The sequence below is a fragment of the Monodon monoceros genome, unplaced genomic scaffold (genome assembly GCF_005190385.1).
Source record: "Monodon monoceros isolate NGI ecotype Baffin Bay Population unplaced genomic scaffold, NGI_Narwhal_1 Super_Scaffold_18, whole genome shotgun sequence".
In the NCBI taxonomy this organism is placed as follows: Eukaryota; Metazoa; Chordata; class Mammalia; order Artiodactyla; family Monodontidae; genus Monodon; species Monodon monoceros.
This window is the reverse complement of record NW_021703774.1, coordinates 171,109,442-171,181,147: the sequence shown is the minus strand read 5'-3', so window position 1 is coordinate 171,181,147 and position 71,706 is coordinate 171,109,442. Positions and strand designations below refer to the sequence as shown.

Below are 71,706 nucleotides of genomic sequence, written 5' to 3'. Positions count from 1 at the left end.
TTTTTTCCCCCCATTACAGAGTCAAGAGATCCATGCTAGCAGGATACTAAGATACCTGATTGCAAAGTCTTTTGGTAATCTAGGTTCCAAGTGCATGAGTATATGTAAACAGGGATAGGCTTAGAAATCAATTAGTCACCATTGGTCAAATGGCATAAGAAACCACAAAAAGCATTCCAGGACAACTGAAATGTGTAAATTCCTTAGCCCAAGTAGTGTTAGATAATAGAATTGCCTTAGACTTTCTACTGGCCAAACCCAAACGCATTTGTGCTGTTGCTCACACTACTTGTTGCACCTTCATCAATACCTCTGAAGAAGTTGAGACATGCCTAGAAAGAAAATTTCCAAAAGGCAAAAAGGTTACAACATGTAAGAAAGCCTTGCCCTTTGGATGACCTGTTCAGATGGTTCCCCTCCGGTCCAGGCAACGTTATCTGCTCTGCTTTACAGACAGTAGTTATTTTCATGATATGTATTATTACTCATTTCCTAGCTATCAACGTACTCATGATATATACCACTGCTTGCTTTAAGGCTGCTGCCAAAAGCACACATACAATGATCGTACAGCAAACTGAGATGATTGAACTAGCGTATAACTATAAAACTTCTTTCCCTCTCTAATATACACACAGATATACACATATATACATATATATTTCTACGTTTGCTTACTGAATTTAGTTAATAGACTACTTCTAAAGTGCTGTGATGAGAAAAATAGTAATGCTTAAATGAATTGTAACTACTGATCACATCTATAGTTCTACATAAGGTATTGGACATACAAAAAGGACATAAAAGTTAACATTAAAATAAGGTCTATTGGATAGACCTTATTAGAATTGACTGTCAGTCCTTGACAAGTATCCTACTAACATAACCCCCTAAAAGGAAAGAAATAACTGGGCTATCAAGATCAAGCATTGAGAGACATAATGGATCCAGAGCAGGTATGCAACCACCTTGCCATTCTAAGGGTTGTCTTTTTGTTTTGTTTATGGTGTCCATTGCTGTGCAAAAGCTTTTACATTTAATTAGATCCCAATTTGTTTAGTTTGTTTTTATTTTCATTACTGTAGGAGGTGGATCAAAAAGACCTTGCTGCAATTTATGTCAAAGAGAGTTCTGCCTATGTTTTCTTCTAAGAGTTTATAGTGTCCAGCCTTGCATTTAGGTCTTTAATACATTTTGAGTTTATTTTTGTGTATGGTGTTAGGGAGTGTTCTAATTTCATTCATTTACATGTAGCTGTCCAGTTATCCCAGCACCACTTATTGAAGAGATTCTTTTCTTTACTGTATATTTTGGCCTCCTTTGTTATAGATTAGTTGACCATAGGTGTGTGGGTTTATCTCTGGGCTTTCTATTCTTTTCCATTCATCTGTTTTTCTGTTTTTGTGTCAGTACAATCCTGTTTGATTACTGAGGATTGGAGTATAGTCTGAAGTCAGGGAGCTTGATTCCTCCATCTCCATTTATCTTTCTCAAGATTGCTTTGGCTATTTGGGGTCTTTTGTGTTTCCATACAAATGGTGAAATTTTTGTTCTAATTCTGTGAAAAATGTCCTTGATAATTTGATAAGGATTGCAGTGAATGTGTAAATTGCTTTGGGTAGTATAGTCATTTTCACAATGTTGATTCTTCCAATCCAAGAACATGGTATATCTCTCCATCTGTTTGTGTTGTCTTTATAATTAATAATAATTATAATTATTATAATAAATTTTAAAATCTTATAATTTTCTCCACAAATGTCTTTTGTTTCTTTAGGTAGGTTTATTCCTAGGTTTTTTATTTTTTGATGCGATGGTAAATGAGATTGTTTCCTTAATCTCTTTTTCTCATCTTTCATTGTTAGTTTATAGGAATGCAAGAAATTTCTGTGTACTAATTTTGTATCCTTCAACATTACCAAATTCATTGCTGATCTCTAATAGTTTTCTGGTAGCGTCTTTAGGATTTTCTATGTATAGCATCATGTCATCTTCAAACAGTGACAGTTTTACTTCCTCTTTTCCAATCTGGATTCCATTTATTACCTTTTCTTCTCTAATTGCCATGGCTAGGACTTCCAAAACTATGTTGAATAATAGTGGTGAGAGTGGACATCCTTGTTTCATTCCTGATCCTAGAGAAAATGCTTTCAGCTCTTCACTGTTGAAAATGATGTTTGCTGTCATATATGGCCTTTATTAAGTTAAGGTAAGTACCCTCTATGCCCACTTTCTGGAGATATTTTTTTTTTATCATAAATGGGTGTTAAATTTTGTCAAGCTTTTTCTGCATCTATTGAGATGATCATATGGTTTTTATTTTCAATTTGTTAATATGGTGTATCACATTGATTGATTTGCATATATTGAAGAATCCTTGCATCCCTGGGATAAATCCCACTTGATCATGGTGTATGATCTTTTGAATGTGTTGTTAGATTCGGTTTGCTAGTATTTTGTTGAGGATTTTGTGTCTATGTTCATCAGTAATATTGGTCTGTAAATTTCTTTTTTTGTGATGTCTTTTTCTGGTTTTGGTATCAGGATAATTGTGGCCTTGTAGAATGATCTTGGGAGTGTTCCTTCTTCTGCAATTTTTTGGAAGAGTTTGAGAAGGGTGGGTGTTAGCTCTTCTCTAAATGTTTGATAGAATTCACCTGTGAAGCCATCTGGTCCTGGACTTTTGTTTGTTGGAAGATTTTTAACTGCAGGTTCAATTTCATTACTTGTGATCGGTCTGTTCATTTTTTCTATTTCTTCCTGGTTCAGTCTTGTGATGTTGTACCTATCTAGGAATTTGTCCATTTCTTCCAGGATGTCCATTTTATTGACATATAGTTGCTTGTAGTAGTCTCTTATGATCTTTTGTATTTCAGTGGTCAGTTGTAACTTCTCATTTTTCATTTCTAATTTTATTGATTTGAGTCCTCTCCCTTTTTTTCTTGATGAATCTGACTAAAGGTTTATCAATTTTGTTTATCTTCTCAAAGAACCAGCTTTTAGATTCTTTGATCTTTGCTATTGCTTTCTTCGTTTCTATTTCATTTATTTCTGCTCTGATCTTTATGATTTCTTTCTTTCTACTTTTTTGTTGTTGTTCTTCTTCTTTCTGTAGCTGCTTTAGGAGTAGGTTGTTTGAGATTTTTATTGTTTCTTGAGGTGGGATTGTATTGCTATAAACTTCCCTCTTAGAACTGCTTTTGCTGCATCCCATAGGTTGTGGGTCATCATGTTTTCATTGTCATTTGTTTTTAGGTATTTTTAATTTTCTCTTTGATTTCTTCAGTGATTTCTTGGATATTTAGTAGCACATTGTTTAGCCTCCATGTGTTTGTGGTTTTTTACAGTTTTTTTTTTGTAATTGATTTCTAATCTCATACCTTTGTGGTCAGAAAAGATGCTTGATATGATTTCAATTTCTGTAAATTTACTGAAGCTTGCTTTGTGGCCCAAGATGCGATCTATTCTGGGGAATGTTCCGTGTGCACTTGAGAAGAAAGTGTATTATTCTGTTTTCAGATGGAATGTCTTATAAATATCTATTAAGTCCATGTGGTCTAATGAGTCATTTAAAGCTTATATTTCCTTATTAATTTTCTGTCTGGATGATCTGTCCATTGGTGTAAGTGGGGTGTTAAAGTCCCCCACTATTATTGTGTTACTGTTGATTTCCCCTTTTGTGGCTGTTAGCATTTGCTTTATGTATTGTGGTGCTCCTTTATTGGGTGCAGCAATATTTACAATTGTTATATATTCTTCTTGGATTGATCCCTTGATCATTATGTAGTGTCCTTGTGTTTTGTAACAGTCTTTACTTTAAAGTCTATCTTTTTTTTGATATGAGTATTGCTACTCCAGTTTTTTGGTTTTTTTTTTTTATTTCCATTTGCATGGAATATTTATTTCTATCCCCTCACTTTCAGTTTGTATGTGTCCCTAGGTCTGAAGTGGGTATCTTATAGACAGCATATATACGGGTCTTGTTTTTGTATTCATTTAGTCAGTCTATGTCTTTTGGTTGGAACATTTAATCCATTTACATTTAAGGTAATTATTAATATGTATGTTCCTAAAGATATTTTCTTAATTGTTTTGAGCTTGTTCTTATAGGTCTTTTTTCTTCCCTTCCTCTTTTGTTCTATTCTCCTGTGTTTTTTAACTAGGGTACTTCCTTTAACATTTGTTGTAAAGCTGGTTTGGTGGTGCTGAATTCTCTTAGATTTTGCTTGTCTGTAAAGCTTTTGATTTCTTGATCGAATCTGAATGAGATCCTTGCTGGATAGAGTACTCTTGGTTGTTGGTTTTCCCCTTTCATCACTTTAAATATATCATGCCACTCCCTTGTGACCTGCAGAGTTTTTGCTGAAAAATCAGCTGATAACTTTATGGGGATTCTCTTGTATTTTAGTTATTGCTTTTCCCTTTTTGCTTTTAATATTTTTTCTTTGTATTTAATTTTTGTTAGTTTGATTTATATCTATCTCGGTGTGTTCCTCCTTGGGTTTATCCTGTATGGGACTCTCTGCACTTCCTGGACTTCCTTCCCCATGTTAGAGAAGTTTTCAAGTATAATCTCTTCAAATATTTTCTCAGACCCTTTCTCTTTCTCTTTCTCTTTTTCTTCTTCTTCTGGGGCCCCTATACTTTGACTGTTGCTGCATTTAATGTTGTCCCAGAGGTCTCTGAGACTGTCCTCATTCTTTTTTTTCATTCATTTTTCTTTATTCTGTTCTATGGCAGAGATTTCCACCATTCTGTCTTCCAGGTCACCTATCCCTTCTTCTGCCTCAGTTATTCTGATAGTGATTCCTTCTAGTGTATTTTTCATTTCAGTTATTGTCTTGTTCATCTCTGTTTGTTCCTTAGTTCTTCTAGGTCTTTGTTAAACTTTTCTTGCTTCTTCTTAATCCGTGCCTCCATTCTATTTCTGAGATCTTGGATCATTTTTACTATCATTACTCTGAATTATTTTTCAGATACATTGCTTATCTCCTCTTCATTTAGTTGTTCTTGTAGGTTTTTATCTTGCTCCTTCCTCTGCAATATATTTCTTTGTTGTCTCATTTTGTCCAGCTTACTGTGTTTGTGATCTCCTTTCCACCGACTGCAGCATCATATTTCTTCCTGCTTCTGGTGTCTGCCCCCTAGTGGGTGAGCTTGATCCAGAGGCTTGTACTGTTATCCCCTTGATAGGGAGTTTGATTTGTGTTGTGGTGATCAGAGTCTGCCCTAGATATTGAGCAGGGCCTCTCCTTTGCTCTGTGGTTGTCACCGCCCTGTCAGGGTCAGGGTCTGCTCCCTATTTATTGGGGTAGGGGCCCCCAGATCTGTTTCTTAGCTGTAATTCTGATCTGCGGTGTGAGGTAGGCAGGATTGGAGCACTCCCACTGGGAGAGAAGCCAATGAGTATTCCTCCTCTGGAGTTGTTCACCTGTGAATGTGCTCTATTGTGTCCCCTTTCACCCATTGTTCAGGCTCACAAAGTATTCTCTTATTGGCACTGCTCTCAGTCCCGCCTTAGCTGTGGGTATGCTGGCAATTGGCCCTGGTGAGCCTCAGGCATTGTTTTCTCTTTACCACCAGCACAGATTCACTGAAGTCAGTTCCCAGGACTGCAGTAGTCATGCACCTGGACCCACTGTGGGAGCTATGGAGGCAGCTTGGACGCTGGTGTGTCCCAACCCCCATGTATATGTGCACACAGAGCCCATAGCTGCTAAAGCCAGACCCGTCCCAGCTGCAAGAGCACTTGTTGTTCTTTCAGATGTTTTGCAGGTGCTAGATTTAGGAAGCCATCAGCAGAGGTGTAATTCTGCAATTTGTGCAGCCATGAGAAGAGATTTCAGCTCTTCTTCCTTAGTCACGCAGCCCCTGGGGCTCAGCTGCAGTTTTAGCCTCTCCTCTGGGCAGATTTCCTAGTGGGAGGAGCTATTTGCACCCTCCTGGACAGCAGGGCAGATCTTGGCACCCGCTTATGGATTTCTTACTAGGGAGTTATCCATGCCCTCCTGGGACTGCAGGGCAGGTCCCAGAATCCACTGGCAGATTTCTTAGTAGTGAGAGCTATCTGCATGCTCCCAGGACTGCAGGGTGGGTTCTGGCACCCATTGGCAGATTTCCTAATAGCAAGAGGATTCTGTGCCCTCCCAGGACAGCAGGGCAGGTCCCAGCACCCACTGGTGGATTTTCTAGTAGTGAAAATTTCCACATGCTCCCAGGACAGTGGGGCAGTTCACAGCACCCACTAGCAGATTTCCTAGTGGGGAGAGTTATCTGCACACTCCCGGGACAGCAGGGTGGGTTCTGGTACACACTGATGGGTTTCCTAGTTGCAGAAGCTCTCAGCCCCTTCCCAGGACAGCATAGGTGGATCCTGGGGCCCACTGGTGGAATTCCTAGTTGCTGCATCTGTCCACATCCTTCTGGGTCACCAGGGGCAGGTCCTGTGGTCTGCTGGCAGAATTCCTAGTGGGGAAAGTTGTCTGTGCCCTTCTGGGACAGCAGGGGCGGGGTCTGGTGTCTGCCCATGGGTCCAGAAGAGGATGCCAGTGCCACCTCTGGAGCCCAAGGTGGTGGCAGTGACTGGCGACTGCCCCTGGAGCTCCTGTAGGTGGTGTCCTGTTGCCTGGGAGTGCTCACAGGGAAAGAAGTTCTTATGGTGGTCCCACCTCTCTCTTCGTGCACCTCCCAATAATGGTGCCTTACCTCTCTGGTGGGCCCAGGTTTCTTCCTAGTACAACTTCAGTTGCCATAGCCCAACCTCTTCAGGTTGTTTCTACACCTAACCCTGGTCCTCTCCCTGGGATTGAGCTTCAGAGTCTAAGCTTTAGCACACCCCCGCCCCCCAGCTGACAGAAGAGTATCTCAGGTTGGGGAGCACAAGGTGGTGGGCCTGACCCTCTGTGCAGGTTACTCTCCATTTTGCTTGCCACAAACCGATTGATGCTCTCCCCTCTTAGGCTCCAAAACTACCCCTCCATCCAGTCTAATCTCTCCTCTAGTTAGGAGACTTCCCAAGTTGCAGGAAGCTTTCCTCCTTCAGAGCTCCCTCCCTTGGGCACAGGCCCCATCCTGTTTCCTTATTTTTCTTTTTCCTTTTATTCTACCTCGTTACATGGAGGTTTTCTTGTCTTTTTGGACATCTGAGATCTTGGCAGTCAGTAGCTGTTCTGTGTGAATCATTCCACTTGTAGATGCATTTTCAGTGTTTCTGTGGAGGGAGGTGAACTCTGCTTCCTACTCCTCCACCATCTTGATCCTGACCCTTCACCTCTGGATCTTCTTGAAGGTCTTCATTTTGTAGCAGTGTTGGAGTAAAACAATGATTATCTATAAACGACATAAGAATTCAAATGGCATGGTTAAAGATCTGATTACAACGCAATTGAGAAGAAATTTGTTTTTTTCTGTGACATACAAAATTTTGTATATAGATAAGGACTAGATTTATGACTGATAACATTGTACCAAGACATATCAGATTTTTAGGGATTCCATATAAATTTTGGCATATCTATATTAATGACATTTACCCACAAAATGTAACCTAAGAAGTTTTTATCACCAATTATTTGACAATGTTTCCATGTAATTTAACACACCAGATAAACTTAATTAGTTTAATAGCTCTCTGTGGGGTGCTTTGGGAGCCTTTGGAAGCAGCCCAAAGTTAGCTGGATGTCAAAAGAATTTTATTTAGAATTTGGCTTGGGGGAGTTTGTTAAAAGCACCAAAAGGTTTAAAACACATGGTCAAATAGAGTCATAGGTAAATGTGAGACAATATTTATTCATTCAACCAAAGTGACAATAGAAGATTTTAAAGGCAAAGACAGATCATTAGAAGGCAAAGAAAGTTACAATCTGTTATCAAAAGTAGTTCAACTTTCCAAGAAAACTTTGTTCTCTTACAGAGAGGGAAAAATAAAATACAGACCTGCAGCAGCCCACCCTCAATAACAAAGTTTATTTACCTAATTAAATTCAATCCAGTTACAGCCTGACTTTGTACAAAACTCTCTTCTCAGGGATCTCTTTTCACAAAATTTTCATAGCTTTCTGTATTTATATTAGTCTATCCCTTATTTTCTTTCCCATCCAGAAACAACCAGCTTTAGCACAAAATCACTTTCTTTTCCCGTAGCTAAATGCATTTCTATTCCCCATGCCTTATTTTTTTTCTGAAAACACACATCCTACTTTCTTTGCATACTGAAAATTTCTAGTAGCTTTAATTACATATTTCAACTGGAATTCTCAACACTTAAAAAACCTTAATCTCTAGCACAAACCAAGAAGCAAGCAATTGTGAACATACCCCCACTTCTGATTGGCAAATGTAGGTATCCATCCCATAACCTCTAGAACTCACAGTAGAACTTCTTTCCTCAATGTGTCTGTACGTATAGTAAGTGAATCAGGCTGGGGCATTAGTTGAAGGTCGGCTTTCTAAAACACTCCTTCTTTCTCTGTTTGGGAGACACTCTTTCCCATTTTATAGCTGACTTTGTCAGGGATAAAATTACTAATGATATTGTGTGATGGGCCAACGTGCTGCTTGCGAGCTCACGTATTCTAGGAGTCACTGACTGTAGAGTGGATTCAGGTCTCTAATGGGTCTCAGTTTCTCCCTCTGGCCATCTAAAACTGCTGTGGGTGCTCAAATCACTGAATGGTCAATTCTTATATATAATCCCTGGACAAGCAAGTCTTTTAATTAATGAGTGGTTTCCCCTATGGGACCACTGCATGATATGAGGACTCTGCCTCCACCACTCCATAAATTTCTCAGTTGCTTGGGGAAGCTGTAATGGAGGGGAGGAGTCTATTCCCTCTTCAGTGTAAAGCTCTCATGTAACATTTTTACTTTTATCCTGAAGAATTCTATTAAGGCAGCCGAACTGAGGAAAAATATCAGGTTAGCCTCCTACATAACTGCTCAGTCAAGATTGCTAAATGTCTTTCAACTGAGCAAATCTCAGTGTCTTTCAAACCACCTCCTTCAGTATCTTTTACTTGGGGCCACTCCGCAGTATCTTTCAACTGGGAGGCCAGATACCATTATATACCACCAACTAAAACTCAGGATCATCAACCAATAATCAGGAGATCCAAGAACCAGGAGAGACTAACCCAAAAGAGTTTGGACATGCCGAGGAGGGGGACAGGCACAAGTGGCCTCTGCTGGTACCAAGGATCTGTGTTTTTGCAGAGTTCAGGTGAAAGAATCAACTCTCCTTCCTTTCATGGTCACCAAAACTATTGCCTTAAAAAAGTGCAGGGCTTCCCTGTTGGCGCAGTGGTTGAGAGTCCGCCTGCTAATGCAGGGGACACGGGTTCGTGCCCCGGTCCGGGAGGATGCCACATGCTACGGAGCGGCTGGGCCCGTGAGCCATGGCCGCTGAGCCTGCGTGTCCAGAGCCTGTGCTCCGCAACGGGAGAGGCCACAACAGTGAGAGGCCCGTGCACCGCAAAAAAAAAAAAAAAAAGGGCAGAAACTAAAAGTTGAGAATTATGTTTTATTCAGTGCCCTTACTTATAGCCCAGGGAAACAACTTTTCAGATAGCTCTGAGGAACTGACCCAGAGGTAAGGAATGAACAAGGATATACAGGAGTTTTTGCTCAAAAAAAAAAAAAAAATGTAGTCAAATACCAAAAGTTTACTGCTAGTCAGAAAAACCAGACATCTCAAGTTAGTGATCCTACAGCTTTTCTATGTATGAGAAGATGTAGGAGTCTGGGCTTATTGAAGCCATTCCTTTGATATGCACCTTAACTATCTAGGACCAGTATCCTGTTTTCTCCATCCTGAATCCCCTAAGGGGCCCTGTCTGGGGCTGCTTCAGTGGCTGATGGCTTTTTGGCTGCAACAGCTTTTTCTGAAATGGCAGGTGACATTCTTTGTCCACAGACAAAAGCATAGAAGACCAAGGGTGTTACCCAGAGAGAAAATCTAGTTGAGTCCCCTCTGAGATACACCTGCTGGCTGGGTTATGGAAACGGAGCTGGAAATGAGAGCAGCTGCCTTCAGGCCTAAAAATCTACTGTAGGAATTCCCATCAGACTGTCATCCAGTATGTGCAACAGAGGATGCGGGGCTGTGTCTGGGTCAGTTCTCAATGACATCTTTGGTCCTGGACTCTGAGTCACCTCTTCCTGCAGGCTCATCTCTTCCATGGGCAGAGGTCAGGTATGAGGGGTTCCTGGAAAGAGAGGTGACATCAGAATAATACACAGGGTGTCAGTGACACTAACAGGAATGAGAGATGGGATTTGGAGGTCCCTCAGCTCTAAGGACCATGTTGCAGCATCTCAGCCCACCACACGTGTCCACTTTTCCTAGGCCTGAAGTACTATGTCCTGAAAACATGGGTGGAAAGAGATCTGAAGCGGCCTCTGTGACTGTACACAGTAAGAACCATGGGTGCTGGGGTGGAAATTCCAATCATAGAGATGAGGACTTGGGCTTCTACTCATAAGTTCAGGGAACCTCATTTCCTTTCCAAGACCCCTATCACTTTTGTTGACTTGGTTTTTTGGCGGTACTTCAAGAGGCACTGTGTGTTCCAAGGGTAAAGCACAGTGACGAAAGGGCAGCCCAGATGACCAATTCAGGCACCACTGGGCTGGTTGTTGGGCCTGGGTCAGAACTATGTGATGGAACTTATTCTATTGGGTCCCACAGATGAGAAGCTTCCTGGGGAAACCACTCCCCACCCCAGATCCCAGGTTTGACCTGACCTACAAAAAACACTTCAGGTTTACCTGCATCCCTAATTTCTCTATATTCTGCCTAACTGAAGGTAAGTGCATGTTTCTGACATCAGGATTCATACTAAATATTATCCTGGCAAAGAAGACATACAGATGGCCAACAGGTACATGAAAGGGAGCTCAACAGCACTAATCAGGGCAATGCAAACGTAAACCTCAGTGAGATATCACCTCACACCTTTCAGAATGGTTGTTATCAAAAAACAAAGCAAAACAAACAAACCCAAGAGATAACAAGTATTGGGGAGGATGTGGAGAAAACAAGCCTTTGCATTCTTGTTGGGAACATAACAATGCAGCCAGTGTGGAAAACGGTACGGTAGTTCCTCAAAAAATTAAATATAGAATTACCAAATTGTCAAGCAATTCCACTTCTGGGTATATAAATGTAAAGGGAATGAAATCACTCTCTCAAAAAGATATCTGCACCCCCATGTTTGTTGCAGCATTATTTACAATAGCCAAGATATGGAAGCAAACTAGGTTTCCATCAAGGATAATGGACAAAATGTGAATATATATATAATGCCTTCTTTTGTGGCATATATAGTTAGGGTTAGGGTTAGGGGAAGTGAATAAAGGTGGTCCAAATGTATACTCTTCCAGTTATAAAATAATAAGTCATGAGGATGTAATGTACAGCATGGTGACAAAAGTTAACAATACTATATCTTGCATTTGAACACTGCTAAGAGAGTAGATCTTAAATGTTCTCACCACAAGAAAAAAATTTGTAACGATGTGACATGATGGATGTTAAGTAAATTTATTGTGATAATCTTTTTGCAATATATACATATATCAGATCATTCATTTGTACACATAAAACAAATAGAATGTTATATGTCAATTATATTTCAATAAAACTGGAGAAATATTATTCTGGGAAATTATGGCAAAAGGAAGAGAGAAAAAAGAAATGAGAGAGACAAGGGTTTTACCATGAAGAAGACAATAACGAATATTAACACTTTTTTTTTTTTTTCCAGTACGCGGGCCTCTCACTGTTGTGGCCTCTCCCGTTGAGGAGCACAGGCTCCGGACGCGCAGGCTCAGCGGCCACGGCTCACAGGCCCAGCCGCTCCGCGGCATGTGGGATCTTCCTGGACTGGGGCACGAACCCACGTCCCTTGCATTGGCAGGCGGACTCTCAACCACTGCGCCACCAGGGAAGCCCAATATTAGCACTTTTGATTGGTTTAGCTGTATAAACTAAGACAGGCAACTGAGAAGGAGCAGAGAGAGTGTGGCTGTGTCACCCTGTGCTCACCCTCACCACTCACACCATACCAGGTGTGCTTGGGTTGTGTGTGCAGGATTATATAACAGTAAAACATGGAAAGAAGGGTCACCTAACTTTCTCACTGGTAGGGAAAAACCACTGCTTTCATTTCTGCTAAACTTTTTCCTAGCTCTGCAGTTCTCAAATTGTTGATCGCATGACTCCTTTATTTTCTTAAAATGTATTGAGGATCCCAAAGAGCTTTTGTGTATGTGTGTTATATCTACAACATTTTCAATATTAATTAAAGTGGGAGGATGTTAAAAACTCATTTATTAATTCAATTATGCATAACAACTCCTAACCCATTACAGGTGAATATAAATAATACATTTTTACCAAAAGTAGTTATGTTTTCCAAAATTAAAAAAAAAACCATAGCGTGAAGGGTCACATTTAAAAAAAATAATAGTTTTATTGGGATAAACTTTACATATCGTGCAATCCGTCCAATTCAAGCACACAGTTCAGTGCTTCTGAGTGTATTCACAGAAGTGCAGATATGTCACCACAATCTGAGAACACTTTCATCACACCCAAGTGAAACTCTGTACCCACTGAGAGTAAGGCCCCATCTTCTCACAAACCTGCCAGGTCCTGAACCACTGATGCACTGTCTGTCCTTGTGGATTTCCCCATTTGCACTGACCTTCATGTGAAGTCTGTTAGTCAGTCTTTTCCAACATTTAGGATGTCTGACAACTCAGTGGTGGTGGTGGTGGGGTCCTTCTGAGCCTCTCACCTGAGGGAAACTACCAATTGCTCACTGCCTGGAAGTGGGCAGTTTCTTCTCCCTGGCCCAGAACCGGGTTCACCAGCCTAAAAATAGGGAAAAGGGCAGTGACATTTACATTTTCTGTGAAGGTTATTTGAAGAAATGGATGAAAAGTGTCCACCTTGTGAGTGTTCAACAGAGATGTTTATGATTATCATCGTTACTAATCTCGTTCTACTGCACCTCATTAATAAAGACAATTGAAAGGCTGGGAGTTAAAATGTCTGTTGAGTACAATCCAGCTTACCTCCTTTTTTTTTTTTTTTTTTTTTTTACGGTACGCGGGCCTCTCACTGCTGTGGCGTCTCCCGTTGTGGAGCACAGGCTCCGGACGCGCAGGCTCAGCGGCCATGGCTCACGGGCCCAGCTGCTCCGCGGCATGTGGGGTCTTCCCGGATCGAGGCACGAACCCTTGTCCCCCGCATCGACAGGCGGACTCTCAACCACTGCGCCACCAGGGAAGCCCCAGCTTACCTCATTTTTATGCAAAGACCATTTATACCCAGGATAGAAATGTAGCGAATGGAATCTTTCCAACAGATACCAAGATGGAGAACACCCTTCAAAGAATCCCAGCCTTGGTGGCCAGTGGTATATAAAAATGTTTGGGCATCACGTTGAATGGGGGAAAGAGAGGCATGGAGAATTCTTTGGGGTTGAGGAAGGTTCTCACTCGCTTTGTGTCTTGAAATTTTAAAAGAATCTCCCTGTGATGCAGCCCAGTGTGGGAGTCATCCCTGAAAGTGACAGACGCTTAAACACCAAATATAGCTTCTGAATTCTGTGAGGGAAATGGGTTGAAATCTGTGAACAGTGCTAAATATGAGGAGAAAGACAGAATTTTATTTCTGTGCTTAATGGCATTGCCTCAGTCAGAACCTGTGTTGAACTTAGCTAAGCTTGAGGAAACAGGGATTATCAAAATATACTTGGAAAGGGGCCAATGGGATTATGGTTTGGTTCCCAAAGCCCCTGGAAAATGGCTGGGGCTAATTGCCATCTGGGAATCATCCTCTTTGGGAAGAACCTAGAAGAAAATACAGGATTCCTGGTAGCAGCTGCCATGATGAGGACAGGGTTATTTGCAACTGACCCATGTTTACTTTTTCCCTGGCTCCAAGTTTCCAAAGAGCCCACAGCGCCACCTCAGTGGCTCTTAGACTTGGAAATGTCCAAATTCCCAGAGCTGGGTACCTCACTCTCCACTCACATTCTCAGATGTAGTGTTTTTAAGCCAATTTGCTGAGCTGAGCCCATCTTTCTGGGAAGTAAGGAGCTCAAAGATAACATTGTCTTCTCTTAGTTACTCCCTGTAAATTTCTAGACTCCAACCAGAGAAAAAAATTTAATCTCAAGCCTGCCGAATAGGGAAGAAAACAAACATATTTTACACTGTTTGGGTCATTCACAGGGTCACTTAATGTATACTCAGCTGCCTGCTCCTCAGCCCCCACCCTTACTTCTCATTGTGATTATTACCTGACCACCATCAGAGAAGCCATGACTTAAGCCTGGAGGACCAACACATCCCCAGTTGCATTTCTCTTGCTCCTTGAATCAGTTCATGATCTGCTACGTTACCTACATAACACTTAAATGGCAACTTGACACAGGGACTTTTTCTTTTAACCTCTTTATTGGAGTATAACTGCTTTACAATGCTGTGTTAGTGTCTGCTTTATAACAAAGTGAATCAGCTATACATATACATACATCCCCATATCTCCTCCTTAGGACTTCTTTATATTGGGGCTTTGGGGGGAAAGAAACCACTGTTTTTAGAAAGTTTTTAAAATTCTGGGACATTTTGATTACTTTGATCTGGCTGAAGATCCCCCAACAATAATGCTTTTGGTATTATTATTCTCATTCAGGAAGAGATTAAACCCTTCCTGTCTCACACCCAGAGCTACAACTGTCCATATTAGTAAAACTCAATGTTTGTGGAGTGAATCAGGAATGATTCCTTGACTCTCTTGCCGCCCCCACCCCCCCATTCTTTCTCTTTCTTGAATGAATATCTGATTCAGTCAACTCATCTGAAGAAAGACAAAGATCCAATCAGGATTAACCTGATGGACAGTAGAATCTAATTATTTATAACTTTCTGATTGGAAGATAGTAGTTGAAAAGGGGGATGATGTGATTAGAAAGTTCTACAAAAGCCTCAGGTACCTAAGAGGAGATGCAGAATTTTCTTGCTCTGGTGTCACTGCCTGGGATCTCCAACAGAACTGAGGTCTGAATATCCTGCCAATCACATCAGAGCTGGTAAGTTAACAGTCTCAGTTAAGGACACCCAAATCTCATCTACAGTAATCTGGTCTTGAATGATGGCATGCAGCTAGGGATGGCAGGGAGATTTTCCTTTTTCTTCCTTTTCAATGAATGGATTAAAGGTTTTTGTTTTGCCTGTAAGTGTAGCTTTGCCTTAATACCAAACATTTTGATCTGCACTTTGATGTATATCATTTTAAAATATCTTAACCAACAAGATTTACTTTTGAATGACAAACATCTATCTATTTGGAATTTTATTTCTTGACATTTAAAATATTTAGTTTGTGCACAAATGACGCTCATTTTAAGGGTATCTCCTTAATCTTTCCCAGCCAGGTTAACTGTGGGAACTGAAGATGGAGGCTGTGTTGGTCCACATAGCTCTCCTATTCCCATAGTCTTAGGACATTAAGTGATGGTGAGAGTTTGCCCCCAAAAAAGATTGGGGTCAGCTTTCAGGCTCATGATTCCCACCTCCCAGCAAGACATAATTAAGCAAAGAAATGGATGGAAATGGATAGGCTAGTGGTTGATATTTCCATCTCCATGGTACTTGTGAGACTCTTCTTATGGTTCCAGAAGGGGCAGAGCTATGACTTCGTGTCAACAGAGCCCAGGGTGGAATTTGGATAAACAGAGGCTCTTCCACTGCCGCTGGAGCAGTGACCTTGGCCCTGAATTGGTTCCTCTGAAGGGTAAGGAGACACATGAAGGTCTGCTCATGTTTGGCTTGAGAAGGATGACTTATTCCCTGCAAATATTCACAGGATTCCTTTTGGAGCAGAGTCAGCATGAGTGTCTGGAACCCACTCAGACTCCTGGACCTAGCAGCAATAGATCTGCTGAGGGATGAGACCTCGGTCATCTCCATTTTGGAGTATCTGCCCACCGAGCTCTTCCCACCACTGTTCATTTTGGCCTTCTATGGGAGACACAGTGAGGCCCTGAAGGCCATGGTGCAAGCCTGGCCCTTTGTCCGCCTGCCTCTGGGGGGTCTGATGCAGACGCCTCACCAGGGGACCTTACGAGCAGTGTTGGATGGTGTTGATGTCCTAATTGCCCAGCAGGGTCGCCCCAGGTGAGTCTGATCCAGGCATCCTGGTAGAGCCCTAGACATCCTTGAGAGGCAGCTGGTGTCACAAGAGCGGATGGCCCAGAGGCTTCTGATGCCAGGTGAAGAGGCTCAGAGGCCTTGGCCATCGCTGACTTCCAGAAATGTAGGAGTGCCTAAGATGAAAGGGCACCTGAAGGAACACGTCCCCACATCTTTCTAGTGATGCTTAAGGTACTAGAAGTGGAGAACCAGGAAGGATGGAAGGGGAAACAAGATGGAGGAAGGTGAGGCGGAGAGGGAAGAAGAGGGCAAGGCAGCAGGTGATGTCAGGGATGAGAAGTAAAAGCTCAGGTGGGAAATGAGTGCTGCCTAAATGCTGAGACTGTGGTTTCATTATGTGTGGCTCTTAAACCATCGCTACCAGTCTTCTGTTTCCCCACAGGAGGTGCAAGCTGCAGGTTCTGGATTTAAGGAATACTGGACGGTATTTCTGGAGGATGTGGTCTGGATCCAATTACCATGTGCACTCAAGCTCAATGATGGCACCAGTGGCTGAGGACAGTTCAAGAACAAAGCAGCCGTTAGCTCTGTTGGAGGTGTTTGTAGAACTTCACCTCAAGGAAAGTAACCTGGATGAATTCCTCATCTACCTTATCCGGTGGGTGGAGCAGAGAAAAGGTTCCATACACCTGTGCTGTAAGAAGCTGAGGATCATTACAATGCCCACAGAAAACATCAAGGAAGTCCTGAGCAGGGTGCAGCTGGACTGTATCCAGGAGGTGCAAGTGAATTGCACCTGGCATCTGTCCACCCTGGCCGTGTTTGCTCCTCTCCTGGGCCAGATGAGTAACGTGCAGAGACTCCTTCTCTCCCCCATTCTTGTGTCTGCCTTTGAGGAGCTGGAACAGCAGCATGTTGTCCAAATTACCTCTCAGTTCCTCAGGCTGCACCACCTCCGGGATCTCCATATGGAATCTCCCTCCTTCCTTGAAGGCTGCCTGGACCAAATGCTCAGGTAAGTCTGGCCACACTGGCTGAATAACAATAAACACAATAGAATGTGAATGCATTGTCTCCTTTGCTGCTATATTATTTTTCTTTTTTTTGCGGTATGCGGGCCTCTCACTGTTGTGGCCTCTCGCGTTGCGCAGCACAGGCTCTGGACGTGCAGGCTCAGCGGCCATGGCTCACGGGTCCAGCCGCTCTGCGGCATGTGGGATATTCCCGGACCGGGGCACGAACCCACGTCCCCTGCATCGGCAGGCGGACTCTCAACCACTGCGCCACCAGGGAAGCCCCAGCTGCTCTATCTTGAAGTGTGGTATAACATAACCACACAAATCAAGGTAGAGGGCTAAACTGGCAGAGAGGCTCTGGAAAAGGACACCATGGTACAGATTAGACCATTCAGATCTATCAATGGAGATTTTGTGATTTCTGCCTTAAGAAGAGATATCTGTCTTTAATCAGATGACCTAGTAAAATATGTAAGCTGACCTGAACATTTTTAAAGAGAAGCTCTGTGCTCACCCGTTTAGTGACCACAGTGAGCCTGTCTCAAATTCATTTCAGCAAAAGTTGTGTTGTGCTCCAGATAAGGTAATTAACATATGGGAAATGCATGATTCTGGAGAGGATGGTTAAGGAGCTGGAGCCAAAAGGATTATAAAAAGGGGTAGGCGGGCTTCCCTGGTGGCGCAGTGGTTGAGAGTCTTCCTGCCGATGCAGGGGACACGGGTTCGTGCCCCGTTCCAGGAAGATCCCACATGCCGCGGAGCGGCTGGGCCTGTGAGCCATGGCCGCTGAGCCTGTGCGTCCGGAGCCTGTGCTCCGCAACGCGAGAGGCCACAACAGTGAGAGTCCCGCGTTCCGCAAAAAAAAAAAAAAAAGGGGGGGTAGGTGATTTGCAGGTGATGCAGGGGTGTAAGTGAGCCCCTGTAGACTGGAAAATCACAGTTGATGATTTGGGAACTTGTACAGGTTAGTTTTCTATGCTTATCACCCAGGACTGTCACTTGGCCTGAGATATAGGTGCTAGGGGCCCGAGCATGGACTGAAGGAACCTGAGTTGAAAGCATTTTTTTTCGTGTCTCCCAATATTAAAATTCAGTGATGCCACTTGGTTGAAACTCCGTGTAAGACTCTCCTCTGAGCATGTTTTAGTCCATGCCATAATCTTCATTCATCCTCATAAGGAAGTAGAGTAAATTTTATTCTGCTTGACAGATGAGGAAAGAGAGCTTTCAGGGATTCTGTGAACTTGACCCAGTCACACAAGGAAGATGAAAGGACTCAGGCTAAAATAAGATTGGGTATTCTGGGTATTGACCTTTATCTGATGGTCAGAACAACCTTGACCTTGAGCTTTTCTCTCACCTGGAGTTCACCTGCCACTCCAGTTTTCAAGACCTAATTCATTGGTTTCTCTCCAGCTGCCTGAAGACCCCCTTGGACAACCTCTCAATAACCAACTGCCTGTTTACAGAATCAGACGTGACACATCTGTCCCAGTGCCCGAACATCAGTCAGCTAAAAGGCCTGGATCTGAGTGGCGTCACTCTGACCTACTTTAGTCCTGAGCTCCTCCAGGTTCTGCTGGAGAAGGTTACAGCCACACTCCAGGAACTGGACTTAGATCTGTGTGGGATCATGGACCCCCAACTTGAGGCCATCCTGCCTGCCCTGAGCCACTGTTCCCAGCTCAGGACCTTCAGCATGTGTGGGAACCTCCTCTCCATGGCCATCATGGAGAAGCTGCTGCGACACACCTCCGGGCTGCTCAGTTTAAGTCAAGAGCTGTATCCTGCCCCTCGGGAGAGTTACAGCCCTCAGGGAGATTTCCACCCAGAGAGACTTCTCCAGCTTCAGGCTGGGCTGTTGAAGATTCTTAGAGACTTAGGACGTCCCAGGACCATCTGGATTAGCTCCAGCCCCTGTCCTTACTGTGGAGAAAACACATTCTATCATCCCGAGCCTGTTGTATACAGCTACAATACCCTGCCTAGTTGGTATTCTGCCTAGTTCTCTATCAAAAACTTTCTTCTGAGCACCTGGACTCTGAAATCTAGGCAAAGGTGCATCCTGAAGGGAAAACTGACCCATGGTTTCCAACATCTGATCAATGTGAATGGGGAAAGGAAAGGTGATCCAGCGAGGGTGCAGGATTGCAGGGGGAAATCTTGACTCAGGTAGTTGATGGGACATTCAGGAATATGTGTTTATAGAGTCTGAAATATTGATCTAAATTTCTGGAAGGAAGTTCAGGCTTGAGATACACATGTTGGAGTTATCCCTGGGTGGATGGCTGTAAATAAATGGTCAGAAATAAAGAGACCCCAGTGTAAACCGACTGTTGCCCCCCATGATGTATTATTCTGTTTTTGCAGTTTATACCTCAGTCATCTTCAGTTACTGGTTAAAAAAAAAAAAAAGGCACTGAGTTGTCTATAATCTGAAACCTTACCCTTCCCGCAAATTCTTTATTCTATCTGGGGCATCTCTTACCGCATTGCTTATTTCTGTGGCTGTTCAGTGGGTTAATACACACAACGAGGGGAACATACTCAGTGGCCAATGAGCCAATAGCATGAAGAGTTCTTGGCAGGGTCCTCACTGCTGGCTCAGGCCATGATCCTGGACATGAGCAGTCCTCACAGTTCTCCTGGTGGGTTCTTTAGTCTGAGTTTCTGGTCTTTGTATGTGCTGGGAAAAAGCTTCACTACACAAGGCAATGCCCATGGTTCTGGAAGGTGTATCTATACAGCTAAGCTGAGCCTCTGGTCCTCACCAACCCATGCCTGTCATGGGTGCGTAGTGGTCCTTCGTGAATTAATCTAGTTGTGGTCAGTATAGACATCCAAATTCCTTTTAGCAAAATTTTAAAACCATGTAGGCATGTAACATGTTTTTAGTATTTTTATAGTGTGTTAAAAATTATACCATTTGGGCTTCCCTGGTGGCGCAGTGGTTGAGAATCTGCCTGCTAATGCAGGGGACACGGGTTCGAGCCCTGGTCTGGGAGGATCCCACATGCCGCGGAGCAACTAGGCCCGTGAGCCACAACTACTGAGCCTGTGCGTCTGGAGCCTGTGCTCTGCAGCAAGAGAGGCCACGATAGTGAGAGGCCCACACACCGCGATGAAGAGTGGCCCCCGCTTGCCACAACTAGAGAAAGCCCTCGCACAGAAACGAAGACCCAACACAGCAAAAATAAATAAATTAATTAATAAACTCCTACCCCCAACATCTTCTAAAAAAAAAAATTATACCATTTGGGGGGGCTAGTGCATGTCAATTAGAGATTGACTATATTCCCTTAATACCTCCTGACTCTCCCTGTTATGGAAAACTGGCATAGAACGTTTTGACATCAGCATATCGGGATATATATCAAATACCTGTTATGTACCTCATACAACTCATAGTCCGCTGTCTCCATCATCAGTTTCATGTCCTTGGATTCAACCAACTTCAGATGGTTTAGTGCTATATTTACTATTGAAAAATACCTTTAGGTAAGTGGGCCCAAGCAGTTCAAACCCATGTTTCCAGTGTCAGCTGTATATATAGTTATGTATTAGAGGGGCGTTATTATGGGAATGGGCTTACGTGGTTCCAGAGGCTGAGAAGTTCCACAGTCTGCTGTCTGTAAGCTAGACAACCAGCAAAGCTGATGGTATAACTCAGACCAAAGTTTAAGGCTGAAAAATGGTGGAACTGACAGTGTTATTCCAAGTCTGAGGCTGAAGGCCTGAGAACCAGAGGACCCCTGTTGTAAGTTCAGAGTATGAAGTCTCTAGAGCCACAAGCTTCAATGTTCATGGGCAAGAAGAGAGAGAAGGTGAGAATTGGATTTCTTGTTCCATTCAGGCCCCCAAAGGATAGGATTATGCCCACCTACACTGGTGAAGGCAGATCTCTTCCCTCAGTCTATGGATTAAAATGCTAATCTCTTCCAGAAACACCCTCCCAGACACACCCAGAATTATTGTTTTACCAGATATCTGGGCATTCCTTCAACAAAGTGACTCAAAATTAACCACCACAGTCGCCCTAAGCAAAAGGCACCCATATGAAGACTCCTCGTTACAAAATCAAAGACTGGTGTTATTGGCTCGGGGGAGGAATAGGATATAAGGGTGGGAGGACTTTAGGCAAGGGCCTCATTTTCCCTGTAACATGAAGATAATGGCGCACACTCAAGTTACAGGATTTCAGCACGAATCAAAGAGACAATGTTAGTTGGTGGCCTGGCACAGGACCTGACATGCAGTAAGAGCTCAGCAATAGGGTCTTTGCCTTGTTTTTTCCACCTGGTGGACACACCCACTATCTTCATCCTCTAGTTTACCCTCTATTCCTGACAACCTCAAGGAGAGCAGAATCCAGGGTGTGAAGTGGGACTCAGCTTATACCTGTGGCACCAAAGAATCCTGATTCACCCAGGGTGCTTTAGCAGCCAGTGGAGAGAGGGGGACAGAGAAGAGATTGGATTCATCTCTAGTGATTATTAGGTAGACATTCTGAGCCTCAGAACTTTTAGGCACCTACTGGTAGACCAGACCAGAGGATATAAATTAGTTTTGCAAGCAGAACTATATAATTCAGTATTAAAAAAAATCTTGAAACTGCTATGTGGCATTTTGGGGGGCTCTGAAGAGCTCGGGTCCTTTATGTCCTCCATGCAGAAAGAATTCAGTGAGAGGCAAAGTGATAGATAAGAAGTGATTTATTAAAATAGGATGCTTGTGAGGCATACAAGTGGGTGGGCAACAGGGTGCTGCCCTGGAGAACTTAGTGGGCTACAGTTTAATAATCAAAGGAAAAGTGGGGAGGAAGAAAAGACCACCTTCTTCTTCATTCTTAAGTAGATGTCATGCTTCCATCATCAGCTCCTCCTCCAAGTTGGACAGGGGAGTTTTCTTGTCCCTACATGGTCAAGCCTGGACTGTCATGGCACTATGGAAAAATTATTTTAGGTCTCAGTACAATGAGGGTCTTTCACTTTGAAATGCCACCTTTCCATAAATTATTGTTTTTCATGTGGGTAGAGAGCATGTCCTAGGGGCCATTAACATTCTGAGCTCATTGGGAAGGATGTGGGTCACATGCCACCATTTTTTTATTGTTTGGGGGCATGTCTCATGTTTCTGTTGCATGGTTTTGTTGCTAAGCATGCCTGCTTGGTTTTGTGGTCAAGCAAACCTGTTTTCTTAAGTGATCATTAACTTACAGGGGTTCCCATATATTTTTTTTACTTAATCCCCTAGTGGGATTAACTATTTAATTACCTACTTTGTCCCTTTACTCTGTCCCTATCAATCTTATATTATGTAAATGCTAGTTGAGTAAATAATTGCACTGTGATTTCTATAAATAATAAAGATATAAATGTTCCTTAAAAATTATAAAGTATCCTTTATCAAAGATACGGTGGCCATATGTGCGTGGGTTTATCTCTGGGCTTTCTATCCTGTTCCATTGATATATATTTCTGTTTTTGTGACAGTACCATACTATCTTGATTACTGTAGCTTTGTAGTATAGTCTGGAGCCAGGGAGCCTGATTCCTCTAGCTCTGTTTTGCTTTCTCAAGATTGCTTTGTCTGTTTGGGGTCTTTTGTGTTTCCATACAAATTGTGAATTTTTTAATTCTAGTTCTGTGAAAAATGCCAGTGGTAATTTGAAAGGGATTGCATTAAGTCTGTAGATTGCTTTGGGTAGTAGAGTCATTTTCACAATGTTGATTCTTCCAATCTAAGAACATGGTGTATCTCTCCATCTATTTGTATCATCTTTAATTTCTTTCAACAGTGTCTTATAATTTTCTTCATACAGGTCTTTTGTCTCCTTAGGTAGGTTTATTCCTAGGTATTTTATTCTTTTTGTTGCAGTGGTAAGTGAGAGTGTTTTCTTAATTTCACTTTCAGATTTTTCATCATTAGTGTATAGGAATGCAAGAGATTTCTGTGCATTAATTTTGTATCTTGTTACTTTACCAAATTCATTGATTAGCTCTAGTGGTTTTCTGGTAGCATCTTTAGGATTCTCTATGTATAGTATCCTGCAAACAGTGACAGCTTTACTTCTTCTTTTCCGATTTGGAATCCTTTTATTTCTTTTTCTTCTCTGAGTGTTGTGGCTAAAACTTCCAAAACTATGTCGAATAAGAGTGGTGAGAGTGGGCAACCTTGTCTTGTTCCTGATCTTAGTGGAAATGATTTCAGTTTTTCACCATTGAGGACGATGTTGGCTGTGGGTTTGTCATATATGGCCTTTATTATGTTGAGGTAAGTTCCCTCTATGCCTACTATCTGGAGGGTTTTTATTATAAATGGGTGTTGAATTTTGTCGAAAGCTTTCTCTGCATCTATTGAGATGGTCATATGGGTTTTCTCCTTCAATTTGTTAATATGCTGTATCACATGGATATAGTGAAGAATCCTTGCATTCCTGGGATAAACCCCACTTGATCATAGTGTATGATCCTTTTAATGTGCTGTTGGATTGTGTTTGTTAGTATTTTGTTGAGGACTTTTGCATCTATGTTCATCAGTGATATTGGCCTGTAGTTTTCTTTCTTTGTGACATCTTTGGTTTTGGTATCAGGATGATGGTGGATCGTAGAATGAGTTTGGGAGTGTTCCTCCCTCTGCTATATTTTGGAAGAGTAGGAGAAGGATAGGTGTTAGCTCTTCTCTAAACGTTTGATAGAATTCGCCTGTGAAGCCATCTGGTCCTGGGCTTTTGTTTGTTGGAAGATTTTTAATCACAGTCTCAATTTCAGTGTTTGTGATTGGTCTGTTCATATTTTCTACTTCTTCCTGGTTCAGTCTCAGAAGGTTGTGCATTTCTAAGAATTTGTCCATTTCTTCCAGGTTGTCCATTTTATTGGCATAGAGTTGCTTGTAGTAATCTCTCATGATCCTTTGTATTTTTGCAGTGTCAGTTGTTACTTCTCCTTTTTCATTTCTAAATCTGTTGATGTGAGTCTTCTCCCTTTATTTCTTGGTGAGTCTGGCTAATGGTTTATCAATCTGTTTATCTTCTCAAAGAACCAGCTTTTAGTTTTATTTATCTTTGCTATTGTTTCCTTCATTTCTTTTTCATTTATTTCTGATCTGATCTTTATGGTTTCTTTTCTTCTGCTAACTTTGGTGTTTTATTTTTGTTCTTCTTTCTCTAATTGCTTTAGGTGTAAGGTTAGGTTGTTTATTTCAGATGTTTCTTGTTTCTTAAAGTAGGATTGTGTTGCTCTAAAATTCCCTCTTAGAACTGCTTTTGCTGCATCCCATAGGTTTTGAGTTGTCATCGTTTTCATTGTCATTTGTCTCTAGGTATTTTTTTGTTTCCTCTTTCATTTCTTCAGTGATCTCTTGGTTATTTAGTAGTGTATTGTTTAGCCTCCATGTGTTTGTATTCTATACAGTTTTTTTCCCCTGTAATTGATATTTAGTCCCATAGCATTGTGGTCGGAAAAGGTACTTGATATGATTTCAATTTTCTTAAATTTACCAAGGCTTGATTTGTGACCCAAGATATGATCTATCCTGGAGAATGTTCCATGAGCACTTGAGAAGAAAGTGTATTCTGTTGTTTTTGGATGGAATGTCCTATAAACATCAATTAAGTCCATCTTGTTTAATGTATCATTTAAAGCTTGTGTTTCCTTATTATTTTCATTTTGGATGATCTGCCCATTGGAGAAAGTGGGGTGTTAAAGTCCCCTACTATGATTGTGTTACTGTCAATTTCCCCTTTTATGGCTGTATTAGCCTTATGTATTGAGGTGCTCCTATGTTGGATGCATAAATATTTACAATTGTTATATCTTCTTCTTGGATTGATCCCTTGATCATTATGTAGTGTCCTTCTTTGTCTCTTCTAATAGCCTTTGTTTTAAAGTCTATTTTGTCTGATATGAGAATTGCTACTCCAGCTTTCTTTTGGTTTCCATTTGCATGGAATATCTTTTTCCATCCCTTCACTTTCAGTCTGTATGTGTCCTTAGGTCTGAAGTGGGTCTCTTGTAGAGAGCATATATACGGGTCTTGTTTTTATATCCATTCAGCCAGTCTAGTCTTTTGGTTGGAGCATTTAATCCATTTACATTTAAGGTAATTATTGATATGTATGTTCCTATGACCATTTCTTAATTGTTTTGGGTTCGTTATTGTAGGTCTTTCCCTTCTCTGGTGTTTCCTGCCTAGAGAAGTTCCTTTAGCATTTGTTGTAAAGCTGGTTTGGTTGTGCTGAATCCTCTTAGGTTTTGCTTGTCTGTAAAGGTTTTAATTTCTCTGTGAGATCTGAATGAGATCCTTGCTGGGTAGAGTAATCTTGGTTGTAGATTTTTCCCTTTCATCACTTTAAATATGTCCTGCCACTCCCTTCTGGCTTGCAGAGTTTCTGCTGAAAATATCAGCTGTTAACCTTATGGGGATTCCCTTGTATGTTATTTGTTGTTTTTCCCTTGTTGCTTTTAATATTTTTTCTTTGTATTTAATTTTTGATACTTTGATTAATATGTGTCTTGATAAAGGAGGCAAGAATATACAATGGAGAAAAGACAACCTCTTCAATACGTGGTGCTGGGCAAACTGGACAGCTACATGTAAAAGAATGAAATTAGAACACTCCCTACACAATAATAAACTCAAAATGGATTAAAGACCTAAATGTAAGGCCAGACACTATCAAATTCAGAGAAAACATAGCAGAACACTCTATGACATAAATCACAGCAAGATTCTTTTTGACACAGCTCCTAGGGAAATGGAAATAAAAACAAAAATAAACAAATGGGACCTAATGAAACTTAAAAGCTTTTACACAGCAAAGGAAACAATAAACAAGACGAAAAGGCAACCTTCAGAATGGGAGAAAGTATTTGCAAATGAAGCAACTGACAAAGGATTAATCTCCAAAATTTACAAGCAGCTCATGCAGCTCAATATCAAAAAACCGAATAACCCAATCCAAAAATAGGCAGAAGACATAAACAGGCATTTCTCCAAAGAAGATATACAGATTGCCAACAAACACATGAAAGAATGCTCAACATCATTAATCATTAGAGAAATGCAAATCAAAATGTCAATGCGATATCATATTACACTGGTCAGAATGGCCATCATCAAAAAATCTAGAAACGATAAATGCTGGAGAGGGTGTGGATAAAAGGGAACCCTCTTGCACTGTTGGTGGGAATGTAAACTGATACAGCCACTATGGAGAACATTATGGAGGTTCCTTAAAAAACTAAAAACAGAACTACCATATGACCCAGCAATCTCACTACTGGGCATATATCTTGAGCAAACCATAATTCGAAAAGAGTCATGTACCAAAATGTTCATTGCAGCTCTATTTACAATAGCCAGGACATGGAAGCAACCTAAGTGTCCATTGACAGGTGAATGGATAAAGAAGATTTGGCACATATATACAATGGAATATTACTCAGCCGTATAAAGAAACGAAATTGAGTTATTTGTAGTGAGGTGGATGGACCTGGAGTCTGTCATACAGAGTGAAGTAAGTCAGAAGGAGGAAAACAAATAAAGTATGCTAACACATATATATGGAATCTAAGAAAAATAAATGTCATGAAGAGTCTAGGGGTAGGACGGGAATAAAGACACAGACCTACTAGAGCATGGACTTGAGGATATGGGGAGGGGGAAGGGTAAGCTGTAACAAAGTGAGAGATTGGCATGGACATATATACTTTATCAAACGTAGGGTGGATAGGTAGTGGGAAGCAACCACATGGCACAGGGAGATCAGCTAGGTGTTTTGTGACCACCTAGAGGGGTGGGATAGGGAGGGTGGGAGGGAGGGAGATGCAAGAGGGAAGAGATATGGGAACACATGTATATGTATAACTGATTCACTTTGTTGTAAAGCAGAAACTAACACACCATTGTAAAGCAATTATACTCCAATAAAGATGTTAAAAAAAATAAAGAAGATGTGGCACATATATACAATGGAACATTACTCAGCCATAAAAAGAAATGAAACTGAGTTATCTGTAGTGAGGTGGTTGGATCTAGAGTCTGTCATACAGAGTGAAGTAAGTCAGAAAGAGAAAAACAAATACTGTATGCTAACACATATACATGGAATCTAAAAAAAAAAAAAAAAGTCATGAAGAGCCTAGGGGCAAGACAGGAATAAAGACCCAGACGTACTAGAGAATGGACTTGAGGACACGGGGAGGGGGAAGGGTAAGCTGGTACAAAGTGAGAGAGTGGCATGGACATATATACACTACCAAATGTAAAATAGATAGCTAGTGGGAAGCAGCCGCATAGCACAGGGAGATCAGCTCGGTGCTTTGTGACCACCTAGAGGGGTGGGATAGGGAGGGAGGGAGGGAGACGCAAGAGGGAGGAGATATGAGGATATATGTATACATATAGCTGATTCACTTTGTTATACAGCAGAAACTAACACACCATTGTAAAGAAATTATACTCCAATAAAAATGTTAAGAAAAAAATTATAATGTAAATTTAATACTTTTAAAGAATGAATGTTTACTTTTAGGAAAAGTTTAACTTGATTTGGAGCCTCTAAACAAATGAGACTTTAAAACTGATTTTAAACATTAATGAACAAGAATGGTTTCTTCTTTAAAAAAATTTAGAATAATAAAATTTTAGGGCTGGAAAGTTTACAGTTATATTTTTTTACAGTAGACTTTATTTCTTGGGGCAGTTTTAGGTTCATCTTGAAAATGAGCAGAAAGTACAAAGAGCTCCCATTTAACTCCTACCCCACCACGTGTACAGCCTTCAGGACTATAAACTTCCTTCACCAGGTTGGTACATTTGTTACATTGATGAACCTACATTGACACATCATTATCACCCAAAGTCCATAGTTTACATTAAGGTTCACTCTTGGCAGTGTAGTTTCTATGGGTTTTGGCTATCATATAATGACATATATCCATCATTATTATATCATAGAGAGGAGTTTCACTGCCATAAAAGTCCTATTTGCTCTTTTTCATCCCTCCCTCTCCCCCATTCCCTGGCAACCACTGATCTCTTTTGCTGTCCCCAGAGATTGGTCTTTTCCACAATGTCACATAGTTGGAATCATACAATATGTAGCCTTTTCAGATAGGCTTCTTTGAATTATTAATACAAATTTAAGTTTCCTCCAAGTATTTTCATGGTTTGATAACATACCATTGTCTGAATAGTGCAATTTATTTATTCATTTACCTACTGAAGGACACCTTAGTTTCTTCCAAGTTTTGGCAATTATGAATAAAGCTGTTATAAGCATCTGTGTGCACATTTGTTGTGGACATAAGGTTTAAACTCATTTGGGTAGCTACCAGGGAGTGAGATTGCTGGATTGTATGATTAGGGTGTGTATTACAATGATTTACCTTGACAATCTCACCTGTTAGAGATTGTCCCATAAAGGGCAGGTACTGTGTCTCTCACACTGTGGTAGTACAGCTGAACACAAAGCCTGAACTGCATGGTGTGTGGAAATCTTTAACATCAGTTTATAGCCAAATGATACTTTTCACTGAAATGCAGATTTGTGCAAAATCAACATTTTCTGGCTACCAATAACGTAGATAAGTTGATATGGAAGAAATAGCAATTGTAGTCTATATATTTGTACATGTAAATGGACATGAAAGAAAAGTTTTGTTTTCCATACTTTTAAAAAATTTATTTATTTATTTATTTATTTTTGGCTGTGTTGGGTCTTCGTTTCTGTGCGAGGGCTTTCTCTAGTTGCGGCAAGCGGGGTCCACTCTTCATCACGGTGCGCGGGCCTCTCACTATCGCGGCCTCTCTTGTTGCGGAGCACGGGCTCCAGACGCGCAGGCTCAGTAGTTGTGGCTCACAGGCCTAGTTGCTCCACGGCATGTGGGATCTTCCCAGACCAGGGCTCGAACCCATGTCCCCTGCACTGGCAGGCAGACTCTCAACCACTGAGCCACCAGGGAAGACCCATACCTTTTTTGGTTTTGCCCAAAGCAATACAGGACACATTCTCAATGTACAACATTCCAATAGTACAGATAGAGCAGGCATCTCCACTGAACTTCCTCCTCAGTCCCCTTTCCAGAGGGCAAAGTTTAGTGTATTTTCCAGACTTCTCTCTGACTTTCTATACATTTATACATGCATGTAGAAATATCTGGTTTGTCTTCCCTCATAGAGAAGAAGTCTTAGTGTGATTTTGATCATCTTGCTTTTTTCACTTAAGGGTAGGTCTTAAAAATCTGTCCTTATTCGTATGAACTTGCATATTGTATTCCATAAAAATGAATGGTCCACAGTTTAACCCTTTGCCTGTTTGCGTAAATTTAGTTTGTTCCATTTTTGTTCTTGTTGTTATTTACCAACCATATACTACAAAAATCCTTATGCTCAGGAAAGCTTCTCTTTGGTTTCTCAATGTTTTCTCCATCTCTCTAAATTATTCATTTTATCCTATCTTAGATCAATTTCATCAATTTATGGCAGGCTCTCCACTATCTTCCATTAAAAAAAAAATAGCAAGAAGGAAGAAAAGAAAGTCCTCACATGACTTCATCTCATCCTCCAGTTCTTGTATCCATGGGCTGAACTGCTCTACTTTTATTTTTTTAATCTGTGCAATTTCTTTGAAATAATGGATTCTGCGGTTAAAACAAGGTAGTAAATATCTGGACCAGATTCTCTCTCAGGTCTTCCAGCAAGGTAGGAGTCAAATGACTGAAAATTTTATTACAAATGTTAAAGTGAGCAGTGCATTGCCAGGATCTGGGCAGCAGGGTGCAATATTCAAGAGCACTGACAAACAGACGGGACAGAATTCCAGTTTTTTGTTTTTTGTTTTTTTGCGGTACGCGGGCCTCTCACTGTTGTGGCCTCTCCCGTTGCGGAGCACAGGCTCCGGGCGTGCAGGCTCAGCGGCCATGGCTCACTGGGCCCAGCGACTCCACGGCATATGGGATCTTCCCGGACCGGGGCACGAACCCGCATCCCCTACATCGGCAGGCGGACTCTCAACCACTGCGCCACCAGGGAAGCCCCAGAATTCCAGTTTTAACACTTACTGGTGTATGTCCTTGAAGAAGTTTCTGTCCTTCTCTGAATCTATGTCTTCCCCTATTGAATGGGTACCATGATGATCTCTAACTCAGATACAAACACTGAGCCCAGAACTTGTTGCCGAATAAATCCTCCAAAAATGGCAGCAGCTGTTTCTTGACATTCAAAGACCACAGGCATAAGTAGCCAGGCCCCAGGGAATGGCCCGGCTCTGCAGTAGCGTCCAGTAACCTGCCAGCTGGTCCCTCTGCCAAGATGTGCTGGCTTGACTGTGGAACCCAGCACCTTAGGAGCCAAGCCTGGGTCAACCCCTAGAGTTCAGCCCATTGGCTGGCACAAGCCCCCTGGTGGCCAATTTGACACCAATTTGCAGGTGGCTATGGCTTCAGGATCAGGGTCTGTCTGATTGGCGCTAACTCATGGGAGCAGATGTGAAAATAAGTCAACACCTGATTGCCCCCTGCCCCCAGCGATTTTCTGTTTCTTCTTGGCAAACATCTGGGGGGCTGTTGGTGAACTCGGGTGCGCCAATGCTCAGAAAATTCATCCATGAATTTGAAGGCATAGCCATGTTGACCTGCAAACCCTGTGGGGCTCACTCCGAGGTCCCGGTTCTGGTGAGACATTTCTTGCTGGCACATTTCATGCTCTGGGCCTCCGGTTCTTTGTCTGAAAAGAAACCGTCTCTGAGGTCCCCAGTTCACTGGAGTTTCCAGATATACTCCTGAATCTGGATTTTGTGCTAGATTTCTTTTTTTTTTTTCTTGAACTAAGGTTCCCATAGTCACTGGAGTAGGAACAACTTAGATACATGCAGTTTCTGTAGCCCAGGTCCCCAAATCCCACTTTGGGGTCTTCCCACCCTTTGTCCACCGCAGGAGTGGGTGAAGAGTTTCCTTCTCTCCCAGTCTCAGGGCAAATTGCCTGGGCATCTTCCTACATGAGACACAAACCCCACAGAACCCAGGGCCAGGCAGGGGGTGAGTGAAGGATTGCAGGCAGGGACCATGGAGACCTGGAGGGCATGGCTCCCCACATCTGGTAAGCTGCCTCGCAGTTCATGCCCAGTGATACCCCTTGGGGATGTGGGTTCAGTGATGCTACATTTTTCTTTTAAGATTTTTTTCTTCAAGGGATATTGGGGAGTAAATTATGATACAAAACTTGATTTTTAACCTCTGGCCACAAATCTTATTTGTTAAAACATTGTCCCAAAACATGTCTGTAGGATACATTTGACTTCTGGAGTGCCACCCTGCAGCCTCTAATATGGAGAAAAAAATGTCCTGCATAGCATTCTGACCTGACCCACAGTGACGCTGAAGACAACAGAAAAGAAACCACATGACTTTGTTTTTCTGGGCCAGAGATTGACCTTAGTCAGGAGCCTGGCTTTGAAACTGCAGGGCCTATATCCCCTTTGCACCCCACAGTACTGCAACACCATGTATAAATATAAAGTCCATGGGAGGCATTTGCAAATAGCTCTTGAATAAGAATATATATGATTATATATGTATGTATATATATATATATATATATATATATATATATATTTCAGGTGTTACTCTGTACTTCATCTTTTTTCATAAAATGATGTAATCGTCTGAAGAATAACATGGCCCAGCAGACTCTTTACCTTTTTTTCATACCTGCTCCTTTCTCATTCCTCCCAATTTTAAGAAGTCACCACAAGGCTCTAGGAGGTCCCTCAATCCCTGTTTTACCCTCATGCCCCACCTTCACTCTAAGAGCGAAGTGCTGTTGATTCTGCCTCCAAGTATCCCTGAAGTTGTCCCCAAGGTATCTAAAGTGCAAGCCAGGATCTGCCGCCAGGAGCCACCAAGGGTCTCTTTCTGGCATCCCTGCTTCCTTGCTAACTCCCCCAGAACACTAACCAACAGTAACCAGGGGGGCTGGGAAACACCCATCAGGTTATGTCACAACCCTACTTACAAAATTCCAGGGTCCCCTAACAAGCCCCCGCCTGGGCAGTCTCCCCCCATCACCCCAGCCTCCACTCCCTGGCTGCCCCCTAGTTCAAGGTCATGCAATCTCTCTCGCCTCCCTCCTGGAACCCTGCACTGCAGCCAATTCTGGGCCCGCAGTGTCCCCTGGTGGCTGGAGATGCAAGATCATCTAGACTGCTGGACAAGGGGTGAGGCCTGGAGGAAGAAAGGTGAGAGAGGACAGGATAGTAGATTTGGGAAAAGACTTGGAAGAGCAAAAGCTTAGGAGAAGACCAAGAGCGTCAGACAGAGAGGAAAGTCTAACTGAGTCCCCTCTGGGATGGCCCTACTCTCTGGGTTACGGAAATGGAGCTGGAACAAGAATGCTGTTGGCCTCAGGATGGGCCTATAGCTCTTCTCCAGGACCTCCCATCAGGCCAGCACCCATGTCTGTGCAGGAGAGGACACTGGACTGTGTCCGGGTCAGTTATCAAGGAACTTTCTGTGTCTTGGACTGAGTGACCTCCTTCCTTATCAGCATATTACACAGAGGGTCAGTGATGGTAACAGGAATGGGGGATGGGAGTTTGGGGATTTGAGACAGCCCTGAGGACAACCTTGCAACCCTCCCCATGTGCCTGATTTTGCAAGATCTGAAGAACTGTGTCCTGAGAACAGGGATGGGAAGAGTTCTGAGGCAGCCTCAGTGAGCGTGCACAGTGAGAACCAGGGATGCTTGGGAGGAAATTCCAGTTATAGAGATGAGGTCTTGTGCTTCTATTCATTAGTTCAGGGGACAGCGTTTACTTCCCAAGACACTTGCAACTTTTGTTGATTTGCTTTTTTGGTGGCATTCCAGGAGGCAGTGTGTGTTCCAAGGGTAAAGCACAATAATGAAAGGGCAGAACAGATGAGACGTTCAGGTACTCCCGGGCTGGCTTGAAGCCAGGGGATGGAACTGAGTCTCTTGAGCCCCACTGTTGAGAGGCCTCCAGGGGAACTACCCCCCACCCCAGACCCTAAGTTCTCCACCTGGTTTGCCGTATCCTACAGAAAAAACACACTTCTGGTTGACCTGTATCCTGTATTTCTCTACACTCTACCTATTTGCAGGGGACTGTCCATTGCTGACTTCACTCTGGCCAAGAAGACATGCAGATGGCCAACAGGTACTTGAAAAGATGCTCAGCATCGCTAATCAGGGAAACGCAAATCACAACCACAAGGAGATATCACCTCACACCTTTTAGAATGGCTGTTATCAAGAAGACAAGAGATAACGAGTGACAGTGAGGGTGTGAAGAAAAAGGAGCCCTTGTGTAGCCACTGTGCTGGGAATGTAAGAATGTGCAGACAATGTGGAAAACAGTATGGAGGTACCGTAAGATCCAGCAATTTCAGTTCTGGGTATATATATGAAGATAATGAAATCACTTTCTCAAAAAGATATCTGCAGCCCTAAGCTCTCTGCAGCATTATTTACAATAGTCAAGAAAGGGAAACAACCTAAGGGTCCATCAATGAATGATGAAGAAAATGTGAATATATATATAATACATATATATTCATATATATATATATGAATATTATTCAGGATTAAAACCATAAAAAGAAGAAAATCCTGCCATCTTCAACAATATGGACAGATCATTAGGGCATTATGTTAAGTGAAACAAGTCAAAGAAAGATTTATGGGGAAATGAATAAAGGCGGTCAAAAGGTACAAACTTCTAGTTATAAAATAAATGTGTCATAGGGATGTAATGTATAGCACAGTGACAAAAGTTAACAATTCTGTATTGTGTACTTGAAAAAAAATGCTAGGAGAGTAGATCTTTAAAGTTCTTACCACAGGAAAAAATTTTAACTACGTGACGTGATGGATGATAACTAAATTTATTGTGGTGATAATTTCACAGTGTATACATATATCAAATCATTATGTTGTACACTGAAAAAGAGGTCAATCATATCTCAATAAAACTGGAAAAAATCTTCTAGGAAAATATGCCAAAAGAAAACTGAAAAAAGAAAAGAGTCAAGGCTTTTACAATGGAAAAGAGAAAAACAAATATTTGCACTTAGGGTTGATTTAGCTGTATAAACTTAAAAGAACCAACTGAGAAGGAAAAGAGAGAGTGTGGCTGTATCACCCTGTGCTAACCCTCACCACTCAGACCATACCAGGTGTGCTTGGATGGTGTGTACCAGAATAAATAACAATATAAGAATAAAACAATCTTCCCCTAACTTTCTTCACCAGTAGGGAAAGAATTAATAAGATCATGAAAATCTTCCGATGGATCCTTCCTGAACTGCCTGCACCTCTTTGCCCAGCCTCAGTGGCTTTCTTCCTGTTCTCAAGTTGGCCAAGCTCTTCACTACATCAGGATTTGCACAATGCACCCATGGCTCCAACACGATCCCCTCAACTGGCATGTACACTTGAAAACTCTAAGTCAGTCTCCTGACCTTCTGCTAGGCCCATCTGTGCACATCCTTGTAAAATCCAGCTTTAGGAAGAACCCTGATTAGTCAGTTTTAGAAGAATCCACACTTTTGATACCTGATATTCCAATAATATCTGATCCAAATTCCTGACTCCCCACTCTTGGTGTCTGATCACCCTGGACAGCCTTCGGTAGGAATCCTGTTACACTGGTTTAGCCAGATTTCCCCCAGAACTGAAGTCTCCTCATAGTAATTCTCCAGCCACAGAACCCCCTGCTTGTTGGTTGTGAATCCCCAAATGTCTTCATTGTATTGTGAATGGAGACCAGTTCCATACTGGTGTATCTTTTCCTCTGTTGCAATAATCCTGAATGAAATTCGCCTTTACCGTATAAACCTGTGTCTGTCTCTGGTTTTCTCTGACACAGCTCCCACAGTTGATTACTGCTCAGGCAAGAAAGCTCCTTCCCAGTATCCTGCAAATTCCCAAATAACCCAGAGAGGCTCAACTTCGAGTCTGCCCACTTTGGACCTTTCCATTTCATCCCTGGAGTTTTCTTCAGAGAATTAGTTACAACCTGCCACTTTAAAACAATGGCCTTGGGCTTCCCTGGTGGCGCAGTGGTTGAGAGTCCGCCTGCCGATGCAGGGGACGTGGGTTCGTGCCCAGGTCCGGGAAGATTCCACATGCCGCGGAGCGGCTGGGCCCGTGAGCCATGGCCGCTCAGCGCCTGCGCGTCCAGAGCCTGTGCTCCGCAACAGGAGAGGCCACAACAGTGAGAGCCCCGCGTACCTCAAAAATAAATAAATAAAATAAAACAGTGGTCTTTTTGGATCTCATGGAAGCTGCAAACCCATAGAAACATCCCCACCTGAGACACTGCACTTTCCCCATTTCCACTAACATTCGAGTGAAGTCTCTCAGTCAGTCCTCTCCAAAATTTAGGTTGTTTGACAACTCAGGGTTCCTTGGTTCCTTCTGATCCCATCAACAAAGGGAATCTACCAGTTATTCACTGCATGGCAGTGGACAGATTCCTCTACTGAGTAAAACCCCAATCCACCAGGTTAAAAATGCAGAGAAATAGCAGTGACCTCTAGATTCTCTGTGAAGGTTAATATCTGAACTAGTGGATAAAAAGTGTCAGCACCAGTGCTCACCCAGTTTGTGTTCAATAAACAGAGATGGTTATGATTACTGTTGTTGCAAATCTCACTATACTGCAACTCATTAATAAAGGTGCTTGGTGGCCTGGGAGTTAAAAGTCTACTGAGTACAATTTGGTTTAGCCCCATTTTATGTAAAAGCCATTTATACCCATGGTAGAAATATGGTGAAAAGAATCTTCAGGAAAGATACCAAGATGGAGAACAATCTCAAATAATCCTTGCCTTGGCAGCCAGTGGTATACAAGAACTGTTTGGGCACTGTATTGAATGGCATGGAGGCATGGAAAATTCTGGGGGTGGAGAGAAGGTCCAGCTTTCTTTGTGTCCTGAAACTTCAAAAGAATCTCTGTGTGGTGTAGCTGGGGTGGAACTCATACCTGAACGTGGCAGATCCTTAAACACCAAATACAGCTTCTGAATTTTGTTTGGAAGAGGTGTTGGTATTTGTGAACAGTGCTTAATATGAAGAGAAAAACAGAATTTTATTTCTGTGCCCATTGCTATTACCTTGATCAGAATCTGTGCTGAGCTAAGTTTTAGAAAACAGTAATTATCAAAATATACTTGGAAAGGGGACAATGGGACTATAGTTCAGCTTCCAAGACCCCTGGAAAATGGGTGGGGCTATTTGCCATCTGGGAATTATCCTCTGTAGGGAAAAAACCTAAAGGAAAACATCTCTTTTTAGCAGCTGCCCCTGGATGACAGGGTTATTTGTGACTGACCACGTTCATGTCTCCCCCTGGTTCCAAGTTCCCAAACAGCCCACAGTGCCCACCCTCAGTGGGTCTCAGTCTTGGAAATGCCTGACTTCCCAGGGTTCCCAGCCTCTCCCTCTTCTCACATTCTCAGATTAACCTTTTCATGCCTGTTTGCTGTGCTGACACCATCTTTCTGGGAGGAAACACCGTCAGAGATGACACTGCCTCCTCTTAGCCACTCCCTTTTAATTTCTAAACTCCACCCAGAGAATAGCCTTTAAATCTTCTCCCTTCTCAGGAGAAAATAACAACAACAACTATGTTTTCCACTGTTTGGCTCATTCACATGGTCCCTTTATGAATGCCCAGCTCCATGCTGCCCAGCCCCACCCTTCTCACTGTGATTTTGACCTGACCTCCTTCAGAGAAGCCTTGACATAAGGCTGGAAAACCAACCACATCCCCCAAAGAACTTCCCTTGCTGCCCGAATAAACTCATGATCTCCCATGTTTCTGACATAACACCTAAGTGACACTTGATACAGGGATGGATTTATTGTGTTTCCGTTGGGAACAACACCACTGTCCTCATGAAGCTGTTTTTATTCTGGGACATTTTGATAATTGTGATGTGGCCAAAGATCCCCCAACACTGATGCTTTAAATTTTTGTTTTTCCTATCCAATATCACAAATCAATAGCCCCTTCCCTGTCTCATACCCACAGGTATAACTATTGGTATTGGTCAAAGCCAATGAATATTTGTGGAGTGAATCAAGGAACGTGCCTTTGACTCCAATACCCCTCCTTCGTTCTTTCTCTTTCCTGAATGAATATCTGACTCAATCCATTCCTCCTGAGATAGACAAAGATCCGATCAGGATTAACCTGATGGACAGTCTGGAATCTAATCAGGTATGCTTTCTGATTGGAAGTTAGTAGTTGAAAAGAAGGAAGTTGTGATTAGAAAGGTATATAAAATCTTCATGTACCAAAGAAGAGATGCAGAATCCAGTCACCTCCTGGATTTTCCAAGGAGTCTGAGGTCCATATCATCAGAGCTGGTCAGCTACATACCTCAGCAAAGGACACCCTCATCTTACCCATGATCTCTGTGTCTTGAATGGTGGCATGTAGCTTGGTATGGAAGGTTTCTTATTTCTTTTCAGATAAACTGGTTTAAGATTTTGGTTTTACCTCTAAGTGTAATTTTGCCTTAATCCCAAATACTTTGATTTGTGTTTTGGTTTATATTATTTTTAAATGTCTTAACCAAACGGATATTCTTTTTTCTTTTTTTTTTTTTTGGTGGTACATGGGCCTCTCACTGTTGTGGCCTCTCCCGTTGAGGAGCACAGGCTCCGGACGCGCAGGCTCAGCGGCCATGGCTCACGGGCCCAGCCGCTCCGTGGCATGTGGGATCCTCCCGGACCGGGGCACGAACCCGTGTCCCCTGCATCGGCAGGTGGACTCTCAACCACTGCGCCACCAGGGAAGCCTGGTTTATATTATTTTTAAATGTCTTAACCAAACAGATATTCTTTTTAATGAAAAGTATCTCTTTGGAATTTTATTTCTTGGCGTTTAAAATATTTACTTTGTGCAAATAGCATTCATGTTAGGGGTATCTCCTTCATCTTCCTCAGTCAAGTTAACGGTGGGAATTGAGGATGGCGGCTGTTCTGGACCACATGATGCTCCTATTCCCATAGTTTTGGTGCCCTAAGTGATGCTCTGAAAGTTTTCCCCCAAGGAAGATAAGGGACATTGTTAAGGCTCATGGTACACACTTACCACTGGGACATGAATTAAGCAAAGCAGTGGGTGGAAATGGATGGACTAGTGGTTGCCTTTCCTTTTCCTCAGTACTTGTGAGATACTTGTTCTGCTGCTAGTAGGGAAAGAGTTATGGCTTTGTGCCCGCTGAACCTAGAGTAGAATTGGGGAAAATTGAGGCACTTCTACCACTGCGCTAAGTCCCTCTGAAGGGTGGGGAGACAATGGAGGCTTGCTCATGCTTGTCATGAAAAGGATGTCTTGTCCACAGGTTTCCTTTTGGAAAAGATCAGAATGAGTATCTGGAATCCACCCAGACTCCTGGACCTGGTGGGAATGAGCCTGCTGAGGGATGAGGCCTTGGCCTTTGCTCCTCTGGAGGATCTACCAACAGAATTCTTCCCATCACTGTTCATGGAGGCCTTCCATGGGAGACACAGTGAGACCCTGAAGGCCATGGTGCAAGCCTGGCCCTTTGTCCGCCTACCTCTGGGAGGCCTGATGGAGATGCCTCATGTGGGGACCTTACAAGCAGTGTTGGATGGGCTTGATGTCCTGCTTGCCCAGAAGGATTGCCCCAGGTGAGTCTGCCAGGTAGGCTGGTAGGGTCCTAGACATTGTTGAAGAGACAGCTCGTGTCATAAGAGTAGATAGCCAAGGGATGGACCAGAGGCTTCTGACGATGCCAAGGAAGAAGCTCAGAGGCCTTGGCCATTGCTGAGCTCACTTCGGGAAATGCCTTCTGGAAGTGTAGGAGTGCCTGAGATGCAGGGGAGCCTGAAAGAACACGCCCCCACAGCCTGTTAGTGATGATTAAAGGTACTAGAAGTAGAAAACCAGAAAGAATGGAAGTGGGAAAGGAGATGGAGGAAAGAAAGGCAGAGAGGGAAGAAGAGGACAAGGCAGCAGGTGACGTCAGGAACGTGAAGTAAAAGCACACGTGGGAAGTGAGTGTTGCCTAAATTCTGAGACTGTGGTTTCATTCAGTGTGGATCTTAAACCATCCCTGCCAATCTGCTGTTTCCCCCACAGGAGGTGCAAACTGCGGGTGCTGGATTTAAGGAATACTGGCCAGGACTTCTGGAGCATGTGGTCTGGATCCAATGTCCGTGTGTCCTCAAGCTCATCAATGGCACCAGTGGCTGAGGACAGGTCAAGGACAGAGCAGCCCTTGGCTCCCTTGGAGGTGTTTATAGAACTTTGCCTCAATGAAGGGACCATGGATGAATTCTTTATCTACCTCATGCAGTGGGTGGAGAAGAGAAAAGTTTCCATACACCTGTGCTGTAAGAAGCTGAAAATTGTTACAATGTCCACGGAAAATATTATGAAAGTCCTGAGTATGGTGCAACTGGACTGTATCCAGGAGGTGCAAGTGAATTGCACCTGGCATCTGTCCACCCTGGCCGTGTTTGCTCCTCTCCTGGGCCAGATGAATAAAGTGCAGAGACTCCTTCTCTCCCACATCCACGTCTCTGCACTTGAGAGGCAGGAACAGCAGCACGTTGTCCAAATTACCTCTCAGTTCCTCAGGCTGCACCACCTCCGGGATCTCCGTATGGAATCTCCCTCCTTCCTCCAAGGTCGCCTGGACCAGATGCTCAGGTGAGTGTGCACCACTGACCGAGTAACAGAGAACACAAAACTAGAACGTCACATGCACTGTTTCCTTTGTTGCTCTACCTTGAAGTGTGGCATCACATAACCACACAAATCAAGGTAGAGGGACAAAGTGCGATAGAGGCTCTGGAAAGGGACACAATGTTAGGAAGCTATAGATTGGAGGGTTCAGATGTATCAGTGTTTGTGATTTCTTTCTCAGGAAGAGATGTCTTTGTTCAGGTGACTTAAAAAAAAAACAGGTAAGAGGGCACTGAAGAGGGGAAAGAACCTCAGACCTGAGTATTTCTAGAGGAACTCTGCGCTCAACCGTTTTGTGACCACAGTGAGCCTGTCTCAAATTCCCCATCTGTAAAATGTTGCTTGTGCTCCAGATTAGGTAATTAATATACGAGAAATGCATGATTCTGGTGGTAAGGAATGGGGAGCCGAAAGCAAAATAAAAAGTGGTAGGTGGTTTGCAGATGGTGCAGGGATGTACCTGAGCCCCTGCAGACTGGAAACCCCAGTTGATGATGTGGGATCTTGTCCAGGTTGGTTCTCTGTGCATGTCTCCCTCCAGCCTCATCTGGCCCAGAGATATGGGCAGCTGGGGCTCAAGTAGTGAGCTAAAAGCACCCTGATTTGAGAGTAGTTTTTGTTTGTTTCAACTCTAAATATGAAAATTCAGTGATGCCCACTCTTGATTGAGACTCTGTGCTAGGCTCTCCTCTGAGCATGTTCTAGTGAATTCCACTACTTTCGTTCATCCGCAAAAGGAAGTGCAGTATGTTGTACCCTGCTTGACAGATGAGGAGAGAGCTTTCAAGATTCTGTGTACTTATCTCAGCCAGACAAAGAAGATGACAGGGGTCAGGCTAAAATGAGATTGGGCCTTCTGGGTATTGATTGTTATCAGATGGTCAAAATGACCTTGGCCTTGGGTAAATCACTTATCTCCCACTTTGAGGTCACATTCCATCCCAGTTTCCAAGACCTAATTCCTAAGTTTCTTTCCCAGGTGCCTGAAGACTCCCTTGGAGAACCTCACAATAACTCACTGTCTGATTACAGAATCAGACTTGAAACATCTGTCCCAGTGCCTGAACATCAGTCAGCTAAAGGGCCTGGATCTGAGTGGTGTCACACTGACTGACTTCAGTCCTGAGCTCCTCGAAGTTCTGCTGGAGAAAGTTGCCGCCACGCTCCAGGAACTGGACTTAAATCTGTGTGGAATCATGGACTGTCAACTTGAGGCCATCCTGCCTGCCCTGAGCCACTGCTCCCAGCTCAAGACCTTCAGCATTTGTGGGAACCTCCTCTCCATGGCCGTCATGGAGAAGCTGCTGCGTCATACTGATGGACTGCCCAGTTTAATTCTAGAGCTGTATCCTGCCCCAAGGGAGAGTTACAGCTCTCAGAGAATTCTACACCTGGGGCGACTTGCCCAGCTTCAGGCTGAACTGATTGAGATTATGAGGAATTTAGGAAGGCCCAGGACCATCTGGATCAGCTCTAGCCCCTGTCCTCGCTGGGGCAATGAGATATTCTGTCATGAGAAGACCATTATATACTGCTGTTTTGTCCCTCCCTAGTTGGTTGCCTCTACGAAAAGCTTTCTTCTGGGCACTGGAAACTGAAACCTAGGAAATAGGTGCATTGTGAAGAGAACACAGACCTATGGTTTCAGGCATCTGCTCAGCGTGAATGTGAAAAGGAAAGGTGACCCAGCAGGGGTACAAGATTGAAGGGGACTTAGGTTGTTTCCATCTCTGGGCTATTGTAAATAGAGCTGCAATGAACCTTTTGGTACATGACTCTTTTTGAATTTTGGTTTTCTCAGGGTATATGCCCAGTAGTGGGATCGCTGGGTCATATGGTAGTTCTATTTGTAGTGCCCATCATCGGATGAATGGATAAAGAAGATGTGGCACATATATACAATGGAATGTTACTCAGCCATAAAAAGAAACGAAATTGAGCTATTTGTAATGAGGTGGATAGACCTAGAGTCTGTCATACAGAGTGAAGTAAGTCAGAAAGAGAAAGACAAATACCGTATGCTAACACATATATATGGAATTTAAGAAAAAGAAAATGTCATGAAGAAGCTAGGGGTAAAACAGGAATAAAGACACAGACCTACTGGTGAACGGACTTGAGGATATGGGGAGGGGGAAGGGTGAGCTGTGACAGGGCGAGAGAGAGGCATGGACATATATACACTAACAAACGTAAGGTAGATAGCTAGTGGGAAGCAGCCGCATGGCACAGGAATATCGGCTCGGTGCTTTGTGACCGCCTGGAGGGGTGGGATAGAGAGGGTGGGAGGGAGGGAGACGCAAGAGGGAAGACATATGGGAACATATGTATATGTATAACAGATTCATTTTGCTATAAAGCAGAAACTAACACACTATTGTAAAGCAATTATACCCCAATAAAGATGTTAAATATATATATATATATAAAATTGCCTCAAAGTGAAAAAAAAAAAAAAGGTTGAAGGGGAAAAGTTGACTCAAGGAGTTGATGGGAAATTCAGGGTGTTGGTGCTCCAGGGATGGAGTGGATATAGGGGTGGAGGAACATTAATCAAAAGCCTCGGTTGCCTTTGCAAAAGGAAGATAATGATACAAACCCAGCTCATTAGACATTTGTAAGTTCCAATGAGATAATGCACTTGAGGGCTTGGCCCTGGAGCTAGCATACACTAAGAGATAATTAAATGAGTCTTTCCCTTCTTTTTCTCTCCTAGTGGAAACCTCAGTGTCTACAGTCCTCTAGCTTACCCTCTATTCCTTACAACAGGGTGGAGAGCAAACCCAGGGCCTGAAATGGGTCTCACCTTTCACATGTGGACACCAATGAATCATGGTTCACTCAAGCTGCTCTCTCAGGCAGTGCAGGGAGGAGGAAGGGAGGGCATAGGAGAGATTGGATTCATCTCTAGTGATAGACATTCTGAGCCTCAGGTCTCCTAGGCCACCAGCTGGTAGATCAGACAGGAGGATATAAATCGGTTTTGTAAGCAGGACTGTATACGTCAGTACTTTTTAAAAATTTTGCTGTCCTGTTAATACTAGTTGAGTTTAAATATTTGCACATTTATATGAATATTAAATACATGAAATTTCTTTGAAAATTATAGAGGTAATTTAGTACTTGTAAAGAATGCATGTGGATTTTTAAAAAAATGTTGAACTTCCTTTGGCGTCTCAAGACAAATAAGACATGAAAACTGATTTTAGAGATCAATGAATGAGATTTTTTCTCCTTTAAAAATATTTACAATAATAAAATTTTAGAGCTAGGATTACAATTATATTTTTTAAACTAGACTTTATTTTTTAGAGCAGTTTTAGATTCACAGTGAAATTGAACAGAAAGTACAGAGAGTTCCCATTTGTCTCTTGCCCCCACGTGTACAGCCTCCCTGGATATCCAAATCTCCCACCAGAAGAGTACATTTGTTATAATTCATGAATCTACATTGAGACATCCTTATCAACCAAACTTCATCGTTTACACCAAGGTTCACTCTTAGGGTTGTACGTTCTATGGGTTTTGACAAATGTATAGTTGCACGTATCTACTAGTGTAGTATCATATGGAGTATTTTCACTGTCCTAACTTATAAGAACCTGCTGTATAGCACAGGGAACTCTACTCAATACTCTGCAATGGCCTGTATGGGAAACAAATGTAAAAAAAAAAAGAGAGAGAGAGAGTGGATATATGTATATGTATAACTGATTCACTTTGCTGTACACCTGAAACTAACACAACATTGTAAATCAACTATACTCCAATAAGATTTTTTTTAAAAAATCCTCTTTTCTTTGCCTATTTATCTTTTCCACCCCCCAGTCCCTGGCCACCACTGATATTTTTGCTTTCCCCAGAGCTTTGCCTTTTCCAAATTGTCATATAGAGTTACAGATGTAGGAAACAATGTTATGGTTTCCAGGGTGGAAAGGTGGGGGAGGGATAAATTGGGAGATTGGGATTGACATATACACACTGCTATATATAAAATAGATAACTAGTAAGAACCCACTTTATAGCACAGGGAACTCTACTCAATACTTTGTAATGACCTATATGGGAAAAGAATCTAAAAAAGAATGGATATATGTATATGTAGAACTGATTCACTTTGCTGTACAGCAGAAAGTAACACAACATTGTAAATCATGTATGCTCCAATAAAAATTTTTAGAAAAGAAAAAATGTCATATTTCTGGAATCATACAGTATGTAGCCTTTTCAGATTGACTTCTTTCGCTTATTAAGTTTCCTCCATGTCTTTTCATGTTTTGATCCCATTCCTTGTCTGAATACGCGACGGTTTATTTGCTCACTCATATACTGAAGGACAGCTTTCTTGCTTCTTTGGTTTGCTGCTAAAATCATCTATGTGCATGTTTGGTTTGGACATACGTTTTCAACTCATTTGGATAGATACCAAGGAACGAGGCTGCTGGATCATATGAAAAGGGTACGTATTACAATTTTTTCTGTTGACAAACTTACCTGTTAGACAATGATGGAATAAAATTTATATTTTAAGGCAGGACAAGAAAAAAATTAAACAGAAAAGTCTCTCTCTGTGTTTGTTTGGGCCTCCTGCCTACCTAATATGCAATGAGCTCCTCAAAGATGGGAGTGCCTGCTCAACGTTAAAGATCAATTTTTTTTCTTCTGATGCCAGCAATGTAACTTCTTAAAAGAACAGTGTTCTTTCCCAGCTCTGTAGGGGTTCATGGTGACTTGCTGCTCACTTTGTACGTGCTTACCTGGACTATGTATCCTTGGTGAACTTTATGTACAATATCAGGATGTCATTTTGATGTACGATCCTTTGACTCAGAAATGTATATGACCGTGCCTTTGACTTCTAACACATGGAACAGTTCGCAGGGCTTTTTGAGAATCTGCTTCCTGGGTTATAATCCTCAGTTTGACTCAAATAAAATTCCCTTTCTTTTCTTCCTAACTTGAGGGTTAATTGAATTTTCATCAACAACATTAATAGTCTCATAAAGTGCAGGGACTGTGTCTCTATCACCCTGTGGTCCTGCAGCTGAACAAGAAGCCTGGTGTGGCAGTAAATGCTTATAACTGTGGGTGCATGGACATATTTAACAACGGTTTATAGCCAAATGTTATTTTGCACTGAAATGCACATTTGGGGAAAGTCAACACTAGCTGTCTACCAAGAACAAATAAATTGGATACGGAAGAAATAGCACTTGTGGTCAATGCATCTGTACATATAAGTTGTACTTGGAAGTGTAACTGAGCAGAACCCTATGGGCCCTTCCCAGGACAGACTCCCCCTCATGTCCTGCACCTGCCTCTTGTTGGTAGCAAACCTTTATCCTCCTAGGCCTATCCTGAGTTCCAAAGAATACACAGAAAATATGACAAAATGCAGAAACAAAGGAAAATAATCAAGCAGGACAAAATAATAATAGCTTAGCCATTAAACAAATTCAAAGACCTTTAGTTCCTCTTCAAGGACTATAGATAACATTCTGAGCCATATCCTTGAGCTACTTTGAAAACACTGAATGAAGTGAACTCCAGGCTGACTACAAGCACACAGAGACCAGAGGGGTTGGAAGCAGAAGTTTAATGATATTTATTCCTGATGACCTCATCACCTACAGCCAGAAGAATGTCCATGAGCTGATCACACACCCTACAACACTCTCTCTCACCCTGTCTTTAAAAATCTTCTCCTGAAAGTCATCAGGGAATTGGGGCCTTTTGAGCAACCGTTGCCCCTGTTCTTTGCTTGGTGCCTGCAATAAATGCTACACTTTCCTTCACCACTCTCAGTATCAGTAGATTGGCTTCACTGCACACAGATCAGTGGACCTGAGTTTGGCTCAGTAACAAAAGAAACCTTCATTTGTTTCCCATACTTCTGTTGGTTTTGCCCAAGTAAGACAGGACTATACTCTCAATGTAAAACATCCCAACAATACAGAGAGAAGAAACATCTCCCCTGAACTTCCTCTTCATCCCAGGCCCCTCTCCAGAGAGTTCAGTTTAGTGTACTTTCCAGACTTCTCTCTGACTTTCTGTACATTTATTTTTGCATGTGCTAACATCTGGTTCAGCTTCCCTTATAGAAACGGTGTCTTAGTGATTCAGATCATCTTGCTTTTTTATGTTTAAGGGTGGGTCTTAAGGATCAGTCCTCCTTCATATCAGCGGGTATATAGTAGTCCATAAAATGAATGGCCCACATTTGAACACTTTGTCTCCTTATGTAAATTTAAGTTGCTCCAATGTTTTGCTGTTCTTGCCAACCATAGAGTAATAAAAATCCTTGTACTCCCCAAAGCCTCTCTTTGGTTTCTCAATGCTTTCTCCCTGTATATAGCCCTGTTGTTCCTGAATTATCCATTTCATCCTCTTAGAAGATAATTTTCCTCAACTTATGTCAAGCTCACCACTATATTCTATTTTTGTAATTAGCAAAAAGGGAGAAAAGAAAATGTCACTGGATTTCAAATCATCCTCCAGTGCTTCTATCAGTAGGCTGAGCTGCTTTACTTTTCTTTTTAATTGAGGCATAGTTGAAGTACAATGTTATATAAGTTTCAGGTGTACAACATACTAAATCACAATTTTTAAAGTTTATACTACTTTTATAGTTATTATGATAAAATATTGGCCATATTCTCTGTGCTGTACAATATATACTCCTAGCTTATTTATTTTATACATTGTACTTAGTATCTCTTAATCCCCTAACCCTATCTTACCCCTCTCCCTTCCCTCTCCCTACTGGTAAACACTAGTTTGTTCTCTGTATCTGTGAGTCTGTTTCTCTTTTGTTATATTTACTAGTTCATTTTATTTTTCAGATTCCACATATAAGTGATGTCATACAGTATTTATATTTTCTGTCTGACATTTCATTATACATAATACACTCCAAGTCCATCCATGTTGTTGCAAATGTTAAAATTTCTTTCTTTTTTATGACTGAGTAGTATTCCATTGTGTGTGTGGAATATACCACTTCTTTATCCATTCAAATGTTGATGGCCACTTAGGCTGCTTCCATATCTTGGCTTTTTAAATAATGCTGCTGTGCACGTTGGGATGCGTGTATCTTTTGGAATGATTGTACTTGGGGTTTTTAGGTATATACCCAGTAGTGAAACTGCTGAGTCATCTGAGAGTTATATTTTTAGCTTTTAGAGAAACCTCTGTCCTGTTTTCCGCAGCGGCTGCACCAATTCACATTCCAACCTACAGTGTATGAGGGTTCCCTTTTCTCCACCCCTGGCCGACATTTGCGATCTGTGGTTTTTTTGATGATCGTCCTTCCGACAGGTGTGAAGTGATATCTCATTGTGTTTTTTACTTGCATTGCCCTGATGATTAACATCACTGAACATCTTTCAATGTGACTGTTGGCCATCTGTATGTCTTCTTTGGGAAAGTGTCTACTCAAGTCTTCTGCCCATTTTTTTTTTTTTTTGCTGTTGAGTTGTATCAGCTGTCTATATGTTATTTTGGATATTATCTCCTTATTGGTCATATCATTGGCAAATATTTTCTCCCATTCAACAGGTTGTCTTTTTATTTTGTCCATGGTTTCCTTTGCTGTGCAAAAGCTTTTAAGTTTAATGAGGGAACATTTGTTTATTTTTGCTCTTGTTTCCTTTGTTTTAGGAGACATATCAAAAAAAAATATTGCTATGATTTGTGTCAAAGAGTGTTCCACCTAAGTTTTCTTCTGGGAGTTTTATGGTTTTGGACCTTACATTTAGGTCTTTAATCCATTTTTTGCTTATTTTTGTGTATGGTGTTATAAAATGTTCTAATTTCATTCTTTTACATGTAGGTGTCCAATTTTACCAGCACCGATTATTGAAGAGATTGTCTTTTCTCCATTGTATATTCTTGCCTCCTTTGTCATAGATCAATTGACCATAAGTGTGTAGGATTTTTTTCTGTGCTCTCTATTCTGTTCCATATTTTTATGTCTCTGGGTTTGTTTGTTTTGCCAGTACCATACTGTTTTGATTAGTGTAGCTGTGCAATGTAGTCTAAAGCAGCAGCATGATACCTCCAGCTCTGTTTTTCTTTCTCAAGATTGTTTTGGCTAGTTGTGGTCTTTTTCTGTTTCTGTACAAATTTTAAAATAATTCTAGTTCTCTGAAAAATGTTGTTGTTATTTTGGTAGGGGTTGCACTGAATTCCTAGATTGCCTTGGGAAGTATGGTCATTTTAACAATATTGATTCTTCTAATCCATGAACATGGTATATCTTTACATCTGTTTGTGTTAGTTTCTGGCTGGAGACCCAAGATCTTCCGGACAACTGGGCAAGGGGTGAAGCCCAGAGGTAGCCAGATGAGAGAGGATAGGACACTGGACTAGGGACAGGCCTTGGAAGAGCAAAAGCTTAGAAGAAGACCAAGAGTGTTACTGAGTGAGGAACCTCTAATTCAGTCCCCTCTGGAATGGTGCCAGATTGCTGGGGTTATGGAAATAGAGCTGGAACTGGAGAGCAGTTGGCCTCAGGGTTACTATTGATTAACAATATAAAGCTCTTCTCCAGAACCTTCCATCAGAGCAGCATTTATGTCTATGCAGGAGAGCACACTGGGCTGTGTCTGGGTTAGTTGTCAGCCACATCCTGGGTCCTGGGCTCTAAGTCACCTTCTTCCTGCAGGTTCTTCTCTTCAATGGACAGAGGCTGGTATGAGGGGCTCCTGAAAAAAGAGGTATCATCAGAATACTACACAGGGGGTCAATGATGCTAACAGGAATGGAGGATGGGAGTTTGGGGCTGACTCGTCAGCAGTGTCGCAGCATCCCAGTACTCCTCATGTGTCCACTTTTCCAAAGTCTGAAGAGCTGCGTCCTGAGAACATGGATGAGAAGTGTTCTGAGGTGGCCTCAATAACTGTGCACAGTGAGATCTAGGGGTGCTAAGGATGAAATTTCGTTTACAGAGACGAGGATTTGTGCTTCTATTAATAAGTTCAGGGGGCATAATTTACTTCCCAAGACCAGTGACTTTTGTCGAATTGCTGTTTTGGTGGTGCTCCAGGAGGGAATGTGTGTCCCAAGAGTAATCCACAATAATAAAATTGCAGTGCAGGTGACTAGTTCAGGCACCACCAGGCTAGGTGTGTGGTTCTGGGTCAGAGCCAAGGGATTGGAACAGAGTCTCTTGGGTCCCACCATGGAGAGGCCTCCAGGGGGAGTTACCCTCTTACCGCAGACCACAAGTTTCTGCCTGGTTTGCCTTATCCTACAGAAAACACATTTCAAGTTCACCTGCAACCCATATTTCTCTACATTCTGCCTATTTGCAGGGGACTGCATGTTTCTGACCTCACAATTCATACTAGATATCATTCTGGCAAAGAAGACATGCAGATGGATGGCCAACAGGTACTTGAAAAAATGCTCAGCATCACTAATCAGGGAAATGCATATCAAAACTACAATGAAATATCACCTCACAAAATTTGGAATGGCTGTTATCAAAAGGACAAGAGACAAGAAGTGCTGATGAGGGTGTGGAGAAAAGGGAGCCCTCCTGCACTGTTGTTGGGGATGTAGTTTGGTGCAGCCAGTATGGAAAACAGCATGGATGTGAATTTTAAATAAAAAATAGAACTACCATTTGATCCAGCAATTCCACTTCTGGGAAGGAAATGAAATCACTGTCTCAAAAAGATATCTCCACCCCCATGTTCACTGAAGCATTATTCACAGTAGCAAGATACGGAAACAATCTAAGTGCTTGTCAATGGATGATGAAGAAAATGTGAATAATATACAACATATATTATTCTGGTTGGTCAGATACACCACACTAATACTGGTAGGAATGTTTCCCTCCTGCTGTTCCAGCAACTTGCTGACTAGAGCCCTTTCTCCTTCAAAGGAGCCAACCTTCACAGGGAGACAACCTGGTGAGGTGCCTTATGTGGATAAAAGGCACGTAAATTCAGACCCTGCTCCCTCCATTTTCTTGCATGTGACCTTGAACCAGTCAAGGGCGACCCTCTCTCCATGGTCTCTGTTCCTCTCAGGCTCACACCCCTCTTCTCCCAGAGGTTCAGAAAGGAGGAAAGCACCTGAAGAAAAGATGAAGAAGCCCCGGAGGAAGTGACACGGGCTGGAAATTTCAGACTAACGAAACCCTCCGGGAATTTCATGACGTCAGAAGGATGAAGGATCAAATGTTGGCGGCTGATACAAACTCAGAAAGGAGGATGACAATTTACAAAGCATAGAAACGATGTTGGCTCCCCGTTGACAATTATGCCATGGGAAGAAAGCAGTCCCTGATCATACTACTCTTGATAAGTTTATTACAAAGAAATACAGCACTTTAATTCTCAAAGTTTTAAAATCCAGTGTACTAAATAAATATTCCTTTTACTGGTTTTACATTTACCTATATATTTATAACTACAGCAAGTGAGTGCTTAACTTGTCTAAAGGTTATGTAATAATCATTTTTACTATTGATTATTAAAATTGTGCTGTAACTTCAGTTTGCATGTTTATTTTTATTGGGGAGGAAAAATGTTTTCTGTACCCTTCAATGTTCTTCAGCTGGTATAATAATCAAGTTAATCAGAGAAAAACAGAACAAAATTAATTACAAACCTACAGGAGTTAGACAAGTGCAGTGAAACCCAAGGAGAAGCCAAACAATTGAGGCTCATGTGTGATATCAGGACACGGGATGGGAGAGAGTGCCAGGTCTTCAACGGGGAAGAATGTGATTCACAGAAGAGCTAGTAATTTGTTTGGTAATTAGATGTTTGTCCTGCCGTACAGATACACCACTCAGATAAAGTTATCTCTTGGTAATAGCTCTCTCTCTGGCCCAGGCCCCCTTTCTAAATTCTTTTAGGTAGTTCAGAGAGAGGTAAAAGGTTTCCTTTGTTTCAGTCTGCTGTGTCTTGATTGCCTACAGCTCAAAACAATAAGTATACCAGTGTTGCGCATTGGGAAGGGCTCTTTTTTAGTCCCTTTACCTTCCTGCACTACTGTGGTCTAGGTACACATCTGCCTGTATTAAATTCATGTTTCAGCTTATGTGGTTTTTGTCTGCCTCAATAGAATGTAAAGTCTGTACACATGAGATAACGTGGTAGTGGGACATATCACATTAATTGGATGTTTCCCTGATACCCAGAATAGCAGTTGGTACACTGTAGATACTCAGTAAACACATTTTAATTTGATAAGTGACAAATATAATTGTAGATATTTAAAGTGTGCAATGTGGTGATGTGATATACGTATACACTGTGAAATGATTACCAAGGTCGAGATAATTAAGACATCCACAACCTCATAGTTAACTCTTTGTGTGTGTGTGGTGAGAATGCTTATAAGATCTACTCTCAGCAAATTTTAAATATACAATATTATATTATTAACTATGGTCACTGTGAGTGAACTAGGTCCTTGAAGAGACGTCTGAACACCCATGTTCACTGCAGCGTTATTCACAATAGCCACAATATGGAAACAACCTAAAAGTCCTTTGATGGACGAATGAATAAAGGAAAAGTTGCATATGTTCATATTGGTATATTATTCAGCCATAAAAAGGAAATTCTGCCATTTGTGAAAATATGGATAAACTTGGAGGACGTTATGCTAAGTGAAGAAAGCCAGAGAGAGAAAGACAAATACTACATCGTATCATATATATGTAGACTCAAAAAAAGGAAAAGAAAATCAATTTCTCATGAACAGAGAATAAAATGGTGGTTGACAGGGGCTGGGCCAGAGGGAATGGAGAGAAATACGTCAAAGGGTACAAATTTTCAGTTACGAGAAGAATAAATAATATTTTTTTTTTTTTTTTTTACGGTACGCGGGCCTCTCCCGTTGCGGAGCACAGGCTCCGGACGCACAGGCTCAGCGGCCATGGCTCACGGGCCCAGCCGCTCCGCGGCATGTGGGATCTTCCCGGACCGGGGCACGAACCCGTGTCCCCTGCATTGGCAGGCAGACTCTCAACCACTGCGCCACCAGGGAAGCCCTAAATAATACTTTTAAGTGAATCAAGGAGAAAAGTGAGAGGGCAATACTGGGTAAGAGTATTAGGCTGTGTCACATGTGCTGGAGACACCCCAGTGAACTTGTCCACAGAGCCCTCCCCCCACCGCCACCACCAGAAGTTCCTGCCGGTCCTCAGCCTGGGACATTAGAGAGTTTTCCCACAAGAGGGAGGCCAGTACAGGTCCCTGCGCTCCTCCTTCATTTGTGCTGGACAAGCAATGGGTACTGCTTTGACTTTCATCTCCTATGACCTTCATAAGGATTAAAGTAGGCAATTTGCTGTCATTTGGATGACGGAGACACAGTAACAGATCTCATTATTTCTCATTTTCTCCTGAAAAACACAATTCTCAAAGTCTGGAAGCTGTGATGAGTGAGGAGGCAAAACTGCAAAATTTCCAAACAGCATCCCTTCCTCTGGCATAAATGTCAAGGTGAGGGTCCTCGCCTTCCCTCCTAACCTGCCCCTGGTATTTGCATCCAGACTGGATGCTCACCGCTCTTTCTCTCTCCAGACTCTTCGCTGGCCAGACACTGTGCCCTTGCGGTGAGTGCGAGAGCAGCCACTGGAGCCTAATGCCAGTCAGGGCAAAGCAATCCAGACCCTGGGAACTCACAGCCCCCAATCCAGGGCCTCAGTGTCTGCAGTGGCCTCAGACACAAGTCCCCAGACTTGATGGGACACAGTCCTGTGAGAGCCAGAGGACATGGTCTCCTGCTAGGCTGCCATTTCTCTACTCCCCCGCTCATTCTGGGCCCTACAGCAGCTCCTCTGGACATTCTCTGCACTCCTCTCTCTTCTTTCCTTCATTCCCTGTGGCCCAGTCCCACCTGGAGAGAGTCCCAGACATCCTCCCTACCCACCATGTCTCCGCAAGCCTGTCCTTTGGGATTAATTGCCTGGACCCAGGGGACTGTTGTCATCAAGCCTTTATTGATGAGGAAGAAAGAGCAACAGCTCCTTGCTTATAGCAAGATATTAGTGGATCTAAAGTGGAACCAGACCCTGTTGAGTACTGGGGGAGCAGGCAAGGGGGCCAACACAGACAGCTGGACTTTTAAAAAGGCATAGAGAGTGAGACATTTCAGGGCAAGAAGAGATCTGAGTTGGGAGAGAAAAAAAACTTACTGAACCTGAGGAGAATATTGTCAGCCCAAGTACTGGACCAAGAGAGCCACAAAGGGGAGAGCCTCTGCAAGGGACTGGTCCCTAAGGCCTCCCATCAGCTGTCATGTCTAGGAAGACCAGAGGAGTCAGGGTCCTCTTCTGTAACCCAGGATGTGTCGCCCCCCAGCATTCCTGGGTGCTTCGATGGATCCAGAGAAGCAACAGGGGAACTCTATGCATTGGGGTTAGTCAATTTGTCCAAAATAGCACAGAGGAATTAGAAAAGAAGTACTTGATTTTTGCTGATCCCATTGGAAGTGTGTCCCAGCATTGTAACCAGGCTCCAGGTTCCCGGAGAGGTAATGTTGGTGGGCTGCAGAAAGAGAGGGCTGCCAAGTCAGTTCATGCTGGGAGGGGGAACTGGATGCACAGAAACATGCTAACCCCCTGAGCAAAGACCCTGGAGCAATGTTTTAGAATGTCACTTGGGATTGTGTGACAGTAGAAGCGGGAAGGACAACCCCCTGATGGGCTCAGGGAGCTGCTCTGACCTGGGCAGCAAACAAGGTCTTGAAACAGGCAATCAGGACAGGGTAGAAATGTCAAACCCAGGCTTCTCACCAGACCCCAGGAGTCCTGCAGGCCCCGAATTGGGTGGGAAGGATGGCACCTCTGTGCACATGTGCTCCCTCCTCCTTATCACCCAGTATGTCCCCTGAGCAAACAGGATCTGTGTGGAGTTGGACAGAGGAGGTGCCCTCTACTCAGGGGGAAGGGAGAGGGCTGGGCTTTTATAATTTCTAGAACATTCCAACACTTTGACCCCTCCCACCTCCTTCGATTTCACAGAAACTGGGAAACATCCGCAGCTTGGAGTCTGCAGTTTCCCCCTTTCCACTGACATCATGTGAAGTCTGTCAGTCAGTCCTTCCTAACACTCAGGGGACCTTCTGAACCCCTCACATGAGGGAATCTACCAATTATTCAGTGGATGGAAGTGGGCAGGTTTCTATCCCAAGCCCAGACCCAGGTCCATCAGGCTAAAAATGGAGAAAGAGCAGTGAACCTTTCATTTCCTGTGAAGGTTAATCGAGGTAGTGGATAAAAAGTGCTGACACCATTGATCACCACGTTGCGTTCAATAAACAGAGAGGTTTACGATTCTCATTGTTACTAATCTCGCTCTATTGCAGCTTATTAATAAAAGGGTTTGGTGGCCTGGGAGTTAAAATACCTATTGAGTGCAATCCAGTTTAACCTAATTTTATGCACAAGGCATTTATACCCATAGCAGGAATGTGGTGAAAGGAATCTTCCGGAAAGATACCAAGGTGGAGAACACTCTTCAAAACTCTTAGCCTTCTTTGGCAGTTTTATAATTGAATTACTTGGACATCGCAGTGAATGGAGGAAAGGAAGGCATGAAGAACTCTTAGGGGTAGAGGGAGGGTCACACTTTCTTTGTATCCTGAAACTGGAAAAAAAATCTCCATGTGATGAAGCCCAGGGTGGGTGTCACCCATGAGCAGATCCTTAAAAACCAAATATAGCTTCTGAACTTTGTAGGGAAAGGTGTTGGTATTTGTGAACAGTGCTTAATATGAGAAGAGCAGAATTTTATTTCTGTGCCTAATGATGTCACTTTGGTCAGAATTTCTGCTGAACTTTCCTAATTTTGAGGAAATAGTAATTATCATAATATACGTGGAAAGGGGCCAATGGGATTATGATTTGGCTACCAAGCCCCAGGAAAATGGCTGGAGCTAATTGCCATCTGGGAGCGTCCTCTGTGGGAAGAACCTAAAAGAAAATATTTACTGGTAGCAGCCACCACGATGAAGGCAGGGTTTGGTGCACCTTATCCACGTTCATGTCTCCCCTTGTATCCAAGTTCCCGAACGGCCCACAGTGCCCACCCTCAGTGGCTCTCAGTCTTGGAAATGTCTGACTTCCCAGGGCTCCCAGCCTCTCCCTCTGCTCACATTCTCATATTTAATCTTTTCATGCCAGTTTGCTGTGCTGATCCCATCTTTCTGGGAGGAAACACCTCAAACAAACACTGGTTCCCTTTTTAATTTCTAAACTCCACCCAGAGAAAAGTCTTTTAGTCTCCATTTTCCCAAGAGAAAAAGAATATACCCATACTATACACTGTCTTGATTCATTCACAGTGTCCCTTTAGGAATGCCCAGCTCTGCACTGCCCGGTCCCCACCCTTCCTTCTTATTGTGATTTTGACCTGACCTGCTTCAGAGAAGCCCTGACTTAAGCCCGGAGTGCCAAGCATATCCCCCATTGCATTTCCCTTGCTCCCTGAATACGCTCATGATCTGCTATGTTTCTTATATAACACCTAAGGGACAACTTGATGCAGATAGAAGTTTATGTTGTTTCCTTTGGGAATGACATAACCATATTTTTATAATGTTTTAATTGTTGGACATCTTGATGAGTTTGATCTGCGCAAAGATTCTCCAACAATGATGCTTTCTAGTTTCGTTGTTTCTGTCCGATATCAGGAACCAATAATCTCTTCCCACACCCATGGCCATGACTGACCCTATTAGTAAAACTCAATCCATGTTTGTGCAGTGAATCAATGATTGAGTCCTTGAATCCCCTACCCCCATTTATCCCCTCCTGAATGAAAATCAGATTCAATCAATTCATCAGGATGTAGGCGAAGATCCAATCATGACTAACCTGATGGACAGTCTGGAATCCAATCAGGCTTCGCTTTCTGATTGGTTGTTAGTAGTTGGAAATGGGGAAGACGTGACTAGAAAGGCCTATAAAAGCCTCAGGCATCAAAGAAGAGATGCAGAAACTTCTTCCTCTGGAGTCACTGTCTGGGTTCTCTACCCGGTCTTAGGACTGAGCGCCCTGCCAACCACATCAGAGCTGGTAAGTTATAGACCTCAGTTAAGGACACTCTCCTCTTAGGTATGGTCAGCTGGTCTTGAATTGTGCCACGTAGCTCAGGATGGCAGGGAGAGTGGTTTCTTTAGTTATTTCTTTTCCGATGAACGAATTTAATGCTTTGGTTTTGCCTCTCAGTGTAGTTTTGCCTCACTCTCAACATTTTGATTTGTCCTTTGGTTTATATCATTTTTAATTATCTTAACCAAGAAGATTTTCCTTTTAATGAAAACATCTAACTGTTTAGAATTTTATTTCTTGACATTTAAGATATTTAGTCTGTACACAAAAGAGCGTTCATTTTAGGCGTATGTCCTTCATCTTTTCCAGCCCAAGTTAACAGTGGGAATTGTGCATGGAGGCTGTGTTGGGCCACATAATGCTCTTATTCCCATAGTTTTAGGGACCTAAGCGATTTTATAAAAGTTTTCACCAAAAAGATTAGGGTCAGCCTTCAGGCTCATGATACCCACTTCCCAGTGCAATACAATTGAGCAAAGTGGTGAATGGAAATGAATGGGCAAGTCGTTGGTTTTCTACCTCCTTGGAAGGAGGCTTGCTCTGGTTCCTGTAGAGGCAGCATTATGGATTTGTGCCCACAGAGACTAGAGTAGAATTCTGCTAAACAGAGGCTCTTCCACTACTGTGGGAGCAGTGATTTGGCTATGAGTTTGTTCCTCTGCAGGGTGAGAAGACAGATTAAGGGGTGCTCATGTTTGGCTTGAGAAGGATGACTTATTCCCTGCAAATATTCACAGGATTCCTTTTGGAGCAGAGTCAGCATGAGTGTCTGGAACCCACTCAGACTCCTCGGCCTGGCGGGAATGAGCCTGCTGAGGGATGAGACCTCAGTCATCTCCATTTTGGAGTATCTGCCCACCGAGCTCTTCCCACCACTGTTCATTTTGGCCTTCTATGGGAGACACAGTGAGGCCCTGAAGGCCATGGTGCAAGCCTGGCCCTTTGTCCGCCTGCCTCTGGGGGGTCTGATGCAGACGCCTCACCGGGGGACCTTACGAGCAGTGTTGGATGGTGTTGATGTCCTAGTTGCCCAGCAGGGTCACCCCAGGTGAGTCTGATCCAGGCATCCTGGTAGAGTCCTAGACATCCTTGAGAGGCAGCTGGTGTCACAAGAGCGGATGGCCCAGAGGCTTCTGATGCCAGGTGAAGAGGCTCAGAGGCCTTGGCCATCGCTGACTTCCAGAAATGTAGGAGTGCCTAAGATGAAAGGGCACCTGAAGGAACACGTCCCCACATCTTTCTAGTGATGCTTAAGGTACTAGAAGTGGAGAACCAGGAAGGATGGAAGGGGAAACAAGATGGAGGAAGGTGAGGCGGAGAGGGAAGAAGAGGGCAAGGCAGCAGGTGATGTCAGGGATGAGAAGTAAAAGCTCAGGTGGGAAATGAATGCTGCCTAAATGCTGAGACTGTGGTTTCATTATGTGTGGCTCTTAAACCCTCGCTGCCAATCTGCTGTTTCCCCACAGGAGGTGCAAACTGCGGGTGCTGGATTTAAGGCATACTGGACAAGACTTCTGGAGAAAGTGGTGTGGAGATGGGGCCCATGGGTACTCAAGCACTCTGATGGCACCAGTGGCTGAGCACAGGTCAAGGGCAGAGCAGTCCTTGGCTCCCGTGGTGGTGTTCATAGAACTTCACCTCAAAGAAAGGACCATGGATAGATTCCTCACCTACCTCATCAGGTGGGTGGAGGAGAGGAAAGCTTCCGTACACCTGTGCTGTAAGAAATTGAAGATACTTTCAATGCCCATGGAAAATATTATGAAGGTCCTGAGTAGGGTGCAACTGGACTGTATCCAGGAGGTGCAAGTGAACTGCACCTGGCATCTGTCCACCCTGGCCACGTTTGCTCCTCTCCTGGGCCAGATGAATAAAGTGCAGAGATTCCTTCTCTCCCACATCCACGTCTCTGCACTTGAGGAGCAGGAACAGCAGCACGTTGTCCAAATTACCTCTCAGTTCCTCAGGCTGCACCACCTCCGGGATCTCTGCATGGAATCTCCCTCCTTCCTTGAAGGCTGTCTGGATGAGATGCTCAGGTGAGTGTGCACCACTGACCAGGTAATGATGAACACAGCACTAGAATGTGAAACACACTGTCTGCTTTGCTGCTCTATCCTGAAGTGTGGTATCACATAACCATACAAATCAAGGTAGGGACCCAAACTGGGATAGGGGCTCTGGAAAGGGACACCATGCTAGGAAGATATGGACTAGGGGTTAGGATCTAGTGGGTGTGAGTATGTGATTTCTTCTTTAGGAAGAGATATCTTTGTTTAGATGACTTAGGAAAATAGGGGGCCTTAAAGAATGAAAACTCCATCAGGCCTGAACATTTCTAAATGGAAGCTCTGTGCTCACCAGTGTTGTGACCACATTGAGCCTGTCTCAGAGTCCCTGTCTGTAAAAGGTTGTTTTTTGCTCCAGATAAGGTACTTAATATATGGGAAATGCGTGATTCTGGAGATGCTGGTAATAGAGCAGGAGCCAAAGGGATAATAAAAACTGGAAGATGGTTTGCAGGTGATTCAGGGATGTAACTAAGACCCTGTAGACCGGCAACCCCAGCTGATGTTGTGAGATCTTGCCCATGTTGGTCCACTATGCATGTTACCCAGAAGCCTCACCTGGCCTGAGTTATGGGTGCCTGTGGCCCAAGCATGGGCTGAAGGAAGCCTGAGTAGGAAGAATTTTAGGGATGTCACTTACTATTAAAATTCAGTGATGCCCACTCTTGATTGACACATGGTGTCAGGCTCTCCGCTGAGCATGTTCTAGTGCATTCCATTATCTTCATTCATCCTCAAAAGAAAGTGGAGTATGTTGTACCCTTTTAGCAGATGAGGAAAGAGAGCTTTCAAGGTTCTGTGGACTTGATCCAGTCACACAAAGAAGGTGAAAGAACTCAGGATAAAATGAGACTGGGCATTCTGGGTATTGATCGTTATCAGATGATCAGATTAAACTTGGGGCTGGGCAAATCAGTTGTCTCCCTACTTGAGGTCAACTTCCACCTCGGTTTCCAAGACCTAATTGCTCTGTTTCTCCCCAGGTGTCTGACAACCCCCTTGGACAACCTTGCAATAACTCACTGCCTCCTTTCGGATTCAGACTTGAGCCATCTGTCCCAGTGTCCGAACATCAGTCAGCTAAAGGGCCTGGATCTGAGTGGCATCACCCTGACCTACTCTAGTCCTGAGCTCCTCCCGGTTCTGTTGGAGAAAGTTGCAGCCACCCTCCAGGAACTGTATTTAGAGCAATGTGGGATCATGGACTCTCACCTCGAGACCATCCTGCAGCCCCTGAGCCACTGCTCCCAGCTCATGTTCTTTAGCCTGCGGGGAAACCTCATCTCCATGGCCGTCATGGAGAAGCTGCTGCGACACACCTCCGGGCTGCCCAGTTTAAGTCAAGAGCTGTATCCTGTCCCTCAGGAGAGTTACAGCTCTCAGCGAATCCTCCAACCTGGGAGACTTGCACAGTGTCGGGCTGAACTGTTTGAGATTCTGAGAGTCTTAGGACGTCCCAGGATCATTTGGATTAGTTCCAGCCCCTGTCTGCACTGTGGAGATAACACATTCTCTCATCCCCAGCCCATCATATACCGCTGAAATACCCCTAACTACTTGGGTGCATCTGTCAAAAGCTTTCTTCTGAGCCCTTGGAAATTGAAATCTAGGACATAGTTGAATCGTAAAGGGAAAACAGACCCAGGGTTTCAGATATCTGCTCAATGTAAATGTGAAAAGAAAAAGTGATTAAGCGAGGGTGCAGGAATGCAGAGGGAAAAGTTAACTCTGACAGGTAATAGGCCTTTTGGGGACATGTGTCCTATAGAGTCAGAAATATGAATCTAAGTTTCTTTAGGTGGATTCGGGCTTGAGACATGTATGTTGGAGCTCTCCCTGGGTGGATTTTGTAAAGAAATGGTCAGAAATAAAGAGACCCTCAGTGTAAACTGACTGCTGCCCTCCATGACGTATTATTCAGCTTTCTCAGTTTATAACTCAGCAAAATCCTGGGTACTGATGGAAAAAAAAAAAAAAGGCACTGAGTTGTCTGTGATCTGAAATGTTACCATTCAAGCAAGTTCTTTATTCTGTCTGGGGCATCTCTTTCTTCCATCCTTATTTCTGTGGCTGCTCAGTAGGTTAATACACACAAAGGCGAACATACTCAGTGGTCAATGAGCCACTGGAATGAGAGTTCTTGGCAGGGCCCTCACTGCTCATCCAGACCATGACCCTGGATATGAGCAGCCCTCATGGTTCTCCTTGTGGGTCCATATGTCTCAGCCAGGGCAGGAAGGGCGTGGGGAGGGCATAAGAGAGATCGGAGTCATCTCTGGTGATAGACATTCTGAGCCTCAGGTCTCCTAGGCCACCTGTTGGTAGATCAGACCAGAGGATAAAAGTTAGTTTGGTAAGCAGGACTCTACAGTTCAGTATTAAAAAAATAAATTAGGGCTTCCCTGATGGCGCAGTGGTTGAGAATCTGCCTGCTAATGCAGGGGACACGGGTTCGAGCCCTGGTCTGGGAGGATCCCACATGCCACGGAGCAACTAGGTCCGTGAGCCACAACTACTGAGCCTGCGCGTCTGGAACCTGTGCTCCGCAACGAGAGAGACCGCGATAGTGAGAGGCCCGCGCACCACGATGAAGAGTGGCCCCCGCTTGCCACAACTAGAGAAAGCCCTTGCACGGAAACGAAGACGCAACACAGCAAAAATAAATAAATAAATTAATAAACTCCTACCTCCAACATCTAAAAAAATAATAATAAATTAATTAATTAATTTTTTTAAAAACACAAAAAACAAACCAAAACCCTGCTGCTATGTAAATGTCAGCTGACTAAATCATTGTGCTGTGATCTATCTATTAAAGATACGTGTCATTTTAAAATTATAAAAAATATTTAGTACTTTTAAAGAATAGATGTGGATTTAAAAAAATGTTTTATTTGGTTTGGAGCCTCAAAACAAATAGGATTTTAAAACCGATTTTAAAAATCAGTGAACACGGATTATTTTTCTCCCTTAAAAATATTTAGAATAATCAAATTTTAGAGCTGGAAGGATTACAGTTATAGTTTTTAAAGTAGACTTTATTTTTCAGAGCAGTTTTAGATTCATAGTAAAGCTGAGCAGGAAGTACCGAGAGTTCCCATCTAACTGCTGCCCCTATACGTGCATAGCCACTCTATTGGTGTCTCCACCACAGGAATACATTTGTTACAATTCTCGAACATACACGGAGGCATCATTATCACCCAAATTTCATAGTTTACACTGAGGTTCACTCTTGGAGTTGTATATTCTATGAGTTTTGGTAAATATTTAGTTGTGTCCTATAGAGTAGTTTTACTGCCCTAAAAATCCTCTTTACTCTGCTATTTATCTTTCCATTCCTGCAACCCTGGCAACCACTGATCTTTTTGCTTTCCCCAGAGCTTTGCTTTTTCTAAAATATTATATAAATGGAATCATCTGGTATGTAGCCTTTTCGGGTTGGCTTCTCAGTTAGTAATAAGCATGTAAGTTTCCTCCATGTCTTTTCATGTTTTGATAATATTCCATCGTCTGAATATATCAGAGTTTATTTATTCATTCATCTACTGAAGGACATCTTGGTTGCTTCCTTGGTTTGCTGCTATAAGCATCTGTGTGCACATTTGATATGGATGTAAGTTTTCAACACATTTGGGTAGATACCAAGGAGTGAGATTGCTGGATCATATAAAAAAGGTGTGCATTGGGCTTCCCTTGTGGCGCAGTGGTTGAGAGTCTGCCTGCCAATGCAGGGGACACGGGTTCGTGCCCCGGTCCGGGAAGATCCCACATGCCATGGAGTGGCTAGGCCCATGAGCCATGGCCACTGAGCCTGCGCGTCCGGAGCCTGTGCTCCGCAACGGGAGAGGCCACAACAGTGAGAGGCCCGCGTACCACAGAAAAATAAATAAATTAAATAAATAAATACATAAATAAATAAAAAAGGTGTGCATTGCAATTATTTTTCTCCTTTGACAATTTTACCTGTTAGAGATTGTCTCATAAAGGGCAGGGACTGTGTCTCTATCACCCTGTGATCCCACAACTGAAAAAAAAAGCCTGGTGTGGCAGTAAATGCTTCTTACTGGGGGTGCATGGACATGATTAACATCAGTTTGTACCCAAATGTTATTTTGCACTGCAGTGCAAATTTGGGGGAAATCAACATTAGCTGTCTACCAATTACATAAATTAATTGGATATGGAAGCAACAGACCTTGTGGTCAATACATTTGTACGTGTGAATTGAACATGGAAGTGTAACTAAGCAGGACACTGTGAGGCCGTCCCAGGGCAGATCTCCCCATGTTCTCCTCCTGCCTCTCGTTTGTAGAAAACACTTAGCTTCCTAGGCCTTCCCTGAATTCCAAAGAAAAACTTAATCAGAAAATAAGAGACAACGGGGAAACAGTGAAGCAAGACAAATAATAGTAGTTTAGACATTAATCAAATTCAAGGACCTTTAAAACCTCTTGATGTGGAGTCAAGATGGCAGAATAGGAGGATGTGGAGTTCGCCTCTCCCCACAAGTACATCAAGACTACATCTACGAATGGAACGGTTCTCACAGAGCACTGCTGAACACTAGCAGAGGACCTTGGACACCTACAAGGACAAGAAAAATACTCAGGCAAGCAGGTAAGATGAAAAAAGGGAAAAAAAAGAAAAGAGAAAATGGGATGGGACCTGCACCTTTGGGGGGGAACCTAAAGGAGACGAGAGGTTCCTACACCCAGGGAAGCCCCCTCACTGACGGGGAGATCAGCTGGGACAGAAGGGAAGATTTGGGGGCTTAGAGGACAGCGCAGCAACCGGTCTGTGGCAGGCAGGACAGAGTAAGACCTACACTGAAAGTCCATGCCACAGCCCTGCACACCCCAGCCTGAGATGTGTGTCTGCTATTGTGGATGGAGGCTGGGTTCTGGAACGTGGGGTTTGGAGAGCAAACACAGTGAGGGGACTGCTGTTGGTTGCAAAGAGACAGCTTGAAGGCACAGGAGTAAGGAGCTCCGCAGCCAGGAATGTTCGTGGAAGAAGCCTGGACCACCATAAAAGCAGGGTGCCACTACTGAGTTGCACACAAGGGGCGGGCCCTCCATGGGACCCCTCTTCCCCACATGCTGACCCCTGCCTTCATGGGCACAAGGAGCAGCTCCCACCTGAGCAGGCTCACTCCCCACCTGCTGCCTCCTGCAATGTACACCTGGGTGGGCACATGTGCTCTGGGCAGCATCTGGAGCAGATGCTGGTGAGAGGCTGACAAGCAGAGGTGGGGTTGAAACCACAGCTGAGCTCCAGGGACTGTGCAACTAAGGAAGAAGAGCTGAAATCTGTCTGTGCAACTGTAGGAACCACGGATTTACACACCCACGGCCGGCTTTGTAAACTCAGCGCCTGCAGAACATCTGAACAAACGAGTGCTCCTGCAGCTGAGACTGGTCTAGCTTTAGCAGCTGTGGTCTTTGTGGACATGTACACATGGGGATTGGTTCAGGCCAGAATCTGAGCTGCCATCATAGCTCCCACAGCAGGTCCAGGTGCATGATTACTGCAGTCCTGGGACCTGACTTTGGTGGATCTGCACTGGTAGCCTGGTGAAAACAACACGTGACAGACATCAGGACCAATTGCCGGCATACCCACAGTTAGGTGGGGCTGAGAGCTGTTCCAAAAGCAGTGTAATGTGTTGGCCAGCACAATGGGTGAAAAGTGACAACAGAGTACCCTCACAGGTGAACACCTCCAGAGGAGGAAAACTCCGTGGCTTCTCTCCCAGTGGGAGTGCTCCAATCCCACCTACCTCACATCACAGATGAGAAACATAGCTCAGAAACAGATTTGGGGGCCTCTACTCCAACAACTATGGAGCAAGCCCTGCCCCTGACAGGGTAGTGACAACCACAGAGTAAAAAGGAGGCCCCTTTCAATATCCAGTGCAGGCTCAGGTCACCACAACATCAGTCACACCTCCTATCAATGGGATAATAGCCAGCATACACTGAGGAAAGAGGAGGCAGATATACATATTAAAAACAGCCCTCACCCCCCAAAATATTAAAACCACGCTGGCTACACAGGGACATTCCCACCTACAAAAATGCCCTCCAAGACAGTCTGGGGGTCAGGAATTGAAAGGAAGAACCCCCAGAGCACTTGGCTTTAAAGGCCAGTGGGGCCTGAGTGCAATAGCTCCACAGGGCTGGGAGAAGCTGAGTCTCCACTCCTGTAGGGTGCACACAAGAACTCACAGGCACCGTGACCCAGCACAAAGCAATACTTCCATAGGAACCAGGGTAGACCTAACTAGGTGTCCTGGAGGTTCTCCTAGGTTGGTGGGGGGTGGCTGTAACTCACTGTGGGGGCAAGGACACAGGCCCCAGAGGCCCCAGGGAATATTGATCAGTGTGAACTCTCCCAGAGGTCCCCGTTTTGGCACCAAGACTTGGTCCCACCCAATAGCCTACAGGCTCCAGAGCTGGAACCCCTCAGGCCAAACAACCAGCAAGACAGGGACACAGCCCCACCCATCAGCAAACAGGCTGCATAAAGTCGTACTGTTCTCACAACTACCTCAAAACACACTCCTTGACACAGCCTGCCCACTGGAGGGACAAGACCCAGTTCCACCCACCAGAGGGCAAGCACCAGTCCTCCCTCACTGAGAAGTCTGCATAAGCCCACGGACCAACCTCACCCACCAGGGGGCAGACACCAGAAGCAAGAGGATCTACAGTCCTGCAGCCTGCAGAAAGGAAGCCATGAACACAGAAAGCTAGACAAAACATGAGAAACAGAGAAACATGTTGCAAATGAAGGAACAAAATAAAAACCCACAAGAAGAACTAAATGAAGAGGAGATAAGCAATCTACCTGAAAAAGAATTCAGAATAATAATAGTAAAGATGAACCAAAATCTTGATGAACGAATGGAGGCACAGTTCGAAAAGAAATGTTTAACAAGGACCTAGAAGAACTAAAGAACAAACAGTGATAAACAACACAATAACTGAAAATAAAAATACACTAGAAGGGATCAATAGCAGAATAACTGAGGCAGAAGAACGGATAAGTGAGCTGGAAGATAGAATGGTGAAAATAACTGCCAGGGAGCAGAATTTAAAAAAAAAAAAGAATGAAAAGAAATGGGGAGTCAGAGACCTCTGGAACAGCATTAAACACACCAACGTTCAAATAATAGGTGTCACAGAAGAAGAGGAGAAAGAGAAAGCGTCTGAGAAAATATTTAAAAAGATTAGAGTCAAAAACTTCCCTAACATGGGAAAGGAAATAGTCAATCCAGAAAGTACAGAGAGTCCCATACAGAATAAACACAAGGAGAAACAGGTTGAGACACATGTTATTCAAACTGACAAAAATTAAATACAGAGAAAAATATTAAAAGAAGCAAGGGATGGGGCTTCCCTGGTGGTGCAGTGGTTGAGAGTCTACCTGCCGATGCAGGGGACACGGGTCTGTGCCCTGGTCCGGGAAGATCCCACATGCCATGGAGCGGCTGGGCCCGTGAGCCATGGCCGCTGAGCCTGCGCGTCCGGAGCCTGTGCTCCGCAACGGGAGAGGCCACAACAGTGATAGGCCCGTGTACTGCAAAAAAAAAAGGAAACAAGGGAAAAGCAACAAATAACAAAGGGAATCCCCGTAAGGTTATCAGCTGATTTTTCAACAGAAACTCTGTAGGCAAGAAGGGAGTGGTAAGATATATTTAAAGAAATGAAAGGGAAAAACCTACAACCAAGATTACTCTACCCAGCAAGGATCTCATTCAGATTCCATGGAGAAATCAAAAGCTTTACAGACAAGCAAAAGATAAGAGAGTTCAGCACCACAAAACCACCTTTACAACAAATGCTAAAGGAAAGTTTCTAGGCAGGAAACACAAGAGAAGAAAGAAAAGACCTACAAAAACAAACTCAAAATAGTTAAGAAAAGGTAATAGGAACATACATATCAATAATTACCTTAAATGTAAATGGATTAAATGCTCCAACCAGAAGACACAGACTGGCTGAATGGATACAAAAACAGGACCTATATATATGCTGTCTACAAGAGACCCACTTCAGACCTAGGGATACATACAGACTGAAAGTGAGGGGATGGTAAAGATACTCAGTGCAAATGGAAATCAAAAGAAAGCTGGAGTAGCAATACTCATATCAGACAAAATAGACTTAAAAATAAAGACTGTTACAAGAGACAAGACAAGAAGGAAACAACACAATGATCAAGGGATCCATCCAAGAAGAAGATATAACAACTGTAAATACTTATGCATCCAACAGAGGAGCACCTCATTACATAAGGCAAATGCTAACAGCCATAAAAAGGGAAACTCACAGTAACACAATAACACTGGAGGATTTTAACACCCCACTTACACCAATGGACAGATCATCCAGACAGAAAATAAATAAGGAAACGCAAGGCTTAAATGACACATTAGACCAGATAGATTTAATTGATATTTATAGAACATTCCATCAGAAAACAGCAGAATACACTTTCTTCTCAAGTGCACACGGAACATTCTCCAGGATAGATCACATCTTGGGTCACAAATCAAGCCTCGGTAAATTTAAGAAAATTGAACTCATATCAAGCATCTTTTCTGATCACAACACTATGAGATTAGAAATCAATTACAGGAAAAAAAACTGTAAAAAACACAAACACATGGAGGCTAAACAACATGCTGCTAAATAACTAAGAGCTCACTGAAGAAATAAAAAAAATACCGCAATGACAATGAAAACATAACCTAAAACCTATGGGATGCAGCAAAAGCAGTTCTAAGAGGGACGTTTATAGCAATACACTCCTACCTTAAGAAGCAAGAAACATCTCAAATGAACAACCTAACCTTACACCTAAAGCAACTAGAGAAAGAAGAACAAACAAAACCCAAAGTTAGTAGAAGGAAAGAAATCATAAAGATCAGAGCAGAAATAAATGAAATAGAAACAAAGAAAACAATAGCAAAGATCAATCAAATTCAAAGCTGGTTCTTTGAGAAGATAAACAAAACTCATAAACCTTTAGCCAGACTCATCAAGAAAAAAAGGAAGAGGACTCAAATCAATAAAATTAGAAATGGAAAAGGAGAAATTGCAACTGACACCACAGAAATACAAAGGATCATAAGAGACTACTACAAGCAACTATATGCTAACAAAATGGACAATCTGGAAGAAATGGACAAATTCTTAGAAAGGTACAACCTTCCAAGACTGAACCAGGAATAAATAGAAAATATGAACAGATCAATCACGAGTAATGAAATTGAAACTGTGATTAAAAAGCTTCCAACAGGGAGGGTGGGAGGGAGCGAGACGCAAGAGGGAAGAGCTATGGGAACATATGTATATGTATAACTGATTCACTTTGTTATAAAGCAGAAACTAACACACCATTGTAAAGCAATTATAGTCCAATAAAGATGTTAAAAAATGGTTAGCACCATTTTTAAAGTAAATATTAGTTCAATACAAAAAATAAATAAATAAGAGCATACAAATAATAATAATAAAAAGCTTCCAACAAACAAAACTCCAGGACCATATGGCTTCACAGGCGAGTTCTATCAAACATTTAGAGAAGAGTTAACACTTATCCTTCTGAAACTATTCCACAAAGTTGCAGAGGAAGAAACACTCCCAAGTTCATTCTACAATGCACCATCATCCTGATACCAAAACCGGTGATAGCACGAAAAGAAGAAAATTACAGATGAACATCACTGTTGAACATAAACGCAGAAATCCTCAACAAAATAGAATCCTAGCAAACAGAATCCAACAACACATTAAAAGGATCATACACCATGATCAAGTGGGATTTATCCCAGGGATGCAAGGATTCTTCAGTATATGCAAATCAATCAATGTGATATACCATATTAACAAATTAAAGAATTAAAACCATACGATCATCTCAATAGATGCAGAAAAATCTTTTGATAAAACTCAACACCCATTTATGGTAAAAACTCTCCAGAAAATGGGCATAGAGGGAAACTACCTCAACATAATAAAGGCCATATGCGAGAAACCCACAGCAAACATCATTCTCAATGCTGAAAAACTGAAAGCATTTCCTCTAAGATCAGGAACAAGACAAGGATGTCCACTCTCACCACTATTATTCAACATAGTTTTGGAAGTGTTAGCCACGGCAATCAGAGAAGAAAAGGAAATAAAAGGAATACAAATTGGAAAAGAAGGAGTAAAACTGTCACTGTTTGCAGGTGACATGATACTATACATAGAGAATCCTAAAGATGCCACCAGAAAACTACTAGAACTAATCAATGAATTTGGTAAGGTTGCAGGATACAAAATTAATGCACAGAGATCTGTTGCATTCCTATACACTAACAACAAAATATCAGAAAGAGAAATTAAGGAAACAATCCCATTTACCATCACAACAAAAATAATAAAATACCTAGGAATAAATCTACTTAAGGAGGCAAAAGACCTGTACTCAGAAAACTATAAGATACTGATGAAAGAAATCAAGCAGATAGAGAGATATACCATGTTCTTGGATTGGAAGAATCCATATTGTGAAAACGACTATACTACACAAAGGAACCTACAGATTTAATGCAATCCCTATCAAATTACCAATGGCATTTTTCACAGATTTAGAACAAAATATCTTACAATTTGTATAGAAACTCAAAAGACCCCGAATCACCAAAGCAGCCCTGAGAAAGAAAAACGGAGCTGGAGGAAACAGGCTCCCTGACTTCAGACTATACACAAAGGTACAGTAATCAAGACAGTATGGTACTGGCACAAAATCAGAAATATAGAACCATGGAACAAGATAGAAAGTCCTGAGATAAACCCATGTGCCAATGGTCACCTAAGCTATGACAAAGGAGGCAAGACTATATCGACACAATGGAGAGAAGACAGTCTCTTCAGTAAGTGGTGCTGGGAAAACTGGACAGCTCCATGTAAAAGAATGAAATTAGAACATTCCCTAATACCATAAACAAAAATAAATTCAGAATGGATTAAAGAACTAAATGTAAGGCTGGATACTATAAAGCTCTTAGAGGAAAACAGGTAGAACACCCTCTGACATAAATAACAGCAAGATCTTTTTGATGCACCTCATGAAGTAATGAAAATAAGAGCAAAAATAAAGAAATGAGACCTAATTAAACTTAAAAGCTTTTGCACGGCAAAGGAAACCATAAACAAAATGAAAAGACAACCCACAGAATAGGAGAAAATATTTGCAAATGAAGAAACCAATAAGGGATTAATCTCCAAAATATACAAAGAACTCATGCAGCTCAATATCAAAAAAACAAATCACTGAATCAAAAAATGCACAGAAGACCTAAATAGACATTTCTCCAAAGAAGACATACAGATGGCCAAAAAGCACATGAAAAGATGTTCAGCATCGCTAATTATTGGAGAAATGCAAATCAAAACTACAATGAGGTATCACCTCACACCAGTCAGAATGGCCATCATCAAAAAAATCTACAAACGATAAATGCTGGAGGGGATGTGGAAAAAAGGGAGCCCTCTTACACTGTTGGTGGGAATGTAAATTGGCATAGCCACTATGGAGAACAGCATAAAAGTTTCTTAAAAACTCAAAATAGAGCTACCATATGATCCAGCAAGCCCACTCCTGGGCATATATCTGCAGAAAACCATAATTTGAAAAGATACATGTACCCCAGTGTTCATTGCAACACTATTTACAATAGCCAGGACCTGGAGGCAACCTAAATGTCCATTGATAAAGGAATGGATAAAGAAGATGTGGTACATATATACAATGGAATATTACTCAGCCATAAAAAAGAATGAAATAATGTCATTTGTAGCAACATGGATAGACCTAGAGATTGTCATACTGAGTGAAGTAAGTCAGACAGAGAAAGACCAATATCATATGATATCACTTATATGTGGAATCTAAAAAAAATGGTACAAATGAACTTACTTTAAAAACAGAAATAGAGTTATAGATGTAGAAAACAAACTTATGGTTGCCAAGGAGGAAAGGGATAGGGAGGGATAAATTAGAAGTTTGGGATTGACATATACACACTACTATATATAAAAAAGATAACTAATAAGAACCTACTGTATAACACAGGGAACTCTACTCAATACTCTGTAATGACCTATATGGGAAAAGAATCTGAAAAAGAATGGACATATGTATATGTATATGTATAACTGAATCACTTTGCTGTACACCTGAAACTAACACAACATTGTAAATCAACTCTACTCCAATAAAAATTTAAAAAAAGAGAAAAAACTCCACAAGGAGATATCACCTCGGAACATTTAGTATGGCTGTTATAATAAAGACAAGAGATAACAAGTGTTGATGAGGACGTGGAGAAAAGGGAGCCCTTGAAACTGTTGCTGGGAATGTAAGTTGATGCAGCCACTGTGGAAAACAGTACGGAGGTTCCTCAAAAAATTAAATATACAACTACCGTATAATCCAGCTATTCCACTTCTGGGTATATATATGAGTGAAATGAAATCGGTATCTCAAAAAAAATCTGCAGCCACAGTTTCACTGAAGCATTGTTTACAGTAGCAAGACATGTAAACAATCTAAGGGTCCATCAATGGATGATGGAGAAAATATGAATGTATATATTTATATATATATATGAATATTATTCAGCCATAAATCCATAAAAAAGAAAGAAGTCCTGCCACTTTCGGTAACATGGATGGACCATGACGGCATTGTGCTAAGTGAAATAAGTAAAGAAAGACCTATGGGGAAAGACATAAAGTGGTTAAAAGGTGCAAACTTCCAGTCACAAAATAAATAAGTCAAGGGGATGGAATGTGTCTGTCATAGCACAGTGACAAAAGTTAAAAACATTGTGTGCTGTGTATGAAAATTGCTAAGAGAGTAGATCTTTAAAATTCTCATCATGAGAAAAAAACATATTTATGTGATGTGATGTATGATAACTAAACTTCTTGTGGTGATCATTTCACAATGTATACATGTCACATCGTTATGTTGTACACTGGAAAAGGAATACAATGTTATAGGTCAATTATACCTCAATAAAACTGGAAAAATTCTTCTAGGAAAATATGCCAAAAGAAAAATGAAAAAAAAATAAGGAGACAGGGCTTTTACAGTGAAAAAGAAAAAAAAACACAAATATTTGCATGTCTGACTGGCTTAGCTGTGTGAACTATGATAGCCAGCAGAGAAGCAGTAGAGAGAGTGTGGCTGTACCACCCTGTGCTCACCCTCACCACACAGACCATAACTCGCATGTTTGGATGGTGTGTGCAGGATTAAATAACAGTATAAGGGGGAAAGAAACTTCACTTTTCTCACCAGTAGGGAAAAACCACTGCTTTCATTATTGGTAAATTTTCTTCCTAGAGCCACTGTTCTCAAATTTTCAGTCTCAAGATGCCTTTATATTTTAAAAATATATCGATGATCCTAAAGAGCTTTTGAGTATCTGGGTTATATTTATCAATATTTGTCATCTAGTTACAATGGGAAAATATTTAAAACTCATTTATCAATTCAATTATGCATAACAATACCAACCTGTGACATAAATAACACATTTTTACCATAAGTTGTTATGTT

At 42.5% G+C, this 71,706-nt stretch overlaps 3 protein-coding genes across 3 annotated transcripts; all 3 read left to right on the top strand.

Moving 5' to 3' along the window:
• The first annotated feature begins 15,901 nt into the window (after window positions 1-15,901).
• LOC114898045 (PRAME family member 8-like) lies at window positions 15,902-19,185 on the top strand. The gene is made up of 3 exons (XM_029227052.1): window positions 15,902-16,188; window positions 16,607-17,179; window positions 18,597-19,185. Exons 1-3 carry the CDS (start codon window positions 15,902-15,904, stop codon window positions 19,183-19,185), a joined length of 1,449 nt encoding a protein of 482 aa, XP_029082885.1.
• Window positions 19,186-38,580: 19,395 nt separating this feature from the next.
• LOC114898044 (PRAME family member 27-like) lies at window positions 38,581-41,480 on the top strand. Its single transcript, XM_029227051.1, has 3 exons — window positions 38,581-38,867; window positions 39,319-39,891; window positions 40,907-41,480. Exons 1-3 carry the CDS (start codon window positions 38,581-38,583, stop codon window positions 41,478-41,480), a joined length of 1,434 nt encoding a protein of 477 aa, XP_029082884.1.
• Window positions 41,481-56,772: 15,292 nt separating this feature from the next.
• On the top strand, window positions 56,773-59,622 carry LOC114898043 (melanoma antigen preferentially expressed in tumors-like). The gene is made up of 3 exons (XM_029227049.1): window positions 56,773-57,059; window positions 57,478-58,050; window positions 59,064-59,622. The coding sequence occupies exons 1-3, from the start codon at window positions 56,773-56,775 to the stop codon at window positions 59,620-59,622; spliced, it is 1,419 nt and encodes a 472-aa protein (XP_029082882.1).
• The last annotated feature ends 12,084 nt before the right edge of the window (window positions 59,623-71,706 follow it).

Bases quoted from the DNA above. Each gene is read 5' to 3' on its own strand.
- LOC114898045 (XM_029227052.1), top strand. From the start codon at position 15,902: ATGAGTGTCTGGAACCCACTCAGACTCCTGGACCTAGCAGCAATAGAT. The intron at 16,189-16,606 runs GTGAGTCTGATC...GTTTCCCCACAG, and splicing joins GCCCAGCAGGGTCGCCCCAG to GAGGTGCAAGCTGCAGGTTC. The intron at 17,180-18,596 runs GTAAGTCTGGCC...GTTTCTCTCCAG, and splicing joins TGCCTGGACCAAATGCTCAG to CTGCCTGAAGACCCCCTTGG.
- LOC114898043 (XM_029227049.1), top strand. From the start codon at position 56,773: ATGAGTGTCTGGAACCCACTCAGACTCCTCGGCCTGGCGGGAATGAGC. The intron at 57,060-57,477 runs GTGAGTCTGATC...GTTTCCCCACAG, and splicing joins GCCCAGCAGGGTCACCCCAG to GAGGTGCAAACTGCGGGTGC. The intron at 58,051-59,063 runs GTGAGTGTGCAC...GTTTCTCCCCAG, and splicing joins TGTCTGGATGAGATGCTCAG to GTGTCTGACAACCCCCTTGG.
- LOC114898044 (XM_029227051.1), top strand. From the start codon at position 38,581: ATGAGTATCTGGAATCCACCCAGACTCCTGGACCTGGTGGGAATGAGC. The intron at 38,868-39,318 runs GTGAGTCTGCCA...TTTCCCCCACAG, and splicing joins GCCCAGAAGGATTGCCCCAG to GAGGTGCAAACTGCGGGTGC. The intron at 39,892-40,906 runs GTGAGTGTGCAC...TTTCTTTCCCAG, and splicing joins CGCCTGGACCAGATGCTCAG to GTGCCTGAAGACTCCCTTGG.